Source organism: Bidens hawaiensis, unplaced genomic scaffold (assembly GCF_021521415.1).
Source record: "Bidens hawaiensis isolate Kalapana, Puna unplaced genomic scaffold, B.hawaiensis_p1.1 tig00030767_1, whole genome shotgun sequence".
Classification (NCBI taxonomy): Eukaryota; Viridiplantae; Streptophyta; class Magnoliopsida; order Asterales; family Asteraceae; genus Bidens; species Bidens hawaiensis.
In genome coordinates, this window is record NW_027495135.1 from 174,578 (window position 1) to 246,666 (window position 72,089).

A 72,089-nucleotide genomic window follows, 5' to 3' on the forward strand; every position below is an offset into this window, starting at 1 on the left:
TGTTTAATAATTTTTGGTGATTGTTAGACACATGATTAGGTTGTCTACTTTGTGTTTTCAACTTGTTTGCGGTTTATGGTCGAAAAAACCGTAGGAGTAATTATTAAAAGTCTATAAGATTTTATTGTTCTTTCACTAGAGAGACCGGGAGGTGATTTAGTGTTGTGTCATCTTTGTCTTTTGCGGGTTTGGGTAATAATTGCACGGGAGTGAGTTATCCTAGGTCCCTAAGATTATTGTGATACAAGTTGTGTTCAAGTTAATTAAAAATACCCTCTTTATATTAATATATATTGTATTCGAAGAGACCGGGAGGTGATTCGGGTTTTGGGGTACCATAATATTATTAGGTAAGGTGAGACCGGGAGGTGATCCAAACCTTTAACAATTGAGCTTCACATGTCATTAGAGTTCTAGGGTATCGTTGGTGAGGCCGGGAGGCGATCTAGCGTACTTTGGTGGTCTTTAGTGTCATATTTTTTTAAGATATTGTTTTTCAACCAAGTCAAGTTCGTTAACTATTAATTTTAACTAGTGGGATTCCATTACCTAGGTAGTCGTTTCTCATATTTGTTTTAAACCCGATTTTTTATAAAGTTTGTTTTTAGTTTAATTTTTAATTAGTTAAGTATTATAAGTATAATTAATATAAAAAAGAATTCTAAAAAAATCAAAAGAAAGTTTAGGTTAGTAATCATTAAGTTTAATATTAAGAGTTTACCCATAGTGTCCAAGGTTCGATATCCGTTCTTACTTGCTAACTACATTGCGTCCGGTACACTTGCCGATTGTGTGTGGTTTTTTTAGGTGAATTCGGTAAAACTTGGTTTTTAATATTATATATGTTTTTCACACACCAAACAATAACAATCAACAGGCATCAGGTTTCCAATTAATCCTCATATCACGATGAATCAACACAAATCTGGTATCATTGATCTCGGAATCACAAGGCCTATAAACCCTAACCATCTATTCATTCAAACATCGGGTTTTAAAGGTGCGATTGATCGATATAGGCATATGGTTCATTAGTTGATTAATTAACCTAACATATGTTAATGAATTTCAGTAAGATTTGTTGCGTTAGATTCGTTTTTACCATAATCAAACAGATCTATGATTTCTAAACGAAGCCGAAACTAAATGAACAAGTTCTCGTTATAAACGTACCTTAAACGAGTCGGTTAAGAACACGGTCTAGTCTTGATGTTGTTTTGGTTCGTCACAACGTTCTAGCACCAATGGGTTCGGGTTTCCACCTTCGGATCTTGGCTCGGGATATAGGATGGTGTTTGTGTGTTTTTTTCAAGGTGTAGGCTATGGTGTAAAGATGGATAAAAATAGAAAAGGTTTAGGGTTTAAGGGGTATTTATACTCCCTTAAGCCCATGGACCTAAAGCCCATTCCATTCCTTATTCCATCTTTTAAATGTCCAAGCTCACCTTCTAATAGTTTGTTTATCTAAACCGACACATGACACAAGACTGAATAAACGAAATTTCTTTTATTATTATCACCAAAACTTCATGAACTTTTGTTGGTGTTATCTTAATAACACGGCTACCGATGTTCAATTCATTAAAACGTTGTTAATAGTTCATCAACCAATGCCCCAACATTGATGGAGTTTGGTTTACTGGTAGTCTTAACATTGACCCAAATCCCATTTTTTCCAAACAAGCTTTTTGGTCAGAGTTCATTGCACTCACTGCATAAACAATGTTAAATGGTGCACATCTGACTCGCAACTTGTTGTTTATAAATTCAACAAAAGATTTCCTTTGTATCCTCTCAGCTGGCTTCTTTTCTTTAACAACTTTTGTCACACCCCCATCTTAGGCCTAGGTGGGTGACCAATAGTTGGTACCATAATTGTTAATAAATCAGAGTTGCATTAATTTGCGGAAGACTTATAAAACTTTAAGGATCAAAAGTGTAACATTTATATGTACTTTCAAAAGACGGGATTATAAAATACCCGTTTAAGTTTGTTACAAAAGTATTACTTGTTTATGTTTACAAACCACCATTTTAAACTTATATAAAATAAATCCGAGCCATCAGATATTAGTACCACTTCGTCATTCCAAGCGCTATCATTGTTCACCTGCAAAATGTAAGAAAATACGTCAGCAACGAATGCTGGTGAACACCCTGACGCAAAATAACTTCTTTTACTTTATTACTCCTCGAGACTACGCCTGCCTCAGCCCAACGTGGCTTAGGAATAACAAAGTCAAATAACACATTATAAACTAGAGCCTCTACTCTAGATCACCTCAGCAAACGCCGCAGCGTTCGACTTAGTTAAGTACCCGTAAATATTCACATAAGGTCGTACCCCCTGCAGGAGAGCGTCCTACGACCAAGGGTGGTGCGATGTGCCCATTCACCGCATAGTTGATGTACATAGAAATATACATCTTTTCACCATCAAATAATCTCTAAAAACTGCAATTTCTATCTAATAACATCGCATAAAAGGCTACTTATCATAATAAAACGTAATTTCAGGTGAAACCAAACCTCAAACGAAGAAACAAGCAAAAAGACGAAGAAAAACAGAAGAAAACACAAGAAAACAAAGAAACACGCCCCCATGTCTCAAGAAACACGCCCCCAGGCTTATGGAACAAGAAAAGACAAAATATGAGAACAAAAGCACGGAGCCGTGCTCAGCATGCACGGGGCCGTGGACGGGAATGCAGAAAAGACAAAGAAGAATTGAGCACATGTCACTAAAAAGCACAGGACCGTTTCTGCTAACCACGGGGCCGTTGCCAGCTCACACAAAAGACAAAACAAATCTGGCACATGTCATTAAAATACACGGGGCCGTGCTCATCAAGCACGGAGCCGTGCCTCACCATCCAGATTGCCTATAAATAGTGGCTCATGTTGCATTCATCAAGTGTGCCTTGAAAAGATTTCTATGCGATTCTCTCTTATAAAAACACACACTAACAATCACCTTGAAGATCTAGTGAAGAGTTTGAAGGTTTGGAGGTCATCACCACTAATCATCATCATCAACCATCATCCCCATCATTAAGAAGAAGGATTCATCTACATTTGGTTAGATTGTTCCAAGTTTAATCACGTATTTGTTATTATCAATCATCTTAATGTTCATCATAATGCTCATTATGAGCTAAACTCCTTTTACCATCTAAAATCTATGAAGAAGCTTTGTTTTACTTGATAATTAATCAAGACATGTGATGTAGTCTAGTTAAGTACATGGTTATATTACAATTATCTTTTGATGAGAAACGTTTCACCATCTTAAATCACTAATTCAAAGTTGGTGGTTGTCAATCTCTTTGGCAATCGTTCATGATCGATTCATGTTCTTGAAAGATAGAAATACTTTGATACATTATCGAAACATGGATCCTTATATTGTACTTAGAAATGATGAGATATAAGTTTTGGTGTATTTTTCTAAACCTTGGTAATCCGAAAATGGCTTTGCTTAGGATATCAAATTAGCTAAAGATACCATATGTTAATGGAATGTGTAATCATAACCTACTTAAATCAACCAAGGGGAAGTTGTGTGATGAACTACAATCACCCGAAGTTGTTAGAATTGGTATTCGAGAAATTGAAGTCAATCCTAATCTTTCTACTTAACGAAACTACTTGCCAACTTAAATTGACATCATTGAGATGGTATGACATTAGGAAAGGGTGGACTTTAAAAAGCGCATATCATCTCCTTAGTGCCAAAGATGCTCACTTTGGGTTAAGAAGTTATCTATCATATATTGCTACGGTAAGTTTATCACACGTCTACATATTAATTATCAATGCTAAAATGGAGTGGATTCTTGATCTTAGATGGTAACCTTCGTATAATTGAACAACTCGTTTAGAATTTCTTATCTTGCTCACCTATATATTATATATATAATTATTTATATTTTATAAAAAGTTCAAAAATTAACCTCAAAATGATTAAAACCTCCGATTGAAGTAAAACAACGATTTATTATTAGAAACCTTTGTGTCCACGGATCGATACTTGGTTCTTACCAATACTATTTTACATATACGATATGTACACTTGCCTATTTTGTGTGTGTTTAGTCTTTGTAGAAATCACTTTTATAAATTTAAAACACGATCTTGTGCAAAAGCTAAATATCCAATCTATCATATTTTATACAAGCTACACAGCACGCATCAATAGTACCACCTATGTAAGGATCCAGACATACGTATACTACAGCCTGAGGGCTAGGTTTATACCCATAGTTATAACGGTTTTAGGAACACATAGTTCATTGTAAACAATTTCATATAACAAGTTTGACTCATTTGAAAAACAAGTTTAAAAGTTTGGGGGCGTATTCACCTTATCTCTTTAGGATCGGCTTCACTCACCGTCCAAGGGTCTTTCCCTTCTTTATCTCGCACCTATAGTACGAGTATAAATATTTGTTAGTCGGATACATGATCTGGCTTAAGACCTTTAGTCTTATCTCAATCCTCGATGAACCTTTAGTTCATTTTCTTTTACTTGAAAACCTTTACTTTAAAAGTAAATTATAAACCTTTAGTTTATATTAGAAACCCGACGTTTCTTTTTCTCCAAGAAACGTAATCATTTTCTTTTATTATTTAAGAATACTCTTTATTCATTAAATAATATTTTCATAACAAAGAATATATACTTACACACATATATATATAATCACAATATTCAATATTCATTCTTTTATTCATTTATTTGTTATGTTTTCTTTTCTTTTATCGAGGTATCGAGTATAACCTCGACTTAAGGCTTAAGCCTTGAATATAATATTATATTATATTGAATTCATTATTACGCCTAACCTTAGTGGCGTATAGAAACCCTAGGGACTCGAGCAACACTCCAACACCGCTTCTTTTCTCGAACGCCAATCTTCAATACACGATGGCACGCTTATCGAGACTCATAGCCATTACGACAAACACCTTCTTGATTATGTGGGTGGAGGGTGGCACGAACTTCGAGGAAACGTTATACACAAACGAGGGATCGGGACACATTTTACGAGACGGATCGTTTATATGTTTTGTCAGAATTTTAGAGAGAGACTAGAGAGAAGTGAAAGCTGAGTTTGGGATGTGCAAATGAGCTGCCCTTCGCTGCTATTTATAGACGAAAAATTGGTTCCCATCGCGGTACGCGATGGGTCCCTAAGCAGACCTATCGCGTACCGCGATATAGGTCTGCTGACTCACAGCGTAGACCTACCACGTGTTGACACGTGGCAGCAGTGTTGCCACGTGGTGACACGTGGCAGCACATAGTGCCACCGTGTGTCACGTAGCACACATGTCACACTTTGTCAGACACCCATCGCGGTACGCGATGGGAGTCTCTTTTGATCCATCACGTAGCGCGATGGGTCAAGAAAACAGAATTTTTTTTTGTTTTTAACCCTCGAGTTTGGATTTTGGCAATTTTAGTCCCTAAACTTTGGAAAGTTGATACTTTGAACTCGAAATTTTCATGATGTTACAACTTTCTTCTTTGGTTTTTGAAAGTCCGAGTCAGAGGTACTGCCTTCTACATCTTTCCGTTTCTTTTTTAACAACTTGTTAATTGGAGCTTCAAAGTCTGAATCCGAGTTTGCTTCAACATGTTTTGTTTTAAGTTTTTTCACTCCTGCATCAACTTGTTTAGTATTCTTATCAACACTCTTTCGTTTAAGATCATTGTTTTTATCCCCTGCCTTATTAGCTTTAACTGAATCACACATAGAAAGTTTAATAAACACCATAGACTACATTAAGATTAAGTGCATACATCAATTTGCTATAATCATCCTAAACGCTTACAGACATTTGTCGAATTTAATCCATACATCAAGATGTTATAATCATCCCAAACGCTTATCAAACGCTTACAGACATATCTAGAATTAACTCCATACATCAAGTAATTATAATCATCCCAAACACTTATAAAACACTTACAGACATATCCAGAATTAACTCCATACAAGCAGATGATGCAATTAAAATAAAACGCTTTGTATACGCTTAAAAATATATACATATTAACACAATCATAAAACGCTTGCACTACGCTTAAGCCCGAAATTAAAGCATAATTTCATTTGAAAAAATATAGAATGATACAAAGCGATACAAACGATTGTCAAACGCTTACAAAATCAATTGTACACTGATGAAACCCTAAAACGATTACAGTAATCATAAAAACCACCTGATTTGATAGTAATCTGAGGTCTATCTTCTTTTTGTTTTGATCTTCATTCTTTTCTCATTGCAGATGATTTAGGGTTCTTCGATTTCTCCATCTTCGTTGTTCAGTTGATTTTTAGGGTAGTTGTTTCGTATGCTTAATCGGTGCCGGATTCAATGCGGTTATTTTTTGGAGTGATTTTAGGGATGCTTAGGGATATTATTTTGACGATCCTACCCTTTTACAAGAAATCAGGCACGTGTTTTGAAAAGTTTGATCGGACGCTTGAAGTTCTCGCGTACATATCGTACGATAAGAGATTAGTGTACAGTAACCGCACTCATAATATATATTAAAAGGACAGTTTTGAATTATATGTGTGTGAAAGTGTTGGTATGCACACCCACACACACTTATTATAAAAAAAAGGGTCGGGAGGTTAAGGTCACGCCCAGTCGCCCACTAACATGGTAACCCAAGTTTGAAACCTGTGGGAGAGAGAGATTTTAGCTTTTGTTTGTTTGTTTGTTATTTTTAAATTTGTTTAGTTGGTAATTTCATACCCCATAAGTTTACCGATTTGGTTAAATTTAATAAAAAAAATAGCATGTAGTTTTGATAAAAGGGGTCGTTTTGATAATATTTATTATTCATATTTCGATAAAATTTCTACTTAAGTCGTCTCCGTTTCTTCACGCGCGACGCTTTCCGTAGCGAGCGAACCAAAATTTAGTAATTTTATCATCTAATTGTATTATTTGAAATTCAAAATTTAGATTGTAGTATTCTTGAAATGCTACACTATACACATTATTTATACACATCGTTTACTATAGAGAGTGACAATACCATAACAAACGGAAACAATAATAATTATAGTTTATATTATATTATATACACACTCACACATAGTAGATAATAAAATTTACAATTAAAGAAAAGACAATAGAAAAACAACGTTCTCCTATTGTTGAACCCGCAACCCACAGGTCCTATGGAGATGTTTACCATTAGACCGAAGCCACCATTTGTTAAAACAACCCATTTAAAACCCACATATGATCGTCTTTTTACTCCCTGCTTGCGGTGCGCGCATGTAATGTATATATGTGTGAATCCTCGGGTGGGCAAAAGTGAAATTGCACTAATTTTGACGTTATTTTACTAATCTCCGGAAGTTATTTTACTAATCTCCGGAAAATAACGTTAAAAGTGGCATAAGGTTAATCAGGCATCATGTGGTGGCGTTGATAGCCGAAAGACAAGGGTACTTGCACCAATCAGCCGGTGTCCTGATGAATTGAGTGCTATGTGCCTTATGTCCAAGGCTTGATACAAAACTACTATCGAGCCGGGGTCTCACCGGAAGCAGCCTCTCTCCATCCCCATGGGGTAGAGGTAATGCTGTCTACACCTTTCCCTTCTCAGATCCTACTATAACTTTGCTATTGGTGGAATATACTGAGTACGATGATAATGATGATATGATAGCCTTTTTAAGCACATGAAAAATATATGGAAAATATGGGTTCAAACCCAAAATCTTTTGTATATTGTTAGCACGTCTTAGCGATTTGACTATGTCCTAAGCATGAGGTAGCTACTAAGGGTGTTCAAAGTCGGATATTCGGACTTTCGGATATCTGGCTGGATAGAAAACCGAATATCCAAAATTTTGGAAAAAAAATTTAATATAGAAAAATTTAAATAACTGCTTTTAAAATAATTCATATATCTGAAATATCCACAAAATTATCCGAACTTCCGAAGTATTCGAAAAACTATCCGAAAAAAAATCCAAAATATCTTAAATTTGTAAATAATATTTATTATTTATAATTAAAAAAAATGTTTAGATAGTTCGGATATCGAACTATCCAAAATTTTCAAAATCACTATCTTAATCCAAATCCGAAAATTTGGATATTCGTACTCGGATTTTCATATTTTTCATATACGGATTTTGGATTCGGATTTTTCTGAACACGCCTATCCGAATTTCGGATAATTCGTACTCTGATTTTCTAATATTTCAGATACGGATTCAGATTCAAAGTTTTTTTAACACCCCTAGTAACTACTAAACATCATTAGACGTGCACAAATCAGTTTCTTGATCCAAGACGGTTCAAGTTGAAAGAGAAACCGGCCCAATTTCTCAATCAAACACGGTGAACATTCGTTTTTCCCCAAAACCGTTGTAACTACTTGTAACACCACCAACCTGTTTATAAGTAAAAAGGATCGGTTCGACTGAAAACTCGTTTTCTCAAACCGGTTTAAGTTGAGTTTATGCAACCCACACCGAGAGAGTTCACAACACAACACAACAGAACAGAACAGAACAGGTGCTTCTAGAAACTGTATTCGTTCTTCTTCTCCAAGCTTCCAGTTTCCAAACTCCTCACCAATCAATAATAATATTAGCATCTTCATAAACCAATCAATCATTAATAATCCAATCCAATTGAGAACCACAATCTTACATGGCTGCAGTCGTGATTCGAAGGACTGTTAGGCGCACTCTTCTTTCGGCCGTTGACACGTCTCTCTCTCGCTCTCAATTACGACACCGTTTCACTAAAGTTGTTATGTTATAAACAGAATAATTATAATTTGATGTTTTGTTGTATTGAAAACAGTTATTGATGCCTGCCAGGGATTGCATTTATTGTAACATAGTGGAAGGGTTATAAATGGTTTTTGAATCAGAATAGTTATTATAGTTTTTTATGTTCTTTTGTTGTTAAAAACTGTTATTGGTGCCATATTCTGTTAGAACTCGGTTGGGATTGCATTTATCATAACAAACTGTTATTGTTATAAACGGTTTGTTAATCAGAATAGTTGTAATTTGATGTTTTTATTGTTAAAAACATTAGTATACCCCTCAAAGTTACACGGAGATGGCATGGGAGGGGCTACAGAAGCAGCGCAGCGTAACAAACAACAAATTATAGAATCTGAGCATTTGATGAAAGCTCTTTTGGAGCAAAAAGACGGGCTGTTAACAAAAGCTGGATTAGACAACACGTCAGTTTTACAAGCTACGGATGACTTTATAGCTCAACAACCAAAGGTATTGTTATAGGTTGTAACTCAGTGTGAGTTACTGAGTTGTTGAGTTCTGTTTATGATAATTTATGACTTGTTTTGCAGGTCAGTGACCTTAGTAATCCACGATGAGGGGTCGAGTCTCCGTTCTTTATTGGAAAATGCAAAAAAGTTTAAGAAACAAATGGGAGATGACTTTATTTCTGTAGAACATCTTGTACTAGCGTTCCCTTCAGATACAAGATTTGGAAAAAAATTGTTTACAGATTTGAACCTAAGTGAGAAATCATTGAAGGATGCCGTTGAAGCAGTTCGTGGAAGTCAGAAAGTAACTGATCAAAGTATATAAATCACTTTTTCTGCTTCAAAGATGTAATAAATTAATTTAATACTTATTTTTCCTTTACCAAACTTATTTTATTATTGAACAGACCCTGAAGGGAAATATGAGGCACTTGATAAATATGGTAGTGACTTGACTGAGCTTGCTAGAAGGGGGAAACTTGACCCGGTTATAGGTCGAGATGATGAAATCCGGCGATGTATTCAGATATTATCCAGAAGAACAAAAAATAATCCTGTTATTATTGGTGAGCCTGGTGTTGGGAAAACTGCAATTGCTGAAGGGTATGTTATTGTTATTGTTCTTGAATGTTCTTGAATGTTCTTGAATTTTGTATGTATTCATGTATTGGTGTACAGTAATTTATAAATTGTGGAAATTTATTTATTATGCAGATTAGCTCAAAGAATTGTGCGTGGAGATGTCCCCGAACCTCTCAAGAACCGTAAGGTTTGAACAAGTTTACAAGTTTTAATCTTAAATATGGTTACTAAATTAGCGTTTATTAGGGATGTGCATAGGCCAGTTTTGGGCTCAAACCGAACCAAATACTGAGGTTGTAGTTTTTGAGTTTCGAAAACCGTTTGGTTTTTGTATTTGGTTCGTATTAGTTTCGGTTTTGAAATTTTGGCTTGTAATTTTCCGCCGTAAAAAAGAATGGTAATATTTTACTAAGTTCTTAGATGTTACCTAAATTTCAGAAAAAAAAAAAGATGAAAGCGCATGAACTCTATTCGGTTTAGTTTTTTCGGTTTTTCCATTTGGGCTTGAAATTCTGGGCCAAAAAAAAGTCAGCTCAACAAAATGAATTTGGCCCGAATTCTTTTTGTTGACTAATAATATATTGATTATTATACATTTTTGGCTAAATTTTTTGGGTACACTATTAAATTTTTAAAAAATGCCTAAAATTCAAAATAATAAATTAAAATTTATTAATTCTGTTTGGTTTTAATTACATGCAAAATTAAAAACCGATATGGTTTTTACGAAAAGATAAAACTAAATATTTAGTTTTTGTCCGGCTTCAATTATTTCGGTTTTAATCACGTGCAAAACCAAAACGAACTGAAATTTCTGTTTGTACAATGACATTAAACCAAACCGATGTTTTCGTTTGGTTTTGGTTATCTTTGTTCGTTTTTCGGTTTCATGCACACCGTTTAATGTCAGGTCACAAATTTTTTTTTTTGAAAATTTGAGCAGTTGATCTCTCTGGATATGGGTTCGTTGCTTGCTGGTGCTAAATTCAGAGGAGATTTTGAGGAACGCCTTAAGGCCGTTTTGAAAGAAGTCACAGCATCTAATGGGCAAATTGTTTTATTCATTGATGAATCCACACAGTAGTCGGTGCAGGTAAACAGTTTTACTTTCTATTGTTGTAGTTACAATAATAATAGTAATATAATAGTAATAATAATTATTATTTTTAAGTTAAGATTTAAGATAATATAATGGTTACTTGTGTTACAGGAGCTACTGGTGGAGCAATGGATGCTGGAAATCTACTAAAGCCTATGTTGGGTCGAGGCGAGCTTCGGTGCATCGGAGCAACGACATTAAACGAGTACCGAAAATACATTGAAAAAGACCCGGCTCTCGAACGTAGATTTCAACAAGTGTTTTGTGATCAACCGTCTGTTGAGGACACAATTTCCATTCTTCGTGGGTTGCGTGAACGGTATGAACTGCATCATGGGGTTAAAATATCTGACGGTGCTCTCGTTTCCGCTGCTGTTCTTGCCGACCGTTACATAACTGAACGATTTTTACCTGACAAAGGTCAAACATAAAACAATATTAAATGCTCCACTTTATTGATTTAGAGCTTTATTTTTGTTTATTAATGTTAGTTTGTGGTTCTGCAGCTATTGATTTGGTAGATGAATCGGCTGCAAAATTAAAAATGGAGATTACTTCTAAGCCCACTGAGTTAGATGAGATCGACCGAGCTATTTTGAAGCTCGAGATGGAGCGATTATCTCTCAAAAACGACACCGATAAAGCATCGAAAGAACGGTTGACCAAACTTGAAGCCGATCTAGACTCTTTGAAAGAGAAACAAAAGGCGTTTAATGAGCAGTGGGAACGTGAAAAATCTTTGATAACCCGGATTTGGTCAATCAAGGAGGAGGTAACTAACAGTATAAACTGAAAACTAACTAATTAATAATTAACAATTAATAAATGTTATTGTGCCATTGTGGTAATATTTTTTATTTCAAAAGATTGATAGGGTAAACCAAGAAATGGAAGCTGCTGAACGGGATTATGATCTTAACCGAGCTGCAGAACTCAAATACGGAACGTTAATGACACTTCAACGCCAGCTGGACGAAGCCGAGAAGAATCTTTATGATTACCAACATTCAGGAAAATCTTTGCTTCGTGAAGAAGTTACCGATATCGATATTGCTGAAATCGTGAGCAAATGGACGGGAATACCCTTATCAAATCTCCAACAATCTGAACGAGATAAACTTGTTTCACTCGAACAAGTTCTCCACAAACGAGTCATTGGTCAAGATATGGCAGTCAAATCAGTGGCAGATGCAATAAGACGGTCACGAGCCGGTCTTTCCGATCCAAACAAACCAATTGCAAGCTTCATGTTCATGGGTCCCACTGGTGTCGGTAAAACCGAGCTTGCAAAAGCGTTAGCGAGTTACCTTTTCAACACGGAAAATGCTCTCGTAAGAATTGATATGAGTGAATACATGGAGAAACACGCGGTCTCACGGTTAGTTGGTGCGCCACCTGGCTATGTCGGGTATGAAGAAGGCGGTCAACTGACCGAAGCGGTTCGGCGAAGACCGTACTCTGTTGTCCTTTTTGATGAAATTGAGAAAGCACACCATGATGTGTTCAACATTCTGTTACAACTGTTAGATGATGGAAGAATAACCGATTCTCAAGAACGAACCGTTAGCTTTACAAATTCAGTTGTTATAATGACATCTAATATTGGGTCCCATTATATACTCGACACGCTACAAAGCACACATGGTAGCAAGGATGCGGTTTACGATTTGATGAAGAAGCAAGTGGTTGATTTAGCTAGACAAACTTTTAGACCTGAGTTCATGAACCGGATCGATGAATATATCGTTTTCCAACCGCTTGATTCAACACAGATCAGAAATATTGTTGAAATTCAGGTACATTTATACAAAATACAAAAAATGTGATTATTTAACATTAAACATTAATAGTCTGACACCTTGAAACTAGGGGGGCGTAAATGAGTCGGGCAAGCTGAGCTCGATTCGTGTAACTTACTAGTTAAGCGAGGGCTCGAGCGAGCCTGAGCTCGCGTAATCTTGAGCTCGACTTGTCTAACTTGCTCGTTAAACAAGAGCTCAAGCTCTATTTCTGGAGGCTAGAATCGTTGGCTTGTTTCAAGCTCTATTTTTAAAGTGCGAGCTCAAGCGATCCTGAGCTTCTTTTATCTCAAGTTTGGCTCGTTTCAAGCCCTATTTTTAAAGTGCGAGCCTGAGCTTCTTTTATCTCGAGTTTGGCTCGTTTCAAGCCCTATTTTTAAAGTGCGAGCTCGAGCGAGCCTGAGTTCATTTAAGCTAGAGCCTAGAGCTCAGCTTGTTTAGCTTATGAGTTAAGTGGGAGCTTGATCTTGGCCGTTTCTAGCTCTATTGCTATGGCACGAGCTCAATTCATGAGTGGTTTTTCAAGCGCGAGCTTGGCTCGGGCTTGGTTTGTTGACTATTTATTAATTTTTTAAATTAATTTTTTAAATTTTAAATATAATTTTTGTATGTAACATAATATCTAATAGCATTTAGATGTTTTTATCATAATTTTACAGATACTTATTATTATTGTGTGTGTGTGTATATATATATAATAGTTATATAAGTAATGGGCTTGTTTAGGCTCGTGAGCCGACTTGAGCTTGATAAGTGAAGCTGGGCTTCAGGCCCGTTAATTAACGAGGTTATATGTTTATGCTCGAGCTTTTTTAAGTTCACTAGTAAGCTAGAATAGGCTCAATTCAAGTAAATTGATCTCGAGTAAGCTCACGAGCAGGTCGACTAGAAGAAAATGTGATTACTTAGCATGCTTATTGTTGTACTGCAGTTGAATCGGGTAAAAGATAGACTTAAACAGAAGAAGATCGATCTTCGTTACACTGAAGAAGCTGCTGATTTTCTTGGGAAGCTGGGGTTTGACCCGAACTTTGGGGCACGGCCCGTGAAGAGGGTGATACAGCAGTTGGTTGAGAATGAGATATCAATGGGGATACTGAGAGGGGACTTTAATGAAGATGATACTGTAATTGTTGACGTGTCAGCAAACAGCTAAGGATGGTGTTCATATCAGGAAATTAGAGAGGCAGTCGGGTGCGGAGGAGATGGTTGCAAGTAATTGAATAAAGGGCATGTGATTGTGAGTTGTTTGTTCATACATGGTTTTGGTGTAGTAGTAGTTATATAGTTGAGAGGTGGTTTTTGTTATGAAACTTTATGCTGCTGTCTTAACATCTTCTTCACTTGCAAAGTGGGTAAGATGTTTTTTTTCCGGTTGCTAAATACATAACTGCTAGTCTGCTACTAACTGATGCTTTGCTCTGTTTTAAGTTATAACAACAAAATAAGATATAGGTGGCACGGTTATAATTCATTTGCTGTCTTATTTGTGCATTAAGCTTTTCAATAATATTGTTTAATAAGACATAATGTTATAACTAGGTGTTATCCCGGAGTGTTGCGCCGGTGTATCTTGTAGTTGTTTATCAGTTTAGCTAGGCGGTTGCGCTGGTGTATATTCGTTGTAGTTGTTTCTCTGTTTAGCTAGGCAATGGGTGCGATTTGTTAATTGTTATAAAAGTTCCTTTCATTTATGGTGCTACGTTTAGGTAGGCAATTTGGTGTACACTTAACACCGACGCTTATCGTCTATCTCACACCTTGCAACAATCCCGTCGGTCACACGATTCAAACACGCATAAAACATAGTACATTATGATAACTTTATCACCACACCACCTTACTACTTTCCGTTACTTGATTTAGTAAGAAATCTATAAATACAAATATATATATTTCCATTTAAAAAAAACAGTAGAAAATTCCAATTTGCCTCCCTGGGTATCGTCGGGAGATGGAATAGCCACTGATAACGAATTTGCGCATGTTGCACGTCTGTGAAATTTTGGCGGGTCAGTTTGTGCCCTACTCGTCAGTTGACCGTTAGTTGACTAACCAAAAAAGGTTGAAATGGCCATTTTACCCATAAGTCTATAATTAATTCTAAAACTTATATTTCAAAATCGTGTAGAGGCTGGGGTTCAAACCCCCGACCTTTAGTATAACAACACACAAAACCTACCATGTGAGCTAATCTGATGTTTGATACTCCCTCCGTCCCATTATAAATGTCATATTTTGATTTTTCAAGTCTTTCTTGTTTAACTTTGACCGGTAATATTTTTGTTTGTGTTATATAATACTTGATGTAAAATATATGAATGGATTGGGTTTTAAATGTATTTTACATTGATATAATTTTCATCAAGTATTATATGGCACGAACAAAAATATTTACAGTCAAAGTTGCATAAGAAAGACTTGAAAAATCAAAACATGACACTTATAATGGGACGGAGGGAGTATAATTGTATAATATGAAATATATATTAAATCCCAATCTTCCTTACCCTCTCTATCAATCACTCCACCAACAGTCGCATCTTCTTCCCCTCTTCAGTAAAACCCTAAATCTCAAATACATATATCTTAAATACCAATTCATCTTCTTTCCCATTATTAATCAATAACAAAACGTGTATGTTAATTACAGTTTTTGATTGGTAGGTGCCAATTGAATCAATTGTTATCTGTGATTCTTTCTTACAGAGAAGCAAGGAAACCAACCTAGCAGTCAAATTTGAATCACTTAATGCACACATGCCTAACACCCCCACTGGACCAAAACCCTCTACCGTCTTCTTCCTCTTCACCGCCATCAACTTACCCGCTCAGCCGTGATCCTAATTTCATCCGATGGGTTTCGGTTCGGGTACTAGTTCAAAGCCCTAGCCCCCAATATTAATAAATTGATTAACAATGGAAATCTAGGGTTTGGTTTAACATGAAGAAGAAGAAGAAGAAGAAGATGATGATGATGATGATGATGATGATGATGATGATGAGATTCAGAAAAGAGCAACTACATGATGAATTGATGTTCTAGGGTTTGAGGTTGATGATGATGATCATTAGATTATTATTATTGTTATTGTTATGGTAATTATTGATTATAATTATTATTATTATTATTATTATATTATTATTTATTAGTATTGTTATTGTTAAGAGAGGATTACCAAAATGCCCCTGTCATCCGTCAGTCAACGACGGTCAACTGACGCAAAGGGTCATACTGAGTCCGTCGAGAAAATGTGTGGGTTCAGCATGCACAAATTCGTTTTCAATGGCTATTCCATCTCTCGACGATATAACCCAGGGAGACAAATTGGAATTTTCTAAAAAAAACAAAAAACAAAAGTTTGAACCAAAAATCCCAAAAAAGGGCTATGAGCATGATTGAACTCGTGACCTGCAATTCGCTACAATACTACACTACAACCACAACTAGAGATGAGCAAATTTGGTACCGAACCGACTGAGACAGTACCAACTTGGTACCAAAGTTTTGAATTTCGGGATCAGTGCCGGTACGGTATCGGTATTTTCTGAATTTTTACCTTCAATACAGGTACCGTCCCCGTACCGGCACCAAGAATTTGTGATTTTTAGAATCAGGATTTTTGATACGGTACCGAACTCATCCCTAACCACCACAACTTCCATTGTCGTTATTGTTGTTTTCAAATATTAAATACTAAAATATATTTTAAAATCACTAATTAGACATCTTCAAAATCACTATAGCAACTTAGAATTCCTTTAATAATACTTTTTTTTATCATAAAATAAACGGGAAGATTTCACTATTAGTTTTTGTGTCATGTTCACATTATCGTTTTGGTACCTAAATTTTAGAACTTACACCTCTAGCCGTCATAATCATTGTTCATTTTATTAGAGGGAAAATAGGCATTTATGGGTATCACTCATGAGTATCACTCATGCATTGGCCAATCATACACCGTCATTTCATTTCTACTCGCAAGTAACCACAAACCACAAAATAACTGACGACGCTTACCCATAAGTACCCTAAAATTTTGTTTTAATTTAAAAATAAATAAAACTATTAAATGTAATTGAAATTAGAATCATTAAAATTAAAAATATTACATAATACAACGATCAAAACCAAAAAAAAAATAAAACACGAACATACAAACTAGATGATCCTTCGGCCAATTATATTTTACCGTAAAACCTTTTTCATCATCTCGCCATATCCCTCTTATAACCATGGATATTGTGTTGTCGCATCACCTACAATTTTAAGAACAACCGTTTCGACATACGAAATCGGTAACGAAAAACATCGTCATTGTGTTTTGGTTCCTTCACGTTCATAAGAACTTCGTTACCTTTTTCGCGATCACGTCGAACGATTTATTTTAGAAATGCGCGATGAAGTTGTTGTGTCTTCCTTTCGGCTTGCTCGATGAGATCTTTGAAAAAACGTATGCTACTATCATTTGAAAAAATATCGTTATCAAAATCGTTTGGCGGTATGAATGGTGAAAGTTTGAGTGAATAGAAATGATGAAAGTTTGAGTGAATAAAAATGATGAAATGTTTGAGTGGATGAAAATGATGAAGAGTTAATGGTATTTATATGTAATAAATTGATTATTAATAGGGGTATTCATTTCTTCAAATGTATCCAATGGTCATATATTCACAATATACATTTGCCACACAAATTGGAATTTGGCAATCTATCCACGTAGGTTGGGGAAGCAACCCATAAACTTTACCATACTAATATCCGACTCCTCTAATTATTAATTTTACTTACGAAAGCTTTAAAGTTTCAAAGTGAAATACATCCATTAAGAGAGCTTCTCTTATTTCACTTTTCGTATTTATAGTCATAACTATCTAGTATTTGTTTATTAAACTCAGTAAAGGGAGTTGCGGCGCAGCTTGTTGCACGTTTGTCTGCCACTTTATTCTAAACGTTTTAAGATAATTTAATACAAGGATGATATATTTTGTAAAAAAAACTCGTTAATATATAAGAGTTTAACCCACTTGTATTAAATAACAATGTTTTTTTTTCACTTTATTCCTAAAAGTAATACTTTGTTAACTTTCTTCTTTTAAAGTTTATGGGACATAGACCTTTTCTGAGGTACCTAGGTGATGAGAAAGAGAAGAGAGAGATCCGTAAGCGTAGGTGACAAGGACCACTATTGGTTAACTAATTTACCTTGATTAGACTATATGTTGTGTAAGGGCTTTATCACCCCTCCATATCATTGCCACCTAGGACGCGGGGATTTAAAGCCCCTCTTCATAAAGCCCCGTTGTGAGTTAAAGCCTTTTACCGCCCCATTATATGTGTGCCTATGAGAGAGATAGCTAGTGAAAAGCATCGTATGGCCCCATCTCACCCTCCCCCCCCCCCCCCTTTACAATCCATCATCCCGTACCCCCTCCCCTCTTTTTATAGCCCAAGACCAGCGTTCTAGGGCTATATCGCCCCTTTTACCCCCCCCCCCCCCCCCAACCCCCACCCCCAAAAAAATATATATTGCCCACACGATGTGGTCTCATAATCCTATCGCATGGAGGCCCAAGCGACAAAGTACCCTATCTTGTTCCTCCACGGGCTATACCGCCTCTATAACCCCCCTCCCCCCCCCTCCCCACACACACACACACCATGGAGCCCCAAGCGACAAAGTACCCTATCCCGTTCCTCCACCAAGACAGAATTCTATATTGACGGCTCCAGAACGACATTAGGCACAATGACTTGCTTCATTATGGTCCAAGCTGGATTACAATTGTGCATTAACTACTATCCCGGTCATTTATTGTGACAATACTTGGAAAATCTCGTATTCCACTCTCACATGAAGCACTTTGTATTGGACTTTCATTTTGTTTGTGAGAAAAAGTACCTTACGGTTCCATAAGCCATGTATTGCAAGAAACGACCAATTAGTCGAATGTTCTCACGAAACCTCTGTTGGGTTTCGTAGGCCTTTTCGGTGTAGGCCCGGTTTATTATTTGAAGTCCAAAGGGCAGGCCCGTCCCGGTTTGGATTTCTTGTTTAATAAGATACAAACCCTAAGTGTATCTCTATATATTTGATGTCGTGTACTTGTAATCGTTGTCACTCAATAAAGAAATACCTAGTTGCCACCCGTGGACGTAGGTCAGTTTAGACCGAACCACGTTAAATCCTCGTGTCGTTTATTGCTTTCGTGTCGTGTTCAGTTTCGTGTGTGCGCTTAATCCTAACAACCTCTTCTTCACCCATGCCATCAACTTCTCCTATCCAAGATCCGACTTCTCACCTAGTTGTCCACCTTGTGGGGGCATATTAACGTTATACCAAGTCAACAACCCAAATCTCTTTCACAATCATCCCCACAATCCTTCTCCATAATTGTTGTATCATTTTAGTTAAGATTATGTATTAGTTGTAATTCCTTACTGGTGGAGTTGTTTTCTTCTTATACATTCTTAATCTTGTATTTATACCATTGTATTGTTATTGAAGCAAATCATCAAGGTTACAACGCTTATAGTTTTGTCACTTGGCGAGAGATTGAGAGGGGAAAGAAAGAGCGAGAGAAAAAGGGCAGCCGAGCGATTGTGACTAATGATGTGGGTCTTATGATTGTGTTAACTGATGAAGGCCTTAAAATCAGCTGGATTTCTTTGAAAATGATTGCTGAATGTAGGTGTGACTAATGATGTGGGTCCTATGATTGTGTTAACTGAATGCGGAATGGTACGAAATGGTGGTGGCAAGTTTGGTTGGAATGTCTTGAAATAGTACATATTATTTATATGTGTATAAATAGTTAATGCCACGAGTTAAAAAGTTGTACCGTTTTGAGTAAAAAGTTTTACTTTTGTTAAAGAAAGTCATTGAAAAGGTTTATATATTAAAAACCTGCTTTTCTTTTGTTTTTCCCTTCAAAGATATTGAAGGGTTCGGGAATGATGTCAATGACATGGCTATGAATTAAACTGGCTATGAATTAAACTGGCACCAAACTCTTAGGGCCTGTTCGTTTCAATGATTTGTAAGGAATTCTAAGTAATGAGATTTTAAATCCCACGAATTGATATGTTCGTTTCATTAAATGAAAGAATGGGAATGGAAACTAAATCACATCAAATCCCACATTTCATGGGATTTTAAAATCCCACCTATTTGAAAGGATTGTTAAGGATTTTCTTATTAACAATAAAAACCCCTCCAAAATAAATTCAAAAAAATTAATAAAAAAATCATAACTCAAAATATAAATCAAAAACGAAAAATGTAAAAAAACTAAAACGTTTCCGCCTTTGCCCTCGTTCATAAAAAAAAAAAAAAAAAAAAAAAAAAAAAAAAAAAAAACCCAAGAATGAAGAAGATTCTAATTCCAATACATATTAACCAACCAAACACATGATAGGGATTCTCAAACATTCCATTTCATTCCAATTTCAATTCCTATTCCAATTCCAAATCCTTTAAAAAAAGTCTGTGACTTGAACACGCCCTTAGGTTTTTTTATTTAAGGATTTAGTAAAGAAAAAATACGAAACTTTTTTCTTTTTTTTATTCTTGAGTTATTTTTTTAAAAGAAAAGAAAAAGAATGAAAAGAAACAAAAAGTTGAGCCTTTTTTCTCCAAAACTTTCCAGCCAAATATTAATATGACATGATTATGAAGGAAAAGTTTATACCAATTACAATATTACTGTTTTACTCTATCTCAATTCTCTTTTCCATGTTTTTATAAGGACATAATTGTAATGTTACAATTTTTCCCTATCTTTTCCTTCTGATCTAACTCAAGAATGTAATTATAGCTTTCTTTTCTTTTATTTTAACTCGAGAATTTCTTTTAAGTATATAATTTATTTTCCTTTCTTCCACAATCCAATCTTATCATTTCTTTTCCTTGTATTTTAAACTCGAGAATGCAGTGTTAGTATTTCAAACAAGGGTTTTAAAAAGGCTTTTACCGTGTAACTAAACTACACACAAATGAACAAATACAACTAGTATGTAGTACAGTAATAGTTAGAACAAGATATCAATCCGTAGACACATACGCAGCTCTTGATGCTAAATCTCCTGTCAATATTTGGCCTAACAGTCGAATCCTTTCGGCCTAAAAATGACTATCATGGCTGACTTTAACTATGACCGCTTTTCCTAAAAGACTACGCACTTGCTAAGAATACGCTAGCCAGGTAAATACCTAAGACTCCATATCCTGATGCCTAGCTACCCATGATCCACTACAATGAAGAATCAACAACTACTAGTTGGATGGCTGTAACCAAGATTGAAAAAGTCACTAGGCGGACCATAGGTGGTCGAGTGGGAAGTTGGTGTACTCCGAGTGTACTCAAACATGCTAAATATAAAGAAAATTAATTTTTGGATATTATATATATGTCAAATATCATAAGTATACTGAATAACAAAATAGGTAAATATCAACATAAATAAGAGAAATAAATTTTTAAATAATAAATTAATTGTTAATCATTAATTTTAAAAATGATATTTATTCTTTAATATTATATAAATACGAATTATGTTTTATTCTTTTAAGTCAATATCGACCCAAGTTCACCGATTAGATTCGATCTTAACTGAGGTTGACCACCTTTGATTGAATCTTAGTAACTAGGCGGAGTTAAAAAAACACGCATCGACGACATACCTTGTAGCAAGTACTCGACCTTGTAAATCTACTGTTGTGACTAGGACACAATAGATAGATCCTCGTTAAAGGCATGCAATCCTATGACAAAAGAAAAACAAGATGCTACACACGGTAAGTGTCTCAACCACAAAGAAACTCCAATCAAAGCTATCAGTGACTTAGAACGGCCAAAAGGCCCAAAACACAACTAGACTAAAGCACCTTACGATAGTAAGTCAACTGATTGCCTAACCATGAATAAGAAAGATCTTAACAAAGTCCCAGGCCCTTTTATACAGATCTAATTAATCCTAAGGTAGCTCACCTGAAATACCAATCAAATCACAATTCTATCGATCACTAGTTCTAGTCTCACAATATTAAGGGATGACCAAATAAAGCCGATCCTTACGTAAATACCTAATACATAAAACCCGCAAACATACGGGGCATGTATTTGGGTATTGGACCGAGTATTAACAAGTAAATTAACTAATGGGTTATCTAATACCAGCGTTTTTTTTATTTAATAATCATAAGGATTAAAAAGTTAGTTTTGCACCCGTTTAACATAACATTTTAACACGCATACATCCGTCCCAAATAATTAAAAGAGTGACAGTGACAGATATAGTAAACCGTAAGGACGATATATATACGTAATTGGTTTTATACTTAAGGATGAAAAATGAAATTTTACCAAAGCATAGGGATGATCGTTGTACTTTACTAAAAATAATAAGTGTTAGGCTTAACTTGTTAACTTTGTTGGGATTAGATTAGGCATACAAACCAACATTTATTAGAATATCGAATATATAATATAATTATAAGAAAAAAGAATCAAAAATTTATTTCTCTCTTCTTATTGCGATGCCTTTTAGAAGAAATAATATGTTTTTTTTCCTAATTTTATATTTGGATGTTTATAATTCATGTAGTCTTCCTGCTTGTGCTCTCTTTTTAAGTTGTACCAGCATACGTCCTAACAGAAAAATAAGAAAAGTAAATAATGTTAAAGAAGGTTAAAGAGAAAAAGTTTCGAACGTGGTGGTCCAAATTTTCACAAGAAAAATAATCTATCTAGACTTTCGCATTTTCAAACAATACATGCTATTCGTGAATATTAAAAAGATCTTCAACGCTAGACATTTCAAATGTCACAAATGCGCCATGTTAGGTATATTAGATAAATTTCAAACATTCATTTCTCCTCCAACACTACAACATTTTTCGATTAAACACCCACAACATAATATATACTACATGTGTGTGTGTGTAGAGAGGGAGATAGAGAGAGAGAGAGAGGAGGAGGGGGGCGACATTTTTGACATTTGAGGCGTTTGGATTTTCAGATGTGAGGCTAATGAGTTCCACAACGGGCCGCATGTTTTGTTTGAAAATGCGGAAGTCTAGATAGATTATCTTCTCTTGTGAAAATTTGGACCACCACGTTCGAAACTTTCTATCTCCTTTAACCTTTATTAACATTATTTACTTTTTTTTATCATCTTTTGATGGGACATATGTTGGTACAAACTTAAAAAGAGAACACAAGTAGGAAGACATTTCATATGTCACAAACGTGTCACGTTAGATACATTAGATAAATTCTAAACACCCATTTCTTCTCTAACATTGCATCATTTTTTGATCAAACACCCACAACATAATATTATGTGGGTTGAGAGAGAGAGAGAGAGAGAGAGAGAGAGCCAACATTTTTGGCATTTGAGATGTCTGGAATTTTCAAATGTCAGGCAGACGAGTTCCACAACAGACCGCCTTTTCTTGGGTCATGTAGGTCGTCGAACTTGATTTTGGATATGGAGCACGTTAAGGTGCATGGACTAGGAGCTAAAACACCCATAAACACAACCAATCAATAGCACATTATATTTTCAATAAATCTTTGAAGCATTTTTTTCCTCTAATTTCATATAAAATATTTTTACAAATTCTTACATTTTCCCATGTGGCAAAGGCGCCACTCCACAACGGGTGGTCTAAATACACGTACTCATATATAATTCACGTATTATGATTTATGAATAGATGATAATATGTTTTAGCTTGAATCATATTGATCTATCACTTAGAGCATCTCCAATGCGACACACGTGTTTTGTTTCAAACCATCCACTCAACATGTCACATCAGATTTTAAACTAACATATAAAAATATTTATTTCTCTTTTAGTAGTTATAATGCGTTCTTATTTTAAACCGCCACCTCATCATCTAATGTTCCCTTTATCTAATCTATATCAATTTATATATTTTATTACTAATTATTTTAAATTTCTTATATATCAAATAAATTAAATAATAAAAAACACATAAAAACATTTGCTAGAAAGAAAAACATTAAGATTAAAGTTAAAGCATTCAACACTTTTTAAAAAAAGCACATCTAAAAAACATACTTAACCTAAATAATAACCAAACTAGGCTATGACATTTTCTTATTTTCTCACATATCTTCTGTGCGTGCAAGTGTTTTCAAGTCCATAGTAAAGAATTTGATAGTCTTGATTTTGAAAAAAACTAAGACATTTAACCAGTGAACTTATCCATGATTTCTTCTCATTTTTTTGTATGATGTATGGTTGCGTGAAACACAAGGGCGGATCTCTTGAAGGGCGGGGAGGGGTTGTGGCCCCCCTATTTTCTGACCTAAAAGATACCTTGTTTGGACATTGGATCAATCTGCAACTACCTTAGGCTGAGGGGTGTGGAGCGCGAGAAAGGGCGCGTGAGGCCATCCGCTCGCGCCCCGGGGCGCGAGCACCACACCACCGAGGCGCGAGAGGGGTGCGAGAGCGGATTTCCAGGCGGGCGCAAGAGGGGGTAGCGGCTGGGATAACGCGTGAAGTGGCCTGGGAATGCGTAAATAGAGCCGTTGGGCTCTTTGTTTATTAAAAAAAAAACCGCTCGCGCCCCCTCTCGCGCCCCTCCACACCAGGGCCCGGGGCGCGAGCACCACAACCAACACCCATCTTATCAAGTTTCTCTCTCTGCCACACGTCACAATATTATTGGCTGGAGCCCCCACTCGCGCCCCCTCTCGCGCCCCCCACACCCCTCAGCCTTAAGGAAGAAGAACAAATATAGTCAAATTCTTCTGGGTTTTGCCGTTTTGGGAATATGAAATTATAAATGGGTTTGTTTATTTAAGGTCCATTTGGTCTATATTGTTGGGCTAGTTTCAAATTTCAATAATACATCATAATTTCTTGTTGGCTTTTTAACGATGGTTTTACGTTTTTAACATTTCGATGAATATGTTGTCAAATGATGAATATATTTTATTTTTTTATTAATGTTATTTTTTATCTTAGTCTTTGTTAAAAGTAGAACTTTTACTTGTATTTTAAATTACATTACATGTATAAATTTGAAAAAAATATATGGATGAGGTGAATTTAAAAAGCGTTAAGCCGTTTCCTTGGATGAGATGGAGTAAAAGACGTTAAATTGTCTTGCTTATTATTCTCGCTGACCTGAGCTCTCGAGCCAAGCACATGAACAAGATTATCATTAATCGTTTTTGTAAGAATTATTTATTCTTAATTTCAGATTTATGATGTTAATTTGGTGAAAATATTTGTTTTTCGTGTGTGTAAAAACTTAGGATTTTTTTGCAATATTTTGGCCCCTCCTGCGTAATTGTTCAAGTTCCGCCACTGGTGAAACATGTATACATACACATATATAGTATTTATGTTAATAAAAAATAAAAATTAGTAAGTGTTCTTCAGGAAGCCATTCGATTACTTAATAAGTGAATCAAGAAGTCGTTCGATTACTTTTTTTTAGAACGGTAAGTCGTTCGATTACTTAGGCTTTGTTTCTTTATTTTTTTTAGTGAAAAAAATTAATAACTATTTAATGTTTACTTTATTTAATAAAATTTAATTAATGCGCCCATCGTTTGTCGTTGTTTGTGTTTACAAAATTTTGTGAGAATTTGATGCCACTCCGAATTGAATTACGGAAGTGGCTTATAAGAAGAATCTGTAAATTCAAACATGTATTACATCACACTAACCAAACACCTTATAATTACACTAAAAATCACTATATTTTTTTGGCAGCTCATCTATCACTGTCGTTATAATTACACTAAAAATCACTATATTTTTTTTCTCGTATGCAATAAAATAATACATTTTTTACATATTTATTATTAACTTTTCTCTCTCATCCACTCACAACCACTTTTAAATATATTAAAAAATAAATAGATGGTAAACAATGAATCTTCAAATTTATTTAATTATCTTTTAAAAAATTTCTCTCTCACCCACTCATAACTTCCTACAACACTCTGAAAATTTAGAGATTTCTTTCATAATATTTTAAATGAGCTGTTGTGAATGCTCTTAGTTGGATTTCATGACTTACTGAAGTGACAAAACATTTTTAATTTTGAAAAGAGAAAATAGTTTGAAATGATCAAAAGGACACTTTTCTAAAGAAAGTCTATATTATTAGCCTTGTGTTGTTACTTGTTAGCCATCAAAGTGTAGGGGTTCACCAAATACATGGATAACATTGTGTTTGTTTTCTTCTTCCCATTTTGTTTCTTGTTTAGTGGGCAGATGGAGGAAAGTAAACTTTTTCTCTGAAAATATTATATAATGATATAAAATAACAATATTTAGAAACTTTATATACCATGCTAATATTTTATAAGAGTTATTCATGAATGAATTGGTTCATTTAAAGGAGAAAAATATATGTGGTCGTTTATTTTAACATTCAATAAAGAGTTCCAAAAATAAATATTAAACTTACTCTTGAAAAAATAAACAAAGTTTAAATAGTTATTAACAAGAAATTATCAAATGAATGAAATCACAGAAACTCAAGCGATTAAACACCGGATGAAGAGGGAGACAAATTGATCAGTGCTTGGAAGGAAACAGAAGAGGTGTAAAAGACATTGACACTCGTAGTTACAAAGCTTAATAAGAAACCATAAAGCAAAGTACAACAACCAAAAGTAATGATGCAACACTTAAGGCAGTCAAAACAAAATACAATGACACATATACAAAGTACACGTCCTAATGCTGCAACTCTCCCGTAATTGTAATTATATAAATTCGATATCCAAAAATATCTATCAGGAGATGAAGCTTTGTTTTTTAAGTGGTTATGTTCTTGGTATGGAACAATCTTCCGAGTAGTGGTAGCTTTTAGGGGGGGGGAATATATTGATAAAACCAATATAATTTTCCATACTCTCTAACTAATCAAGTTTTATTTATATTTTCTATTATATATGTTTTTATATTTTCCACCTATAAAATTTTCCAATCAGTAAACTAATGATTAATCCCCCACTTGTAATACAGTGGTACGAGGTTTGAGTTCTCCAGTGGAGACTCAAATTTGAATCTCACTTGCGTCACTTTTGAGTGGATATTGGCAATGAATGATTTGAGCTAGACTTTGTGCAAAAGTTTTCAGTTGGAACCCTAAGCCCACTCGGGTTTCGTCCCACAGTGTGTTACGACATAGAGTTCTGCTCTTGTGTTGGCACAACGATTGTTGAGTGACAGTCGTCGGTATGGTTTCCCGGGGGGAACGCCCAAGCCAAACTCTGAAGCCAACGTGGGCCCGTTAAGACGGCATAGGGTTGATCAGAGTGAGGCATCAGGGCTCTCCAAATATAGAGAGTGTGGTAGCCTAGATACAACAAAGTCGTTATTCTAATAAAAGCAATGTTGTAAAAGTAGGTCTACAAGGCCGAGTACTCGCTACAAGGTATGGTGCCGAGGGGAGTTTCTGTATCTCTGCCTAGTTACTAAAAATTGTTCAAAGGTGGTCAACATTAGTCAGAATCACATCTAATCGGTTAACTTGGGTCTATTTTCACTTAAAAAATACAACATAATTTGTATTTCTATAATATTAAAGAACGGATATAATTTTTTTAATTAATGATTAACATTTTTTAGAATAATTTAGTGTTTAAAAATGTATTTCTCTTATTTATATTGATATTTACTTATTTTGTTATAAAAATTAGTAAACTTATGATATTTGAAATATATATATTATCCAAAAATTAATTTTCTTTATATTTATCATGTCCGAGTACCCCGAGTACTCCCTTCAAGGGGGTCGGCCGCCTAGGAACCGCCTAGCGACTTTTGCAACATTGAAAATGTAAACTAATGATTAATGAGCTTTAGTTTTATTGACATGAGAGGAGAAGTAAAGATTTAAGCTAAAAATCATAAGACTTCAAGTTAGAATCTAAAATGAATCGTGTTTTATCGTAATGGGCATTCGGGTTGCAGACTTGTTCTCATTGTGGGGTTGGTTTAGAAAATTTAAATGCAAAATTTGCATTCAACGAACTTCTTGGTGGGACCTCCCTCTCACTGTCTCACATCACGTATATAAAAGGGGGGATCAAGAGATAACTCCTCTTTAAAGAAAGAGAGAACTAATAAAGAATTATTTTCAATTTAATTAAAAAATATTTTTAAATTTTTTTTCTTTCATCATTCTTATATGTTGTTATTCTTCATTAAAAAAATATAAAAATAAAAAATAATTTAAAAAAGCTCATAGTGTACATACGCAATACATCGACCTTCTTTTTATATTGCATATGTGCAGTAGTTTGTATTGCGTATGTGCAATAGTGTTGAATAGCATATATGCAATTGTTTGTATTGTATATATGCAATAGTGTTATATTATATGCAGAAATTTAAAAAAATCGATATAGTGCATATGTTCATTAGTGTTGTATTATGTATATGCATTAGTGTGCATTGCATAAAATAAATAGTGTTGTATTTGCATATATTCAATAACATGAATTGTATAATGCAATTATGTTGTATTATATATAATAAAACACTATTTTACATATGAAGCACACATTATTATTATTATTGCATATATGCTATCGACAATTAGTTTATATTTTTTATTTTTTTTAAACAATATCAACTTGTTAGAGGGAGGAAACAGAAAGAAATCAAAAAATATTTTTTAGAAAAAAAGTTAAAAGTAATTCTTTACTAAATCCCATATATATATATATATATATATATATATATATATATATATATATAAAGCTTTTATCGAGATTTGTGGAGTTTTAGGGTTAAAGAACGTGAAATTTATTTAAAGAATTTAGAATTGATATGACACCAAATATTTGGAATTTGAAATGACACCAAATAACATTTGAAGTTGTAGGGTGTGGATTTTATTTAGTAGTGTGCCTATGTTATAGTCTTACCCTTTATTAATACTTGGCTTCTATGTTTGAGCATCATTCTGCAACCTGTCTTGTTCAAGAAACTTCACCTTTTACACTTTACTTGTACACTTACACTCACACTACTCCTGAATTCCACGTACCACTGCCATGTGAGTATCTGACCTGACATCACATTCACATCAAAGTATTCACAGATGCTCATAACTAAAATGTACCACTGATTTCAATCAATCAATCAAAAAAACAAAAATATGAAAAACAATCACCGACATACCACCACCACCACCTCCGGCAACTTCAACCTCTGGTCATCCTGCCGCCGCAAAATCATCAACACAATGCGCTGCGGCTGCGGCGCGTCTCGCAACCGCAAAACTATCAAGTCCCCGGAATGCAGATCAGACACGGTTAAATGCAATGGTAGCCGGAAAACTGTCAAGTCGCCGGAATATTCGCCGGAGGAAAAGATCACGGCGGTGGAAGAGGCGGTGAAGAGGTTACGTGGCGGCAGGGTGTTACTAGGAGCGAAGGAAGTGAGGGAGCTAGCGAAGGCGGATTCGGAAGCGAGGACGAAACTCGCATTGCTCGGAGCGATTCCGCCGCTTGTTGCAATGCTTGAAACTGAAGACCTTGAGTCCCAAATTCCTGCTCTCTATGCTCTTCTTAATATTGGAATTGGAAATGATGAGTAAGATGTTGTTTAGATTAAGTATCACATTGATTAATCGAAATAAATAATGAATTAGGGTTTAGATTACTCGAATTAGTGTTTATCTGTTTGTTGTCCATTTGCCTTCTGTATCGACGTAAACGGTATATAAATATAATGTTTATAATTTAATTTCAGGAATAAATCCGCAATTGTTGAAGCAGGAGTAGTGCACAAGATGCTCAAGTTAATTGAGTCTCCAAGTTCACCCAATCCGGATTTAACAGCGGTAATTATCGCTAATTTTCTCGGATTAAGCGCACTTGCTTCGAATAAATCCATCATTGGGTCATCCGGAGCCATCTCATTCTTGATCAAGACCCTGAAGAGCTTGATTGAGGCGAACGCGGGTGGCACTAGTTCACAAGTGATTCAAGATTGTTTGAGGGCACTCTACAATCTATCTATTTTGGCCACGAATGTTTTGCTCATGGTCGAGGTCAATGGTTTTGTACCGTTTTTGTTGACCACGGTCGGGGGAAATACTGAGATCAGTGATAGAATACTTTCGATTCTGACAAATGTTGTGTCAACGCCTGTGGGTCGACACGCGATTAGTAGTGTTGATGATGTGTTTACGATCTTGGTTGATGTTTTAAGTTGGATGGATTCGCCTTCTTGTCAAGAAAAGGCGTCATATGTTCTAATGGTGATGGCCTACAAGTCGAGTGAAGATCAACAAGCCATGATCGAGGTGGGGATCATGTCGTCATTACTCGAGTTAACTCTTTTAGGTAGCGCTTTAGCACAAAAACGATCGTCTAGGACTCTGGAGATCTTGAGGGACAAGAAAGGGAAACAAGTTTCTAAAAATAGTGGAGGAGGTGGAGGTGCGACTCTATCAGCGCCCCTCTATGGGTCTGGTGACGATACTGAATCACTGGACTCACCAAGTGTTTTTTCAAGTAAGAACGCGGTAAAACTTTTGGTGGAACAAAGCTTGCACAACAATATGAGGAAGATTGTAAAAAGGGCAAATTTACGGCAAGAGTTTTTATCAACAGAGCGTTACAAGTCATCGGTAGCTTCATTTTCGTCCTCGAAAAGTTTACCATTTTAAGAAGAGTTTGATGGTTAAATTAGATCTCTCTTTTTTTTCTTTTTTTTTTAAATTTTTAATAATTGTATGGTATGTTAGGGTATGATGCTAAATTTTGTATTGCTTTTTAAGGAATAGCAAGGATGACCAATGTTTTGGAAAAAGTACATGTGCATGGTTGAAAGAAATGTTTTATAACACTTTGACATCTTATTTCAACTTGTACTCATTAAAAACCAGTTTGGACCGACAAACTAGAGAAAAAAAACTTGAATAAAATGGTTTTATATTACTTGGATCAATCGACCAAAAACCAAATCCAACTACTAACCAAATTATATGAATATATTGTTTCTGTTGCTGGTCGAGGGCTCTTTCTCCTTCCCCCTCTTCAAACTCCGATTCGTCTATTTCATAGAGAAATCTCTGATCAAGGATACATAAACCCGTTTTATATAACCGTCTTATTCTCTCTCCCAATAAATATGGCATACGCTACACACAAGTTCTTGTACGGTTTTATACTTTAAATTGGTTTTGTAACATTAATAGGCATATATGTATATACTACAATACTACAGGAAGATAATATTAGCAGCCTTTGGATTTTGCCGAAGCTGACAAAGAATGAATTAGGAGTTAGGACAACAACTGCATCTGAGAAGTGTTTAAAAAAAATAAGATGCAAAAATAGTTAAATTAACGAGTAATACTACGATTAGAATCGATACAAATCTTTCTTTTAATATGAGTTTTATTTTGTTTATATTTTCTGTCTTGGAATTTTCAACTAAGAATGTGGATCTTGATTCTGCTAGAGACACCCACGCTTTATATACGAATTTAAAAAATATATTATTCCATTTTGACCTTGTATCGGTTTTATAATGATCAACATCAAATTTCAGAAAAGTAATAAAAATATAGATATGATGGTCATATTAACTATTAACTATTAGGATTAAACAATTTGTATTTATTAATAATACCTTTATCAAAATAAAAATTATCAAAATAAAAAAGTTTGTAAGCAATATAAGTTTGGATTAAAATGAGCAGTTTTAAAATAAATAATGCATCAGTTTGGTTTGGGTTATGACCAAATTAATGAGCTATTATAAGTCATTTTAGAAAATAATCATTAAAATTGAAATAATATACTTTTTATGCGGCGTTGCGATAGAAGAGGGACAAAACTAAAAATACAAATTTAAGACAGATAAATTTGGAATCTCTTTCTGTTTTTTTTTTTTTGAACGACCAACTAAGTAACGCCGGGTACTTCGTATAAGTGACTATTTTGAGAATTTTTCTTATTATGTGTCTAAATACTTTGTAAATAATAACCAAATTAAAGATGCAGAAATCTAATTAACTTAAACATTTAAGTTTGCTTAGTTAAAGTTATTAGTATTTAAATTTCACAAAATGTAAACTTATTTATTTACAATGGTTAGTGTTTCTTCACATAAAAATAATTTAGTTGAAATTATTTACGATATCTTGAGATATATTTATAAAAAAACAAAAGAGTAAATTAATATTTGATTAGTGAGAGGGAGTACTCACAATCTCTATCTGTAAAACTTAAAAAAAAAAACACATTGTTTTTTTTCTAAATTTTGTATATTTTAAAAATTACTTTCGCATCACATTCGTTATCTTATCTTTATCACACTCATAAATTTATTTTATTAGCTTTCATCTTTTTTATACACTGTATAAAAAATATTATAGAGGATGAATAGTAGCTTCTAAATATACATAATTAAAGAACAATCTCTATAACTTATCTATAAAATAGATAACAGGATGGAGATACAAATTTGAGAATTTTTTAAAAATTTTCTCTAAATATAAAAAAATAGTATTTATAAATCATAGAATATGAATGCTTTAATAGCTTAAACGAAGTTCGCTTGTTACAAGTGGTTAAACAATTGGCGCCATAGCCCAATTCAATTGTATGGAGACAAAGCATTAATTGCCCTCTAATAATAATCAACTTTCTTATAGTTATTTGTTTACCATAAGATACACAAGGTATTATATGGGATTATAAAAACAAACCGAAACTCGCAATAGGATCAATAACAAGCATCTTTTACAAAATAATGGGACGCGTGTATAAATATCATCTATACAAGTATATCAAAGCCTGATATAAATATCATGTATGCCTCTTATGTTGTATCTTCTCTAGCCTGAAACAAGAAACAAACAAGATAACAACAACCTGATTATAGAAAACTTGAGGTGATGCGTAGTACTCGCTTTCTTTAAAAACGGGCCTTAAATCTTCTTTGCACATAAAATCGGTAGGGAAACAAACAAGATGCCCTCTCACACCCTCTAATCTAGCAATTGGATCAGTAGTTTTCATAGTCCCAGTTTGATGTAATTCCAACTTCTTTGGAGCTATTCCTAGGTCAATTGTTGTATGTCCTGATTTTCCTTTTAATTCACCCATTCCTTGCCTCAAAGATGCCCTGAATTATTTTTTTTCAAAGTATATGAAGACCAGAATAAAACCAAAAAAATGAAAAATGAAAAGGGGTAAAATGAAATATTGTACCTTGAATGGATAAAATCATTAGGGAGGCAAGAGAAAACATCTTGGTAGATCATGCTATTATTCTGTCAATAGCAAAGTATTGAAAAGTGTAAGCATAAAATAATACTAAAAAACGGTGAGTCGGGTAACAGGTCAAAACAAGTCATTTATTGGTACCTTATATTCTTAATATTTTTTTTATTGTCTTATGTGACTATTCAAATTTTATATTTCAATGATCGCTAACTATTCGATTATTACCTTTGCGGTTGCCATCCATATGTCTTTGTAGGTAGAATCAATCACAGGGTCAGCTATTTTATTGATCTAGGAAGACAAACCAAAATCATAATAAGATACTCTTACTTGATGAATATTAATTAGTACCATACAAACTAAGAACAACCTCACTACTATGAAGACCAAGGTGTTCAGACCATAGTGAAAGCCGAAGACTTAATGCGAATTTTCCAGCCCTATATGGGTTGCCTCCCATATAAGATTCAACAACTTCTTTATCTTCAATAAGCACTCCAATCTGTACAAATTATATTACAACCAGCTTAAAAATTAATTTGATTCAAACGGAATGCGAGTGTAAAAATAGAAAAAATGTAGTAATTACCTCAGAATCGAGTAATCCAAGTAAACTTCTGTCATTAATATTAGCTGATCCAACAATGGCTGTTTTATCATCTATAATCATAATCTTGCTATGCACATATACCTGCATTAGCATACCACCTATAAATATATCTAAACATTTACTAAATATTAAAAGAAATGCAACAAGAAATATGGGCTTATAAAGATACCAGGCTGGTGGCGAGAAGCCCGTCATCAGAAATTTTACTATAAGACCGAAGCCCATAAAAAGATATGTAGTCGTGAACTTTGGGACCGATACGATCAGAAAGAGTATGCAATATAGAATTGGGCCCTCGTGATATTGTTCTATATTGCCAGTGCATAATAGCTCTTACAGATGCTGCACCAGCATCATCTAGTCCACCCTGGAATCCAGGTAATAATGGAATGACAACAATAACCCGAAAACACTGTTTTTCATTATACGCTTGTAATATACGTTTGTACAAAGATTCCAACACACGGTTTCGTATGATATCGTCTCCAGAAAGACCCGAGATGAAAAATTGGTTCTGGATACCAAAGATAAATGTCAATAACGCGTCTACAAAAGTCAGACTGTTGAAATATGTAATAAGTTTATAATGTATGACCTCAATGTAAACCAAGTGTTCGGCTTTCTCGATAAGCGCACAATAAGCATTGTGAATGCTTTCTTCAACTTGACTTGTTCCGGCTGACCATAGACTGACACTTCTTATAATCTATATAGAATATATGATACATAAGAAAACATTGTTAGTATGAAAATATTAATATACAAAAGTTGGGGATTTAATTAAAGTTGACCTGGCAGCGACATGTGACTAGAGGACCAACTTGTCCGGTTTCATCTGATGAACCAGCTAGGTTCAAATTGGACCGCCCTTGCTCATCAACAAAGCCTCTCATTGGCATGTAAGAAACCAAAGGTTCAAATTTTGATTTTCTAAAACAAAATGGAGCCCGAGGCGGCCTGCTGGGCTGGCCATGAGGATTGTGGGCTTTACTCGGCCCGTTCTGTTTTGGATGTGCACTAGAAGTCTCTAGTCCATCAGCTTCTTGAGGGATTAGTAATGGGATGTCTTGAAAAGCCGAAAAAGAAGGCAACGAATCTTGTCGGTTTATTGCTTTCGGTATATCGATGTTTTCAGTTCTTCCATCTTGTTCTCTGTTGTTACCCATGTAATGTGGAATAACCATGTGTTGATGTGGCATAAGCAGCGGAATTGTTTGCTCATAGGGAGCTTTACTTCTCTAAAATAATTACAATCATAACCAAGATTAGATCATAAAAACAATAACAAACCTTAATTTTAAATGTTACTTTAAGAAAACCTTAGCGTAATTCCAACGCTGAACAAAGTGTCGAGCAATATCGCGACATGGTGGGCCCCACAATGCACAGTGAACATCATGCCATGGCATACGAGGATACCTTTCACGATTCAGCTCGTCTTTTAGAGTATCTTCCCATGAATTAGGTTCTGATTCCCTGTAAAGTTAGGATATTAATTATTAAACATTTATATCATAATTTCTTAAACGGCTCATATTCAAATAACAAAAACTACCTAGGGTTATAATAATCTTTTCCCGGCCATATCATAGGCGGGTGATCACCCACTTTGTGCTCATACGAGTCATAACGACCAAAGCAAAGATCTAGTCCACCAATGAAGCAAACCTCATGATCAACAATCACCAATTTCTCATGATGGGACCTATATTATTTTACCATAAGTAGAATATTAGTTTTAAAGATCAGCATGAACAATAATGTGAAATGTAGAATGTTACCATAAATAGACACCACTAGAAAAATGGTCCGGATGGCGTAGAACTCTGATGTTCTCATGAAGTGCAGCTAGCTTTTTCTTACTATAAAAGCTATTAATTTTAAGAGCAAGAGCTAGCTCTTTATACATCAGAATATAAATCTGCATTTAAGATACATATTTTTATAAATCTGCAATAAACATAATATAAAACTGTTGATGTGGCATTGGTATATATCCTACCTGGACCCCTTGCTTGGCTTTCGTCTCCAGTAAATTATCTAGGCGAGAAGAGGCATTGGAATGAAAAGGACGTCGTAAATAAAGATCCGGGCACAACCACCACCCGCACATAAATATCTGCTTGAAACCAATAATCGGTTACAACTCTTTTGAACTGATTATGGTAACTAGTAATTTGAAATTAAGTAACTTTGAGTGAAAACCTCTGATTTGGCATCTTCAATTGTTAAAGCAATTGCATCAAAAGCTGCACGACCATCAACGAACCACTGAGCCTGACTATCATCGTCAGTCAGGCCCCGGGGTGGTGCAAATGACACAAACCGATGAGGGTGGCACCATCCCTCGGGTGGCCGAAGCCCAACATCATTAATTGTGGAAACCCATGATCTTGCTTTAGCTTTAGATCTACTTCTTAGTATAATCCTCCGGTTTCCACTTGCAACCTAATGTCATTCATTTTGGCTAATAAAGATAAGTATCACCATCCTAATTCGTTAAGTTAATAATTGTATTATACTTGCCTCAAACGAATGACGTAAAGGGTTACGATCGTTTACTTCTTTTGCTAATGACACCTGGCCTTCACCCGTCCCATGTGGAGACGGTAGAACATCAAATACAATAATATCTAATGGGTCCTTGTCGAATGGATCTTTTAGCAAGGCCAAAAATCCAGGTTTCAACACAGCCCAAACCTACAGGTATTATGCATTATTAATAAACTATACACACGGATAAAATAAAGATATTTACGAAACCAATCAAATCATATCTTTTAATTATAATTACAATAAACCATAACTAATATATTTTGTCAGCCGCAATACCTGTTGCCAGTTGTCATTGCAACAATTGAACCAATGACAAACGGAACATAGTCTACTGTCATCATTTCCTGGTATTTTCGGTAAATGTTTCACAAACACATATTCTTCTTTATGTTTAGACCCGTATTCGGGACAAAAAGATAACTTAGAAGCCTCCATAAACCTGCAAACCTGCAATGAACATTTTACACGCGCATTAATAACAATATTATAATTATAAGCCGATGTTATCACACGCCTTCCAAATAAACTTTAATAATTACCTCTCTAGAATTTGCAATGTCCAGATTGCCAAGAAAGTGATTCATGTACCCCTGCATTGCTGTCATGGCGCGGTCTGACATGGAATGTTGCCTGCCAAGTGGCGGCCGGATCATTGGCAATGCTGCTCTTGAAGGAACATCTCTGAACAAAAAACCACCTGTAAGAACTATGATCATTACAGCAAGAAAGGATGAATCATCAGTACCAATCTTGAAAACTCTAGATGTTCAGGAGTCACCTGTTTCTGACACTGTCATCGTTGTTCACGGGTGTGACGTCGTCGTCAGGATCATCGTCATCATCATGATCATGCACAATCTGTGTATGATCCATTAATCCTATGTTATGAAGCCATTCTTTGACCTTCACAAGGAAGAACACAAATAAAGTAAATATAGTTGTTTCCCTCAGCTTTAAAATGCAATAGGAATTGTTCATTACAAAACACTAAATTATTTCGAGAACAAAAAGAACAAACTTAAATCGTTTAACTTTTCTTATCAGTGGTTCATTTTTTTAAAACTTTTACTTCATATATAAAAATGTCCATAGTATATACATTAAACATCATAATCTAATTTGTTAATATGATTTTAAACTTTTAAATGTTTACCCATGTGTAGGAAATATAACTTATACATGAATTGCACATGTACTTAAGGTTTTATGACTAAATAAATTTTGTTTATATTCTTGTAGAATACTAGAATAGAATAGATGAATAAACATATTGCATGTCAACCATTTTATGTAAAAAAAATTGTGATAAATTAACTTAGACTCACCTGTTCTTGTTTTTCATGGATTTCTTCAATAATGGCACGTTTTTTCAAAGCAAAATGCAGATAAATCACATGTGAAGCCTTCTTCACCAGATGCCACTTGAACTGACATATATACATAATTGGGCATTTAATTCCAAAATCCAATCTAGGTTAAGAAATTAAATATTCATAACAACCACATTCATAATTAAAATCCTATGAATCTCAAACCAACAAGATCTCATCAGGAACAAGTTGCATGAAAGGAAACTGATCAATGCCATGCATACATTATTAAGGATTTTAAAGACGTGTTTGCAATTATTATTATTATTATTATTATTATTATTATTATTATTATTATTATTATTATTATTATTATTATTATTATTATTATTATTATTATTATTATTATTCATAATATAATATGAAACAAGACCTGTTTATATTGAAAGTCAATAGTGTAGGTAAGAAGCACGGGGCTAATAATATCACTCGCATCATGACGAGACACTTGAACGATTGTGGCCTTGGGTAGCTAGGTGAAAAGTGAAAAAAAGTATGGAAAGTGTTCCGGAGCACTTTGTACGTTGGTGTCATGGTATGGAGTGGATTTTGGATGACTTCCGATCTTTACGTACGTGTGGTATAATTGGGTCGGGTAATGGACTTTTGCGATTACTTTGTCACATCCAAGGCTTATTTGCACCAGGGCCCACTCTACCAAATAGTATATTTTTTTCCTCATCTTGGTTTAAGGATTTAGTTATATAGTGTTTTATGTGGTTTAATTATATTTATATTGTATATTTTTGCATAATTGGTTCTCGAGAATGAAAAAATGTGAATTTAGTTCAATCATTTGTGAGTGGGTTTCACATTCAGCCTCGAGTGTTGATGTCCTTTATTATTTATCAATCCATCTTCTTCTGCATCTTATTTCTTTGGAAAACCTTAATCCACTCTCATGCACCCAATCCCTGAAGCTTCATAAAGTTGACCACCATCATGCATAGTTGTAGATCGAGGGTGTAAATGTAGGTGAAAACGTGGATGCGAGCTACCAAGATCACTACTAGAAAACATGTTAATTTGCGACAACACCTTTTGTAGCAAAAATTGTGGCAAACAGCCCATTAGCCACAATTTTTCGATAAAACAGGTTTGAGAGAAAAAAAGCCGTGGCAAATATAGTTTCTGGCAATTTTGCTACAAATTTTTGCTGCTGATTTACGACAAATATTAGTTGTCACTAATGGTGCCACAATTTTGCCACAATAGTGTTTCCTACAAGCTAACGACAAATTTGTCATTGTTTTGTTTAAATTATTAGTAATAATAATGACATTATCAAAATTAACTATTCAGTAATGACAAATACTAAAATTTAATTTCAGACAAAATTGCCACAAAATGTTAATAAAACCTGCTACAAAACTTGCTACAGAACCTTTAAAAAATTACTACAAACTGGCCACAAATATTAATAATGCTTGCTACAAACTTGCCAAAAAAATAGCCATTTGCTAGAAAACCTTAATAAAGTTTTAAGTTGTGTAAAATTTTAAGACTTTTTTTACTTTTGATTATTGGTGAAAAGTTGTGAAAAATTTGTAGGAAAAGTTGAGTTGTGGGAAAATTGTAGAAAATAATTGTAGCAAAAATACCCATTTTCTAGTAGTGGATTGAAGCGGTTAAAGAATAAGTTCCTGATGCAGCGGTATAAACAAAACGAAGATCGAATCACGTTGATTCAGTGAATACCCGTGATGAACTTCAAAACTCCCAAATCCCACCCAAAGGTCTAGGGAAAATGAAGAGAAAAACGAAATTTATTAATATTCAAGTCTGATTGTTCATCTTACATCACCAACATATAAATAAGAGTTCTAATACGAAATGAGCCTAAAACGGGCCACGGGCCAAACACAAACCCAAAAATAAAAACATAAAAAGTGCTGAAAAAACAATAAAAGGCCCATAACTTTATTTAGGAGTCGTTTTTGGGCTTCAGAAAGGGGCCAAATCGCCGTGGGCCGTTTGCCACAATGTGCTCCTTGTCTCAAGCTTCGATTCGACTGGTAATGGGCCTGAAACGGAGCTTCGTGGGCCAAGTTATGGCCGTCTTCGTCTTCGTGGGCCACCCTTTGTTGCGCGATCTTGGGCCTCCAAAAACATAATAGTCCGGTCTTCAATACTTGGGCCCACATCAGTTCCACTGAAGCAGAAGAACATTAGGAAGATCACTCCCCCACAGCCTTCTATTTTTCCTTAAGCCCACCCATTCTATCATAGAGGACCAACGTGAAGGAGGCTGCAGGATTTCCAGGATGTTCAACGTTAAAGATCGATTGCCGAAACATTAATAGTAATCAATGTTGCAAAAGTCGCTAGACGGTCCCTAGGCAGCCGACCCCCTTGGAGGGAGTACTCGGAGTACTCGGGGTGTCCTCGGGAGTACTCAGACATGATATACATAACGAAAATTAATTATTGGGTATTATATATATGTCAAAACAAGCATAATTCACGTTAAAAAAATAATTCTTGTGAAAAATAAACATAATTCAAAAATGATACATGATTAAAATAACAATTTGAAACAATTCATCACGTTTGTTATAGAACATGGGTTTTTAGCTTGTTTTTAATAAAAAAAATGTCAAAATTGATGTTGGCCGAGTAGGCCCGAGTAAGGCCGAGTAGGCCGAGTCTTGACCAAGTTTGACCGTTGCCGAGTTGGAAAAAGTCGCCAAGGTGGAGGTCCGAGGACCGAGTAATCGCCGATTTCAATATCTTGGAATTCGACTTTTACAACACTGATAGTAATTAAGGTTGGCTGGCACTGATGGTGGCTGAAAAGAGATAAATTATAAAGAATATCTAAAATGACAAATGTGCCCTCAAACATAATGCAAGTGTGGTTCCTTAACAAGAAAAACTGACAACAATATCGTTGAAGGCTAAACGCGGAACCCACTCATAAATGTTTGGACTAAATTTGCATTTATTCATTCACGGGGGTGAATACATGTAATATGATCCAACCAAATGGGCCATTAGTTAATTAACTATAATGTTTGGACTAAATTTACAAGGTTTCATCCCTAAGGGCCAAACATGATAAATGATCAAACATTAGGGGTCATTTGTGCATTCAACTCATTCCCGTCTAATATATATCAATTTAACACATGGTGTACATGTGGTTCAAAAATAAACCTCTACTTTATGTTTTTTTTAACATCTTTATGGTGGAGTAGGAATACTAGAAAATAGACCCCAACATTTTAGAAGCAATCCTTTTACAAGGGTTGCATATTGTAAAATAGCTTTATTTAATATTAAGGTTGCATTAGGTGATCAAATACAGCCTTTACCTTAAAAAGTTGAAAATTTCACTAAAAATTGCAACTTTTGCTAGAAAGGCGTCGCATATTTAAGCTTAAGGCAACTTTTATTTTAAACGGTTGCATAACATAAATATGAACCTTTTAATATATAAATACTTGGCCATTTACGTATTATTAACCTTTTTAAATTTATTATCATATATAATTAGTTAAATGACATTAGAACTCATTATTAATTCTATATATGCACATGCATCGACAACTTTTTTTTTAATTTATTATCTTAAAAGTTAACTACAATAATCAAATATAATACTGATACTTAGTGTTAAACCGGTATTATTATTATTATTATTATTATTATTATAATAGATAATCAAATTTTATCTAAATAAATACCCATTTTCTTTATTGATATTCTAAAATAAAATTATATTATCTGTATATTAGTTTAAATTATTTTTTAGATAATTAATATTTTAGTTTACAAGGTAAACATAAAAAATTTCCCCAACCGTTACCGCTTCAAATTCGCTATTCGCTCCCTTAAATTTATATTTTTAACCTTCCAACTAAATTAAATCTCCTGTTGCTTATTGCTTCCCATCCTCCCAGGCATCCGGGTTGTGTTTCCTATCGATTCTAGCGGAGTCTATTTGTTAAATCATGAGTTCATGGGTAAACAAGTGGTATGATTTGTATGATTTTTTGTATTTCTCATCTTTCTTTACAACCCTAAATGTCCCAATTATGTCGATTTGCATGAATTTTAGTAATCCAATTGTTTCTTTACAACTCTAATTAGGTAGACCAATACTAATTAATGATTTGTTTTCGCCTTGCAATGATTTTGAAATCATCTAGAGGTTTCTTTTTAGTATCATAATGTTTTTATATATCAACTATTATAAATTTTGCTTCATGGAAGAATTAAAATTTAAATTGTTGTTTGAGGTAGACTAATGAATGACCCAGTTCAGTTTGTTTGTGTCGATGAATTATTGATTTTAAAATCATTTACAGGCTACCGGTTGTAGCTCATGAACTACATATTGTTTTGCTTTAGACTGCAGATTTGAGCTCGCACATGTATGATTTGTATTCAGTTCTTTTTGGTGTTTTTCGCCATAACACATTGGTTAAATTTAGTCTGCATATAGTTAGGGTTCTGCTTGCAGGATATATTGTTAGGTAGTTTATGTTTTTGGCTTCGTTTGAGGATTTATTGTATGTAATTAGTAAATTAGGGAACACTTATGTTACCTGATTTATATATCCGATACGCAAGCAAAAGAAACTTCTCTATTTAATTTGAGGCTGTTCACTTAGTGATACATCCTTTTGTTTTCATACTTCAAGAATATTGATTTTCTTTGTTGTTAATTATTGTTTTGTGCTCTTTATCATGATTAACTGTTTGATCTACTCATATTAATGTTTGTGAAATTTGTGTTCTAGCAGATGCATACTAACAATTTTTACTTTTGGTTGACGTGTTTCAGACTTAAATTCAGGTAAGTCATCTTCTAATTTCATAATATTTTGTTGTTTATTCACAAGTTTTCATACTATCTTTTTGCTATGGGTTACCAAATTAACAACACAAGACGCCACAAGCTACAAATTAATGGATGGAACTATGCAACTTGCAAAAGAGTACTTTCTAATCTTCTTGTGTAATCCTCTTGTGTAAAATACTAAGCAATATGCATGTTCAATTTGATTTTTGTCAGCATCATTTCTTAACATAATGATTTTTTTTTGCAGATTAGAAAATATAAGAAAAATTACCCATCAAGAAGCCACGGGTTCAACTTATGGAATCATTAAAGCGATCCACGAAGTTTAAAAAATACGGTTGCTTAGAAATGCAAAAAGATTTTGGCTACTAACAAGCAAACTTTGAGGCTAAGATGTGGAATTCTACGAAAAACCTACATACTAGCGGTCTTAAGGATCTTAGAGATGGGTAGGAGGTTTTCGTTCTTTTTATAATTGTAGACGACTTTATGTTGATTAGATTGTTATTTTGATATTGGGCATATGTTAATTTACTATATCATTATCTATTATATTTATATTACTATTTGTTGGTGTAATCGTGCTAGTATTATGCAATAGTAATTAAATTAATAGAAATTTTAGTACTTCAAATAATTAGCTAAAAGTTGTATTTGCCTTTAAAAGACAGTTTGTCGTTGATATAAAAAAGGTTGCATATTAGTATGGTAAAGGTTGCATTTGTTGTTAAAAAAGTTGCATTAACATGTAAAAAAGGTTGCATCCTAAAAGGGTTGCATTTGAATTGTAAGTGTAACCCTTTCAGAAATGGTTGCATTATCTAACAAAAAGGTTGCATTATGTCTAATGCAACTTCACTTAATGCAGCCCTTGATAAAAAGTTGTCTTAGGCCTAATGCAACCTTTTCAAGGCCTAACGCAACATTTTATATGGGTTGCAATAGCTTCATTTTCTTGTAGTGAGGAAAGGAGTTGGGTTTGTTACAAGGTAACCTCTGCTAAAACGAGTTGTGTCACATCCCAACTTAAAGCCAACAGCTGATACCGCTTTTGTAAACATATAAGAGTTAAGTGTTTATTAGCGAAAATCTTTGATTAAATATTTATATAAAATATCTATTTATTTATATAAATATCATGATTTAAACTTCCATTTAACATTACAAAAGCTTTGTCTAGTTTTACAAAAATACAAGGATTTGTGTATATTAAAATCTGAATCGTTTGAATAAAGTTATCTTGTATTACAAATCGTCATGACTCGTGTCGTTGCAATCACCTTTTAATCTTGATTACCTAAAAACACTTTTGAAAACATGTCAATTATTTGTTGGTGAAATGTTGACCGACTCAACTATTTTAGAAATTCATTAAAATACATACTTAGTTTTCTGATAGCTTAGCAGGATGTTTTCGCAATCTCTATGTGTATCCACTGGCATACACACACAAGTAATTATTTCCAGGACCCTTTCATCATAAGAAATATATTGAGAATGACGTATAGCATGCCTGCTATTTTGATATATATTCATGAATCCAGACACATGTGCATTTAGTCTAAATGTTTTATTTAATATTATGTGTTATAACGATTCAGGAATTTTATTATCATATGTAAACGTTTTCTATCTCTTTTAAGACAGATAATATATCGATCTGTCTTGTATGAGTAAATCTTGATAAAAAAAAAGTTTTAAGGTTTAAGGAATCACCCTTTTGTTTTGTTGGTAAGCTTGGCCTCGTAACCTTCAATTTTTTTATGCTTGACCTATAGCAATAGGTTCGCATAAATGTCAAGATTTTCGTAGAATCTAGTTGTATGCCTTACTGATATGGTTATACTGTTTCAAACCTTATTAGCGATTAAAGTTTGACTATATGTTTAAAAGCTAATTATTGTTAGAAAAATAAAAATTTTCTTTAAACGAACAGTTACATGTTTAGACGGCCTACCGAACACCTTGTTTGACTTTATGACCAAAATAGCTTTAGACGGGCCGTATGTCTTAGACGACTGTAGATTTGATTAGACGGTCCATCTAACCATTTGTGCAAAACCTCATCCAAAGAAATCATTAGACGGGTCGTTATAATAGCTAGACGATTCGTTTAACTGTCTAAGGTACTGTTATTTGAAGTAACCTTTAGATGGGCCGTCAGAATAGTTAGGCTGTCTGTCTAACCATCAGTATAAATATATTTTGGTTAAAAGAACGCTCTTAGCACCAAGGAAACCTTATTTTGTTCATTTTGAACTTACAAAAACATTGACAAACCATCATGAAGGCATTTTAACTTATTCTAATGAGGTTTGAATCTCTTAACCAGCGCGACATCCGTTAACTTTGGTTTATTATTTGTACTTGTTTATCGAACCCGAACTTGTATTCGGATCTATATAATTAATAAAACAAGTGCTTATTAGTATTCTATCTTTTTTGATTCATTTTATATTGTTATAACACCTAAACATGTTAAAGAACCCTTAAAATAACTTATTTTAGGCTAAACATGAAGCCTAATTCCGATTTCTATATAAGCAAAGGTTTCTCAATACATCAGTTTCACATTCTCTTATGAATTCAAGCTTACTTAAGGTGTTCTTCAAGGTTTGACATCGAAAAATCAAACGGGTATTCTAATTTTACATCATCTAGCTCCTCATTCAATTCTCAAGTAAGTTTTGGTTTTTATTCTTAGTTATCAACCTTTGAATGAAAACCCTCGTCTAATTTCAATAGCTTTGGGGGGATTCCATGTTCAATTAGATCAAATTCAAATTTGGGTTTATGTTATGAACTAACTTGGGGTTTTTGAGTTAGACCATGAATCTGCCCGAATTAGCTTATGTTCCTTCAATGTTTCATGTTTTTATTTGTGTTTAGGCCATGTTGGACCCGAAATTGACCTCAAATAAGTATTCAGGTCGGACACGAACCAAACACTCGCTTGAAAAAGAACTTTGTGTTTTTCGATTGAAAAAATCTCATATTTGATTAATTATTCTATTCAGTTATCATTATTCTTCTTTATTTATTAATGGTTTTGACCTCATGTTAGAGATTTTTAGTTGAGTTTGCCTGTCAGCTCGCTAAACTTATAATTCAAGGTATTTACTATATATCTTTCCACTCTAGTTTCAAGGAGAGTAATTCACACCATTTCTCATCTCTTTAGTTTTGGGGTAACATGCCTATCATACACATCAAATTTTATTATATACATATATATCTCATCCACCACAATTCAATAATATGTGTTTATAGATTTATTGGCCATCAATGGCATGCTATATGTGTTTATTTTTATTGTTTGGCGGTTGGGCCACCTCATCCTTATCTAGTATGCATACATTACCTTGGTAACATGGTCGTCTCTGAGAATAAAAAGGCCCGTAGGCCTTAACGAGTAACGAAATATATTATATATAAGCTAAAATTGTTACACGAAATAAACGCTATAACAATAAAAATAACAAAAATATAGTAATAAAACAAAATACAATATTATCTAACGGTTCATGTATAAACTCATACATAGCACTAGCTTGAGACTTTTTCATTGCATCATATCGTTTTCTCTTTTTAACGTTTTGAGCACCGAATAGTTGTTTAGGATGCATAATTGATTAATCGATTGCTAGAAGCCTAAAAATCAAATACAACATGTCAATATGTCCATATAAATCGACTAATAGTATTTTCACAATTGACATAAACCCTAATACTAATAAAGAATATATATCAGTATATCACTTAAGAAAAATAGACACTGTAATTATTAACTCAATTAATAATTAAATATCCGATAGTTAAACTTAAATATACAATACCTTTGTGTGGGCGGTGGTTGATTTTTGCTTGAGTGATTGGTGGATTGAAGAAGCCAAGAAGGATTCGTACTTGCCTGCAGGTTGGAATTTGAGAAGGGGGGGTGGGGGGGTGGGGCTAGACTAAGCGTAGAAGGCACTGGACTTCTAATTAATTGGGTTTTTGAAGTGTTTATTATTTTTTTTACTTATTGATTTTGGTTCAATGGGTTGGTCCCAATAATCTAAAATCTACCAAATGGACTATGAATCAAAAAATTTTTGGGACCCGATAGTTTTAAATGATCAAAATCAATTGTATTACATAAGATTTATTTTTTAAAAGATAGAAATATAAAAAATTTGTGCCCCGAAAAAAGAGGTGCCCTGGCCGAGGGTGCGGCTCGCACACCTCTTTGGCCTCTACTTGGTAAGCTAGCTGTGTGCTAGACCCAAATAGTCAACATCAATTTTATTTGATAATTGTTATATATCATTAATTTTGTAATTGTTTATAATCATATGTGAACTGTTTTTGTTTTAAAATACAACTATATACCTAAACTTGTGTATTGCTTGCTCAACGTTACGCTGACTAAACTATGTTTTACACATGTTATAGGTTGGTTAGTTGAAGAATTGGATGATGAGAAGATATTTAGTTTGACGTTAGGTTATCAAATGAAAAGCTAGTTTGTATGATGGATTGTTTTGTTTGTATTGTGATGTACTTCGATTAATGGAATAAATTAATTAGTTATTGTTATTATTATTAATAGTGTTTTATGAGCTACTGTGCAATCAGTCGTGCCCCGACATATTCTGTCGTAGGTTGGGGTGTGACAATCAAGAACTAAGCTTAGTTCTTTAATAAATTAAATAATATTAATATTAAAAACCTAACCTCAAAGGTAAGCTTAATACTAGCTTATAATCTTTATTAATGACATCTAACACCTTAGATGAGTGCGAACAGAACCTCCACTTGCTTGTTCATCAAATTGGAAGAAAGAACACCTTCAAAGTCTTACTTAATGGTCAAGAAACACCAAGAACAAGGCACAATATTTGATTTTGGGTATGAAATAGTGTAAGGATGTGTAGTTTGAGAATGATAATAACACTTCTAACAAATTGGAAAACATCTAGCAACGCCACCTTGTGGTGCAACATCATTTGGATGTGAAGAATTAAGTTTCAATATCTTCTTCTTCTTGCATGAACATGGTTTTATACATCAACATATCAATTTCTTGGGTATTTGAGTGTAATATGGATTGGGGCAGATTATGAGATGATTTTGCGATAATGAACGAGTTTACATCTCTTTTATAGGAAAAATGAAGTGATAAGCTCAAATTCCACGTCTGGTAAGTTAACAACGAGCTGTCAAGAATAAATAGTACTGACTTAGTGTTCAGACAACCGCATGAACGTTAAACGAGATGTCTAATACATATAAACTATTTGAAATATTAGATTGTTCGTCTAATGAAATTTAGGGCCACTTCAATTTTTAACCCTGGATTTGATGAGTGGGTAAAAGAATCGGTTTTTAAGGGTTAATATCATATATTTTAGCTGTTTGTATATATTGAATAAAGTTACTTTAATTACTTTATAGAGTGCAGGTGTTTGAAGGTTAAATGAGCTAATTTTGAGCATTTAAGATGGTGACGAATCAAGTTATTGATGAAAGGAAGCAACCTGGGGGTCGAAATGACTCACGAGCATCAAGAAAATGAAAAACCTAAGATTTGAGTGCATGCCCTACTATATCTTACGTTGTCATGCCATAGCTTATGGTCTTGACTAGTGTAAAGGAACACCGTAAGGCAGAACTCACTCTGACCCCCGTAAGCAACGGTACGGCACGATGAACGCGAGAAACCTGATTTTTACGATTTTATTCTCTATTTAAGGTTGATTTTTACCCTAGGTCGCGACTTCTTCATACCCTAGATGCCATGTACAAATTTGGAGTTATTCTTCACCATCTTAACACCTCCCGATCATCAATTCCTCCATGTTTTCAAGATTCTACCCAATAATCAAGTTAATCATGATGTAGAGGCAAGGAAACCTTTTGTGATCCTCGGTTGTCATCAATTGATTGGTTTGTGTTCATCAACATTTAAGATTAAGTTCTTATAGTTGTTGAACCGTTTACCTTTGATCATTGATTTATGTTGACTTTTATATTAATGCACTGGCAATTAGGTAGACTGAGTTCAGTTGTGTCAATTCGTCATATTAGGTTATGTGAATCATCACGATCAAACTATTGTTTATAGTAATTACCTGTTAGCCTAAATAGACGAGTCATGTCTATGTGATTATCCACCTGATAGAAGTTATAATCCTTTAGTTCAGTGCATTACCTGAACCTGAAATGTTGTCGCTGTTTTCTCAAATAGTTTACAACTAAATCAAATCATAAATTGCTTGACATTATTTGTCCACTTAGTATAATTAATTAACAAACAATGAACTTGATTAACAAATCAAATCATAAATTACTTACCCATACTAGTTATAGGTGACTAAGATATTAATTACTTAGTTTTTTATTAGAGCGCGTCATCTACTTCAGAAGTTTAACTTTGGGTGATTATCAATCAGTTCGCTGACTTATAAAATGCCAAAACCGATGCCCTAGTGTTATGATAATGTAATTTTGTGCCTTCTTTTTGTTCACGATATTGTAGCTTCCTTTGGCATGAAATATTTGAGGTTGTTATAGGTTATAAGTATCATGTACTATATATGAGAATCTATAAGGGTGATTTTAGTGTCTTCAAATTATTTTTTGGTAACCTAGAGTTACCTATAAACCAAATGAGAAACCGTAATAAACAAAATACAAAGTGAAAAGTATACACTCATTCAATATTATTATAACTTCGATTCTAAGTAACATCTAAAGTAGCTAGCGGGTTACAAGGGGCACCACCCTAGGCGAGTTTCGGCAGTGCCCCGTCAAAGTTAAGGAGCTAACCTCTTGTGGGGTACAATATGCAACGCTCCTGGTTGGCATGGAAGACGAAAAATTTTCCCAGAAAAATTTTCCCTGCGTCCTGCGGATGTTCTTGTGTTTAGCTGGGCAGGGGGTAAGTGTAACACCCCGACCAAAGGCGGATTATACATCGGGGCGCCACATATTGTTTCATTACTCGTGACACTATTGGGTGTCAATATTTAATAAATACATTCATTCGCGCACGCGCAAAGTATAGCCTCAAAAAGCTTGGATTTACGGAGTCGGTTACTGTCAAAAGTTAAAGTAAAATAAATGACCCTAAATGCAGACTTAATAAAGGTAACAAATTCGAATCAAGAATCGACAATTCATGTATCACCATGACTTTCCGAATTCCCAATTTAAAATATACGAGCAAACGAGTATTGGAGATTGACGATTCATGTATCACCATGACTTTTCAATCTTCAATACAAAATATACAAGAAAATGAGTATTGGAGGTTGACAATTCATGTATCACCATGACTTTTCAAGTCTCCAACCTCAGAACATAATCGTAAATGGAAATTGAAAATCAACTATTCATGTATCACCATGACTTTTCGGATTTTCAAATCCAACAAACGAGTATGTAAGTAAAATCAATAAAAATCGAAATTCAACAAAAATCGAAATATCGCGGAATAGAACATAAAATCATATACTGCGCAAGCGCGAGCATATTCATAAATAACGAGTAATTAACAATAAGCGCGCAAACATGAGATTTCTCTCATGCGCGAGAAGGGACTCTTAGGTATTCTAGGCCGTTACGTCTAACCACCTATCCTAAAGTCAACGAGCTCTGATACCAATCTGTAACACCCCGACCAAAGGCGGATTATACATCGGGGCGCCACATATTGTTTCATTACTCGTGACACTATTGGGTGTCAATATTTAATAAATACATTCATTCGCGCACGCGCAAAGTAAACACAAGATAACATAAATCAACATAAATCATTATATTATAAGACAAAATATTCGAACAATAATAACTTGTCTTGATACATTTTAGTCTAGGTCCAAAAGTAAAAACGTCCTACGTGTCCACAAGCTCCAAAGGTAGCTACAGCAAACCTGAACATGTGTTAAAATAAAACGTCAAACACTTGCGTGTTGGTGAGAAATCAAGTTTAATACAATACATAGGTAACAATAAATCTGCGCGCAACACGTGTATGTCTGGTGTTTAACAAGGGTGTAATCAGATTGTGATCAAGCCTAAATATATCATAGCTCATAGTTCATAGTTCAATCCGTGCTCCCAATTGAGCACAAAAACGAGAAAACATCTGTGCAAGTGTAAACAAAGAAAACCGTAAACGATAGGTCTCCCGTGTTCATCTAGTGGATCCATGAAAACTTCGGAATAGGCCGAACAAAGCGGTTAATGATACACACATACAAATAAACAGCCAAGTAAACGTCCTCAACACATGGGATACTGCGCGACTAAAGTTCATAAACAAGTTTAAGACTCTAAGTTTGTATGAACACATGAACATCCCAAAACATTAAAAATAAAAAGGGATTAGGTACGAGATTACTCACATGATAAACGATGCGGTGAAAGATAAAGCAAGAACCAACTTTAAACAAGCACAAGTTAACCTATAATTAAAGATTATTGTTTTAAGTCTTGATTATAAGTTAGCATAATTAATAAGTAAATTATTATATATAATATGTATTACCGGAAAAACAGGGCAGAACAGGGAGGAAGACGGAGGCAGAGAGGAGGCGGCAGAGAGAGCAAGGAGGAGGTTAAATTAAGTGTTGGTGTGATGTGTTAGGAAAAATAATACTATTATTTATAGGGAAACCCTAGGAGACATGAATCCAGAAAAAAGGGGAAAAGATTCCAATACAAACAGAACAAGACAAAACAAAAGATAACAAAAGATATCAAAAGCAAGTTCAGAAAGTAAAAGATATCAAAAGATATGGCAGCAGGGAAAAAGAGAAAAAGGCTGACAGGGAACAGTAAAAAGGCATGGGAGGGTCAGATAAAGGTACTGGTCAAGCATGGAAAAGCAGATCTCAAAAGATTATGTCAGTCACTTTTTCTGCCAACCAATGGGGTTGGTGCGCATGCTGCGCCAAAAGTGGCTTTTCAGACATAAGATAGGTCAGGTCAACAGCACAGAAGATAAGACAACACAAAAGCAAACGGCTAGATTCAACAGAAGAAAACTCAAGGGTTTAGCGCGAGAAGGCTAAGGCGCGCCGCGGGAAGAATCACATTTCTTAGCGCGCCGCGGGAGGAACTATAATTCCTAGCGCGCCGCGGGAAGAACTATAATTCTTCGCGCGTCGAGGGATGAACTACGATTCTTAGCGCGCTGCGAGAAGAACTACAAATCCTTAGCGCGTCGCGGGAAGAACTACCGTTCTTCGCGCGCTGCGAGAAGAATTACAATTCTTAGCGCGCTGCGAGAAGAGTTCGTCTCGCGTATCGCTGGAACAGGTGGTCTTCACGCAGGCTTCCTTGAAAGGAGTCTGGCGCGTGGAGCTGCGCAGACAACCTTAGGCGGGAAGAAACAAAGGACAAGCAAAGAGTTAGAAGAAAAAGAGGGAAACAAGGCTTAAGGGCGGGACGGCGACAAGAGGGAACAGAAGGCGGAAAGAGAGAAGAAGAGGGACGGGACGGCGGAAAGAAAGAAAGAGAGAGGCGGGAAGGAAAATATATTATTATTAAAAATAAATATTAAATCATAAAAGAAAGAGATCGGATCAGAGAAACGGGTACCTGGGTCGGGTCGGATCGGGGCAGATGTTACAGTAAGCATGCGTGTGTTGACCTCACTGTGGTGTCCACGTTGGTGGGGCTGAGAGACAGTGGCTTGGTACCGGGACAGACGGTTTTGAGAGCGGAGTCTAGGAAGGTTGCTAAGCATGAGACATCGTGTTTGGAGAATCAGCACGTGTTCATTCCATTTGCCTTCGACACTTTTGGATCCCTAGCTCCCGAGGCGGTTCGCTTCTTGGAGCGGGTGCAGAAGGTGGTCCACAGTGACTCGCAGAGCCCGAGGAACCAAGGATTTATATTTAGTAGAATAGGCTTTGCGATTCAAAAGGGGATAGCGGCGCAGCTTGTTGCTCGCTTACCCATTATCCAGATGTAGTTCGGTTTGTGTTATATATAAAAGGATATTTGAAAAAAAAAGGTTAGTAGAATAATTAACAAGTTTCTATTTCTTGGTATCAACGTGCTTAATGAAGGTCGGCATCTACTTTGTGCAACGATAACAACTTTGAAGTTCGATAATGACCTAAGTAACAACTAAGATGCATCTTTGACATGCAATAGCATCTTAATATAGCAACATCAATTAACCTAAGTAACAACTAAGATGCAGTAGCAACTTGCAATTCAATAGGAATCTTCAAACTTTAGTAGCTGCTGATTTAGCTGCCATCCAGAACCTGATATTGATGTAACTACGGTGGTTACACCACAACTGCCATTAGTGTTTGTGGTACTTCGATATTTCACCCCACTAATGTGTTGATTCAACAACTACCACGATTTAGATGAGCAACCCACTAAAAATATAAGGTATGTTTGGTATGGACTTTTTAGGAGATTTAGCTTCAAGCTTTAAAAAAAACTCATACTCAATAAAACAAACCTTGTTTGATTAAAGAAACTTGAAGCTTTTAGATTAGAAGAAAATATTTTATATGGGAAAACTCCTGCCAGTAGTGGTAAAAAAATCTACAAAATTTTAGTATTTAAAATTACTTAAATAACCTTTCAATATATATACATTTAGTATTATGTTGAATTAGTTATGCCCAATTTGATTATTTTAAATGTTTTGGTAAAGGTTTAAGCTATATTACCAAACACCTAAATATATCTAAAAAACTATAGCTATCAACTAGTTTTACCAAACATATTACATACCCATAGACTTTGTTAAACTAGTCTTCTTGCTAAACAAAGTCATGAAACTTTTTTGCTTCCTATTGAAAGCCGAATTGTTTGAAAATGTCCCATCGGATCATCATATATATTCCATCACTTCCCTATGTCTGTGCCTCTTTCGGTCCATACAAAATTAGTCAGTCCAAGGGTCTGATTATAGGATCTTTTGGGTTGGAACATTAAAAATGATCATAATACTTTCAACAAATGAGGTAATCAGTTAATAATATTTTAGCACAAGTTGTTAATATACAGGATAAATAACTGAATATATATTCCTAGTACAACCTAGGAATTTGAGAAGGTGCATGAAGGATAAGTGCAGTGGGCCATCTTATATTAATCTATAGTCAAAATGGTGGGGTAGGTCAATATTATATACTAAGCTTGTACGATAAGTTGATAACATTCTAATATTTAATTTGGTCATATATAGATTGAATGCATATAATCATCTTTTATTCTACTGCAATTTGCAATTACACATAAAATTATGGCCAGTCTTAATCAGAATTTCTTGCTTATGTGGTAACCCCAACAATATTTTTATATTGAAAAATTATGTGATATGATGTTACTTATTAATTAATTAATGAAACTCATCTAGAATCTGATACCGAGTGTTGTTAAATACGTACACCTAGATGTTTTCTCTAAAAGAATTTTGGTAAAGGTGTGTGCTTGGAAAGTATTGATCAATAGACTTAATTCCAACTCGCACAAACTTGTATTGTATTTGCATGTGTTGATATTTTAAGTACTTTGTTCTATTAATTGTAAGGATAACCCAGTGTCAAATTGTCATCTCTTCGAAAGTTATAGGATGGTCGATAGTTTATGGTCCTTAATTGTGACTTAGATAGGGTCTCCCATGCCGTTGGAAAGCGATATATATGCTCTTTGATTAACTAAGTGGAAGATTCGAAGATTAAGTTCGAGGAAAAACAACAAGTGGGAGCGATAATCTTTGTAACGTGGTGGATCATCTGGAGACATGGAAAATAAGTGGTTTTCTTAAGAAAGAGAAATATTTACTCTTTTTTATGATGTCATGCATTTATCTTTGCTTTAGTGTAGTGGTAGAAATAAAAAATATAAGATTAAGTGGATCGAGTGGCTTAAAAACCCATTATTGTATATGTAATGTTATGGTTGTAGTCCACCTAAGTTCTTGTCATGTGAAGTTTAATTCATGACAAGTCATTAAAAAAAGTGTACGCAAGCTATTCGTCAACTTGCGTACGACCATGGCGTGTGTGTTTTGGCTCCAGACGCTATGTAGATTACGCATATAGCGTGTGTGTTCGGTCAAATATGTATAATGATTGCAAGGGGTTATGGGGGTTATACCACCACACCATTTTTTGTCATAATCCCGCTTACTGATATGGCCGGACACGTGTTGCATAACGTCCCACAAGAGGGTTATGATCACTACACATGGTTTGGGATGAATGAAGAAGTACATGGCTTTCGGCTTTCCAAGAATATTTGGAAGTATTGATCACACACATTAAAAATGTTTAAAAGACTTACTTTAAACCTACGTAAAAGTTTATCCATACATGCTTAGCATCAGGTAAGCCCGGTGTGTAATTTAGAAGCATAGTACCACACTGGTTATCTCGATCTATTACAAACTAGTTTTTATCACCCGTATTACGGGGACTGTTTTACATTATTCGTTCTTAATATTTATATATAGGTATTTGCCACGGATTTTTGCTAGGGAAAAAATTGGTGGCAATTTTTGCTACGAATTTGCTATGGATTATCTAGGGGCATGTTTTGCTATGATTTTGCTATGAATACTCCATAGCAAAAAAAAATCCATAGCAAAATCCGTAGCGAACTTGAGAAAATATATATTAAAAAAATGACCTCATAAAAATGGTAGCAAAATACGTAGCAAACTTGAGAAAATAAGCATTATAAAAATGATTTCATATAATCAGTAGCAAAATTCATAGCAAATTTGAAAAATTATGAATAAAAAAATAATTTCAAGAAATTGGTAGCAAAATCCGTAGCGAATTTAATAAAAGAAATATTAAAAACCATATAAAATAAAGTTTAGTAAATTCCGTAGCAGAGTTAGTAGCAAATTTCAGGTATAAAAGAATAAAATAATGTACATAAATTACATTGCAAAATGAGTAGTGAAAAAAAATTAGAAATTTAAAACTAGATTTTAATAATTCATAGCAAAGTTACAATACCTTTGCAACTACGATTTTTGTAAACTGGTTTTGCTTTTGACTTATCTTTAAATTAGATCTTCAAAAATTCGTAGGGTAAGGATCCTAAGAGAAATATTTAAAAATTGAGAACTTTGAAAACCATTTTGTACAACACTAAAAAACCTTTAAAAAATATTGGCAATTGGTGTGTATGACGTACCATAACGTCTATATACATTACAAGACAACTACAACATGATCTATTAAGGGTCATGATATTTGTACACCATCTCTAAAAACTCACACACCCTAAATACGATCATATAGGAGTTATACGATCGTATGTAACCCAAGGTGATAAAAGTACAATAGAAATACACTAAGCGTGCAGGTGTACGGAGTTTGACTCATATGACTCCCACACGATCGTATGGGAGTATGAAAAAAACAAAAGCCAGAATTGATTGAGTTGAGCCGTGTGTGTTAAAAATGTGATAGTTTACGGATATGGTTTTACGCAACGACACGATACAATATTCCGGACGTGATATAATATTCAATGTATTATTGACACGACACAATATTCTGGACGTGATATAATATTTTACCGGTTTTAATATAAACTCGAACGAGACTAGTGTTTTTCTCATTCAAAGTTATATCGTTTTTCAAAACTCACACCCTAAAAAAAGATCGTATAGTTGCTGGTTGTTTAAAAAACTCAACAACCCAAAGTTCAAACAGTCTTCAAAGTAGCTGGTTGTAAAAAAAAATCTCATATGATCGTATAGTTTCCATACTATCGTATGAAATGTTCCTGGACAGCAGACAAACGCTGTGAAAAACTGACAAATTCTGTAGTGTTATACGATCGTATAAGAGCTATACGATCATATGGAGTCTAAGGGTGTATGGATAAGTCAAAGGGCGTGTAGATAACCATAGCCTCTATTAAACTCAATATGACATGAATGACACACTGTATGTTAGCCGATCATAATTAATTCAAATGTTATTACAATTAAATATTAATATTATATATATATATATATATATATATATATATATATATATATATTTACAATAAACTATTATAATATATTTAAGATTATTAATAACTTTTTTTTAAGCGACCAACAAACATAGAATGCCTAGGTACTTCGTACGGGGTGATCAAATGGCAAAAGACCACCGCTAGCTAGCCCAACCTGGCCATACGGAGCCTTAAACGCCTCCAAGTTATCTCCAGCTCTGGGAAAAACCCACCTGCCCGAAGGCCCACTTGTGTTAAAATCCGGACTCCCTCAAGATCAAACTGGAGATCATAAAGATCCCGGTTTTCCTTTATTAAGCCACCCATGTCCTCCCTAAAATGCTGTAAGTAGGATTTGAACTTGGGTCTCCATTAAGAAACTTATGCTTTTTATCACTACATTGCATTGAAAAGGAAAAAAAAACTTCTTTTACTTTTGATTAATTTATATGAGTTCATATTATACCATATCATAATATTTATTATTTTGAATATACTTTTAAATTTATAACACCAAAACTATATTTAAATTTTTTTTCTTATTTCCTTAGGGTAGTTTCCCTCCTATCCGCTCAAATCCAAATTTCAATTTCCCTCCTTAGCTCACTCCTAAACTCTAATCTACCGCTTACACCCATCTACTCCATTTTTCACTCGCTTTTTGCCCTATTCTCGCTTCATCACTAAAGACCCACCTTGAACCACCATCATACCACCAGACCACGCACCACCACGAAAGGGTTTAAACGGTTGTTTATGAGACGAAATCGAACTCTTTTTTTGGTAAACTTGTTATGGATTACATTGGTGCTTTGTTTTCCCTTAACTTTCTTAATGATATGTTTTAACAGACTCATTTTTTTGCGAGTTTGAACAGGTTAGAAGATGCACACCAACTGTTCGATGAAATGCTTCAGGGATCTGTCGTGTTATAATTACTTAGGAATTTCTGAACAAAGGTAATGTTGTTAAGCATATTTCCTTAGGATTTAAAGTTTTTTAAGTTCACGTCTATAAAACTGCTTGGTATTATGTCTATCGCATTATGCTCATACTGACTGTTATGATAAAGTTGTGAATATGGATGATCGGTTCAATAATATATAGAATAAATTACTTTAGTCATGAGAAATAAACATGTATTTGGTTTCAGTTATCACATGTATGTGGCTTATTTAGTTTAGATTTTTGTTTTGCTGCATGGAAATTTTTGCATATTCCTTTTAACTATAATGCCTGTTTTTATTGTTTAGTTATATAATGTTAATGTACTTATTGTTTATGTTCCCATCATAGGAATTATATAGGAAACTGGTTGTAAAGAAGTATGGAGATGACGCTAGATTACACCAAGAATTCGTTATGCAATTATGGTCAATCATTGTTGTGGGGGGGGGCATCAGTTGTATGTGACTAGTAGCATCACCGGACCGTATGTTGTGTGCACCATCAAAGCAAAGTATGGGTAGTTCCTTTCCATCGGAAGAAGTAATAAGGTTTGTATTCTCTATTAGAAAAATTCACATAGAGTTCGGTCTTCTATTCGTCCCAATCAGGCGTGTCCATTGGGTACAACATGGAACCAGACCAATTATACATGGGTTAGTCAGGGTTTCGAAATGTGCTTTATGGGACGAGTTCATGGGTTTCACTGGTTTGTTAAAAACTAAAAACCGTGACGAACAGTTTGGTATCCAGATTATACCAAAACTGGTCGTATGTAACCAGATCAGAACGCCAAATATTATATAATTTATATAAGGTTTAATATTGAACAAAATAGATAACTTACAAACTAGTTACACACATTTACAAACTACTAAATTTAATATGTACAAGAAGCTTTTTTTTTTTGTATATAACATTGAACATTGATATGTTTTTAAGAATGATGTACGGATTTAATACAATTGCAGGTGCAATAGTTGGTGAAAAAAAAAACTGAGTTAAAGTAGCGGAGTTGGAACGAGAAAAGGTAGAAAAACATGCTATGTTGAAAAGAATTGAAGAAAATGCGAGAATGATTGCTCAAATGAGAGAGAAACTTCGATTGAAATCAGCTACAAAACTTTCCACCAACTTAGGATATATCGAAATTTCAGTTTTTGTTTTAATACTTTTTGAAAGATTTGGATATTTTTTGTATAACATTTTGATATTTATACTATCTGGTTTGAATATGTATCTTTGGCTTTATAAAATTTGTATATAAAAAATGCATAGCTAAATCTAAAGCTAAAACCTTATATAATACGTAGCAAAATCAAGCAAATTTCTGTAGCTACATTCAAAGCAAAAAGCATCTAAAGTTTGTAGCTAAATTTCATAGCAAAAACCATAGCAAATTTCCGTAGCTAGACCGTAGCAAAATCTTTATATGAATATTGTAGCCAAAATTGTAGCTGAAACTCGGTAGCAAACTCCGTAGCTAAGGTATCCGTAGCAAAATTACGTAGTTACAAAATCGTAGCAAAATTCTGTAGCTAAAAATCCGTTGCTAAAAAAAAGTAGCAAATTCCGTACCTAACAATTGGTAGCTGAAAATCCGTAGCAAACAATTATGTAGCAAAATCCGTATCTAATGCAGCTAAAATAGTGACGCCTCTTTGGGTAGCTAAAACCGTAGCAAAATTCTGATTCCGTAGCAAAAATCTGTAGCAAATAAGTTAGCTACGAGACTTGTAACTACGAACGAAATCTGTAGCTAATCCGTAGCAAACAGGGTGTTTGCTACGAATTAGCTACGGATTTGACCGTAACAAATACCTGTTTTTGTAGTAGTGATATTTTTTTGGAGCTTAATTTTATTTATTGTAAAGAAATTTATAATATACTTAGAGTTTGATGATAAATGAGTTTTACAAATAACTAAGATATTATAATTTATAACCCGGTTTAAAAGTTATCTGGGTTAGGTGATATCCAAGACCCGCTTATTTTCTTTCCTAAAAAAATTGTTTCTTCTTTTATAAAAAATCATATAATAATTTTTAGTATATCCTATTTTATAGGATTTTCACATCAATAATTTGGTGAGAATAAGTTTTAATTTAATAAGATGTTATAACATGTTTAAGGAATATCTGGAAATGCATGAGAAGCCTCCATTTAAAAATTAAGCAAATCTGGTGAGCGATCACACGCGACATGTTGGATTTTTATGTTTTCGTTTACATATATTATAGATTATTTATAATATTTTTATATGTTTGTGAACCATATGAAGCATTTGTAAATATAATTTACTACTGTATTTATATCACATGACCAAATATTGTAAAAGGGCACTCATACAAAAATTCGTACCATAATTCGTACCATTCACATGATGATTTTGGTGCTTACTTGCTTTTAAAAGTAATTTTAGTGATTTGATGTTTATTGATTATTCAGTAACACTTGTGTTTATCTCATAAGAACATTCACATCATGTTCACAATATTTAGTAAGTGATGTTATTATAATATAAGGAGTGATTTAGGATTTTATGAGTGAATAAGAGATAAATGCAGTTATTTTTTGTAAATTTAGAAAGAAATTGTTTACCGACTGTAACTTTTTAATATTTGTTAAAAATAGTTGTGAGTGAATAAGAGATAAAAGTAATAATAAAAGTATGAGAAAATATTAATTAACTGAAAAAGAAAGAGAAAATATAGTATTTTTAGTGCAATTTTAGATTTAAAAATTAAGGGATGAGAATGATAAGATCCTAAAATAAAATTTTGAAATTGAAAACTGTAAAAATCATTTTGGATCACAAAAAAATTCATTTAAAATGTAAAACAAAAAATAAACGCAAATTTTTAAAAAGTAAAAAAACCAAAACGTTTCATCCCGGTTTCATAAAAAAAAATAATCCGGTTTTGCCTAACTATACATATATTTATATTATTACTAGTAGTATACCCGCGCGATGCTGCGGTAACGACAATATGTTTAAACAGATTTTTGGTAGTTGCAACCTTTTAAACATATGGTACGATACGGTTTTAACAAAAAATAAATGTTGCTTTTTTTATGCTACAATTACTATACGAATCATAAAAACCAAGTTTTATACTCGTGGCATGGTAGTTTAATAAAAATGATCAAAGCTCATTTTGCTGAGCATTTTGACCTAAACCAAATCTATTATGGCAATCACGGTTATTTTGGAAGTCTTTTGAAATTTTGCTGAACATAAATTCGTTTTTGTATATAATTGTTATGACGCAAACCAAAACATATTTTTTTTAAAGATGACTCGAACTCACTATTCTTATAAAATGCTCTAACCAGAATCAAAGTTTGACAGTTTTTTTTATTGTCCCGAACTCATTTTATTTATTACCCATCTTAATATGAACACAATAACTTTTTTTTTATAATAACCTAAACTCATTTGGTTTACATCCCGTTATAACTCGAATACATTTTAACATATCAAAGTCCTCGATTGTTAACCCAAAAAAATAAAAATATTAAAAAAAATGATTGAAACTCATTTTGCTGGGCATTTTGACCTGAACCAAATCTACCATGTTAGTCATGGTTATTTTAGAGTCTTTTGAAACCTTCATAAACGACCAAAGATTTAATGTTCACCCTGAGCCAAAATTAATATTTTTTAACATCACCTAAACTCATTTTGAATATAATCGTTTTTACGCAAACCAAAACCATTTTTTTAAGATGACTCGAACTCATTATGCTTATAACATGTTTTAATTAGAACCAAAGTTAACAACTTTTTTTTAAATGACTCAAACTCATTTTATTATTGCATGTTTTGACCTAAACAAAATTTTAATCTTTTTTTTTATAATGTCTTAAATTTATTTGGGTTACATCCAGTTATAACTCAAATGCGTTTTGACCTGTCAAAGTCCTCAATCGTTGACCCGAAACAATAAAAATATTTAAAAAAATGATCAAAACTCATTTTGATGTCATTTTAACTTGAACAAAAATTGATATTTTTTTTCTAAATGACACGAAATCATTTTGGTTATAACATACGCATCAATATTCTTACATTGGAACGCCGACAAAAATAAACACGTCGTAATTGTGTGTTTGAATTTTATTAATATATATTATATTCAAAGATATAAATGAAAAACAAAGAAAGAATTAGATGACTATATGGGTAAACTAAAGGGGATGGAAGAGTAATTATTAATTAAATTTACAAAAGTTGAGTATAGTTGAAGTATTAAATTTGTAATTATATTTTAGGTTCATAATTGCATATTTGAGTTGTACTCTTGGGCTTAATTGACTTGTACGTTATAATAAACACATCAAAATAAAAAAAAAATTTATATTGAAACGTCAACAAAAATAAGCATGTTGCAATGGTAAGTTTGTTTTTGTTTAAAACCCAATATTTTAAAAGATATTGAAGAAATAAAAAATTTAAATGAATTTGTCAATTAAATGGGTAAAGATAAAGGGTTTATGTATAACTAATTTATAAACTAACAAAGTTGTATTAAAGTTGAAGGATTACTTTTATAACTATTTTCTGAAGTAACCATTTATAACCGTACAAGATGTCACAAATACAATATTGCCCTTATATTTTCAAAATTGAATGCATTAGTGATTGTATTTTATGCAATAGTGATTGTACCTCTTAAAATTTAAGAGGTCATTCACTCATACTTTATATATAATATAGATTTAATCTTCAGTTACATAATATACACATATGTACATTATCATGCATGTTAGTTATACATATTTATATAAAAATAACATGTATATATACATATATGTATATACATGTTTATAAGTAAGATTAATTTTATATATATACTTTTACAAACATTATAAATATCATGTATATCCAAACAAAACTTAAAATATCATGCTAATTTGAAGAATTCGTTGACCTCTAAAAAATAATACTAATAGTATTTTGTTTTTGAATGATTAATAATAGTAGTAATAATAAAAGTAAAGTAAACTGTAGTAAGGTTTGAAGAGGCTTTGGTAGCTATAAATGAACAACTTGAATTAAGCCTACTGCATTTCCTGATTTCTCTCTCTAGCATCAACGAATATGTGCGGTGGAGCAGTCATCTCCGATGTTGAACCTGTCTTTAAGCTTGGCAGGAAGCTGACGGCCAACGATCTTTGCTCTGAGTTTGATACATTCAATCGCTTCGGCTGGGATTTCAAACCACAAATCCAACGTTCCGCTACTGATCAAGTTGCTAACTCAAACTCCAAAAGATTCACCAACAAAGGTACGTAACTGCCCTATCAATATATATATATATATATATATATATATATATATATATATATATATATATATTTCGATATTTTCTGCAGTTATTGCATGGTTTTGGTTTTGATTTTGATTTTCATTCAAGTACCCTCTTCAAGAAAAAGAGTAAAGCTAGGCACAGTTTAAGCATATTAAAACCTTTTTGTGGACCACTGTTCTTTTTCTAGTTTATGTTAAGTCTATTTTTAAGCGTCTTGGGATGCTCGAGCCGTGTCATTCTAAAATATGTCGTGTTAGCTAGGGTCAATCAATTTGATAGTACTTATAGTAACAACTAATATCATCTACTGATCACTAGATGAACCAAAACTTTTTTTCTTTTGGTGTAGTTGGTGTTTCTTAATTTAATCATTTTTAAATCTTTATTTCTCATTCCTAGTTAACAAACTAGATTATAGATTATATATATTTATCTCCAAAATTATAAGAAGCAAACGGAAAAGCTTGGAGAATGAGTAGTTAGTTGTAATGAATAAAGTTTTTGTAAATTTATAGGTAATTAATATAAAAAACTAATTTCACTTCTAAAAATTATTCTTTATAAAAAACACTAAAAAAATAGAAAAATCTAACTTCAATTTTTGAACACTTTTTAAATAAGAAATAAGAAATTTCAAAAAAAAAAAATGTAATTTGATGATACTATAATAATATGTGTCATTTAACTAAAATTTTGAAAATAGATAACAATCTAACAAATTGAATTATGAAATCGCAGAGCCACATGAATTAGAAGCTCCAAAACTGAGTGAGAAAAAAGCTAAAACCAGAAAGAACAAGTTTAGAGGGATCAGGCAACGACCATGGGGCAAATGGGCAGCCGAGATCCGGGACCTGCATAAGGGTGCTTGAGTCTGGCTTGGCATATTCAATACAGCTGAAGAAGCGGCTCAAGCCTATGATGAAGCCGCCAAACGTATCCGAGGCGACAAGGCTAAGCTCAACTTTCATCCACCATCGGCCAAGAAACCGCGTGTGGAGACCCCCATTGAGTCAACTCAGTCAACTGTAAATGTTACACTGTCACCACCAGCATTGCTGCGTTATGATCAGTTGCAATACCAATCGAATTATGAGTTTAAGGAACATATATCGAATTTGGAGACCTTCTTAGGACTCGATGACGAGTCAACTCAGTTTGGCGAATCAGGTGTTGACTCGAGTCACCTTTGGATGATGGATGACCTCCCGGTTATCATTTGAGTTGTAAAACTGAGTGAACCAGTGCGTAATGATACGAGTTTGAAAATAAGTTGTGTTGCCGGTGGCACAGAAACTATGTGTGTGCTTTCGACACTGTTTGTGTGTGGGCGTGTGTTTATGTTATGTTTTGTAATATGAGTTTATAGGCATATGGTATTGGAATTGTATAATTACTTGTATGTCATTAGCATCATTATAACATACAATTAAAAGCTAGATATTGATAAGACTAAATGGGCCATAAAAGTCATGTTCATAAAACGTATTGATCAAATAAATATATATAACTTTTATACTTTTGCTACAAAGATCCATCGAGATAACTTTTATTAGCGGTCCTACTCCTCCATAATATATATATATATATATATATATATATATATATATATATATATATATATATATATATATATATATATATATATTTAGCCTCTTTAGGGCCGTCGAAACCGTTCCTCGCTCGAACTTGCTCGCCGCTCGCTCGGAAATTGCTCGAAAAATGCTCGCTCGTTTTTACGCTCGATTGAAAACGAGCCGCTCTGCTCGGTTCAGTTTGTAAACGAGCCAAACAACGAGCAAAGGTCTGCTCGGTTTGGTTCGGCTCGAATATTTTTAATATATTTTATATATAATTATATATGGACAAATATATAAATATATAGACAAAACACATAAATATAAGCTTACAATTATTTTTTCCCTTAAAATTTTTCATATTCTATCAATTTTATAGTTTTATTTGTTCGATTCAAGTTTTTAGAATACTAGAAGTATGTTTAAATTATCATTATATCTCACTGCAAACTTATTTTTTAATAAAATTTAACAATATATTACATGTTTGTTTAGAAACTACTAATTTATTTATAAAATAAATTATTACAACCTTCAAATTTGTTTTTTATTGCAAAATTTAAAGTGAAAAAGAAATAAATAATGCTCGAAATCGCTCGAAGTTCGCTCAAAAAATGCTCGATTCGATTTTGACTCGTTTCGGTTTTCACTCGGTTCGGATTTCAGCCGTTCGGTTCGGTTCGGTTGTAAACGAGCCAAGCAACGAGCAAGCCTTCGCTCGGTTCGACTCGGCTCGTAAACAGCCCTAAGCCCCTTACATATATAAAAGATAGGATGGGCTAAGGCCATATATATGTGTTTGGATGGGCTACCGTCTTATATATGTTGATCCGTCTGTGTTGGCTCCAACCCGTCATATATTTTTCAACGAAACTTGGTATATTAAAACAGTTAAAGCCGTCTTTCAGTTTGCATTTTCTTAAAATTATATGATTCATTAATATGTAAATGCATATATTTTTTTAGGCAAACATCTCACTTTATTAAATAGAATTTAAAACGAAATAGATAATTGCTAGTTTGAATAACAACTGTATTAGAGAGTAGTGTCATAAATCACCAAATCGAGGATTCCATAATAGATCTTTTTATTTTTATTATTTGACATATTCTGTGTAATACACGAGTTCAAAAACTAGTTAGTTTATATATAAACATATTGTGGAGCAGTGATATATGGGATTTGTGAGGATTGGTTCTACCCTTAGAGAACTAATTAACAAGATGTTTATGTTAATTGATAAGATTCATGGAATCAATCTTATAAAAATCACTCAAACTCTCAATAATAACAACCCAATGGAATCACTTTAGGCGCCAATGTATATATATTACTCCCAAAATTGCAAAAGATTAAAAAAAATTATATACAATCAAACACGTACAAGACACTCACATCCCCACTTTACATTTTCTATGAGAGACTATAATGTACTATTTGAACTCTAATGCCATCAACAACCGAATGAACATACCTAGGGTCAACACTAATCGTTGATCCTAAATTTTAAAATCAACTCAAACCGATTCGAAGAATATGTTAGTATTAAATTAAATCCGATGGTTAGGCAACCCACGATCTTAACCTGCATTATGGGTCGGTGTATGGTGGGTCGAACCTGGACCCAAAGAGGTAGGACATGTGACTATATGTATGTTTATGTACAATAACATTTGGTGTCATCTTTCTTTAATAACAGTACATTTAAACTTTTAATTCAAAACATACAAGTCACCAATTCATTAATTAAATAAACATCATTTCTTTATATTATTGAAGTGTTTGTTAAAATATTAGAGCATTTTCATTAAAAACAAAAACTAAAATTATAGTTGCATCAAATGCACATAATAGTTGCATTATATGCACAAATTTATAACCCACCACCCCCCCACCCCCCCCCCCCCCCCGTTTAATTTATTCGTCTACTTAAATTTAATATATAGTCACACACTTAAATGAAAACATATAAATTATAAATTTTACGTATATGTTTCTTTATAAGTTCCGATTAAATACTCTCATGTACTATTACGATTTTTACCAAAATTTTTTATTATTTTGATTTACGTGAATGTGTGATATGAAGTAATGGAAATGGAAACCTCAATTCACGCAACACACATTTTCTGTTTCTAATATGTTCACGCGAAGTTCATGGAGCCTTAATTTACCTTAATTTATGTTGATAGATGTTGTAGATTGTAGTCTTGTGTTAGTATTTGTTGCCTGAAGAATTTTGACATGAAGAACTTTCGTGTAATTACTCTTCTTGTTCTTCTACTAGTCTGCATGGCTGAAGGTATATTATGTAACAACCTTTTTGTTATATGATATATATATGTCTAGTTGGTGATTACAAAGTCTACATGATGTCATGATATATGTCTAGATATAAGTTTTGTATGAACACAATCAACCATTATTTAAACAATCTACTAAGTATGAGTTTATGTGCATATCATCCAGCACAAACATGGTTGCAAATATGCATGTCGATGTTGGGTTAATTACTTTTAGAGTCTTAGGTTTCCGTTTTTGGCCCAAGTAGCATGCATTTCTTGAAAACATAATGTTATAGTAACTGATACTAATTATTTGTTTATAGGAAGCAGAAGTGGTATCAACGAGCCACAACTAACAATTCATGCAAAGTCGTATTGTTGCTATGAAGACGCGGGTGTCAGCTGTTACGATTCAGCGAAAGACTGCAAAAAAAACTGCAAAACTCCTTGTCAAACTTGAAAGCATGGGCTAGCTAGGTTGACGAGATTCCCACAAAAATAAAAGGAATAAAGCAATGCACATAATTGTTGTTCGTCTCTTATGTTCTATTATCTATTGAAATTCCATATCTTTGTTTAAGTCTAATGTCTTAATTGTGTCGTATATTTATTTGTCACATAAATCAAACATAATTTAGACACATTTGAAACCATGTAACATGAACATATTCGATGTGACTAACTATTTTTGTCAAATATTACCGAACCAATTAAGTGATTAAATTTAGAATGTGAGGTAGTGTGTTCTTTACAAATTGGCAAATGATTGCGGTAAAGGGTTGGCACAAGATATAGCGAGGAAAAACCTTAGATCCTGGTGAGGATCCTCAAAAAAAAAAAAAAAAACCTCGGGAAGGGTAAGTTATCCCCTGCCTCAAGTTTATTAAGTAAAACATGAAGTACAGCTCGAGAACTAATTACAATGGCGTTTAGTTACAGATAAATGTGAGTAGTATGTGAGCAGATGTTGTGTCTGTAACCATGCATTAGTCCCATTATATAATATAAGCAATAATAACAAATATCCCGAAAACTAGCTTATTTACGAGGTTTTCACTTGAGCCGCTCCCATATGACCATTGCAGACTCATATTCTCCTAGCTTTTACGTGTTAATAGACTAGTCCTCCGCCTTTTAAGCATGACTAAGTCCACTAACCGTTTGTTTAAATAACCTACAAGCATAATGATTAGTATAAACAATATAAGGTTCAAGATACCGAACATGTTAGGATCCCGGGCAGCAGAATATCATTCAGGATATTACTCAGGATCCTAAGTGAGAAATCGACCCACAACACTAACATATATCAGAATTCCAAATTATCTATACTAATTAATAAATAAATGTTTTTTTATACCACATGTCATCACTATATTGATTCTTACAAAATTTTCCCTCATCTCTTTCATATTAAATGCATTTCTCTTTTTAATATTTCATTTTCAATTTTTAATAATTTCATCCTAATTTAATAGAATTAATACCATCATAAATATGTTAATTTGTTTAATACAAAATATATTGTATTAGTTATTATTATTAGATTTTTATAAGTAACCAATACGAAACGGGTGAGTTCTTTAACCGGTTAAAGTATCAAACATTGTTCATGTGAAAACAGTTTAAGATTATAATGATTTTTGGTTCATAAGTTGGTTTAAAAAAAGTAGTCATTTACAACTAAACTTTGATATAGAAAATAACAAAGAAAATTTATGATTTATGAATTTTCTAAAACTTTTTATTTCCAAATTGCGTAATGTATAATTTTTTTACCATATAATATATATGTGATACAATTATATTTTTTTTTGTATTTCACATTATGTTATTATTTAAAAAAATTTACTTATTCTAGCCCGTGTACTACACGGGTAACTAACCTAGTATTAAATATAAACTCGTGAATGAAAATTTATATAATATTAAGTACTAATTCTAATAAGTCTTTTCAAAATCCAACATCAAGGCGGATGATAAACTTAGAAAGATGGAATGCATTGGTGAGTGAGACATGAGCCCATATGATACGAGACCAATGGGAACATTGGCCCGCACGTCTCAATACCATGCCAAAGCCTCCTAGAGCTGGGATTCTAACCCCAAAGACCAAGGAGCGTGTATTTGACGCTTTTACATATTTTTTTATTAATAATAATATTCACTTTTACATATACCATCTTTATATTTTTCAAACAATTATTAAAAATTCTCTCTCAAATGCCTATCTACACTCGGGCAATATCTTCATCGACTAGTTAATGTGCTCATCATATACTTCAAATGTAGAGCGTATTAGCTAGTGATGATTCATCATCAAATTTAGACAATGTGCACGTCTATATTCGGCAATGCATACTACAACCACATACAATAGCTTGTAACCAGATCGTGTGGATCATATTGTAAACACCCACATGTACACCTAGACGACAAATTGTAGTATTTTCTGTTTATGTTTTTTTATTTGGTCCTGTAAATTTTTCTAACTAATAAATGTTATTTCATTTAAAACTCTATTATATTGATTTTCAAATAATTATAGGTTTTTATTAGTTTATTTCTTTTAATTGATTTATTAAAAAGTAGTTTAGAGATGAGAAAGATAAGAAAGATTCATTGTAGGAGTTTAGAGGTACTTAGCGATGGCATGAAAAGCTAATGTGGAGAAGAGAGAGCTTAGGTTAGAGCTGAAAATGAAATAGTACCTTCCCTTTAGATTGAACAAAATGGGTGAAGAAAGAAGCAAGGCAGAGGCGGCTTCATGCGGGACTAGGAACAATAGCCCGCTAACCTCTATGCCACAAAAAATCCTCCCCGAATGGTGGTGCCATCCCAAAGGCTAACCAAAGTTCATCTTTCAATCGTGTTATGAGTTTTGCTTAATTACATGTTCCATCCTCGACAAGGGATCTGAGTTATGAGAAAGATGCATTTAAGGGGTTTATGGAGGTTAGTAAAGAGATGGAAAAGGCTTACGGGTTCAGGGAGGTTAGTGAGGGATGCAAAAGATGTTTTTTTTAACTAAATATGAAACCCAATACCTTGCTGTTTCGGTATACATCTATTGAACCTCTTTGGATCGAACCAAGTGGTTGTCAAAATGGAAAACTATGTTGTGATTGAACCAAATACTTAATGGAGTAATAGATCCTAATACAACAACAAAGATCTTGAATTAAGGGAGCAATGAGTCTCAACAACAGACTTGTGTGCAATCAAATATGAAGTGGAGCGATATAAACAAGTGGTGGCTCAAGTTTGATATCGAGCAACAATATCTAGGACATAAACAGGCGTTTGCGACATTAAGATACATGGGATGTTGCAAGTGGAGGAGATATGAGGTAGACGCGAGAATGCCAAGTGTCAAAGATGAAAAGTTGTTGTGATAGTGGTAGTGACGATCCATCCCTTGTTATTGATGTTTTCGGTAAAACACTGGTGTCACAACCCCCGACCCCTTACACAGGGCGAGGGCCGCGAAAGAGAACAGTGGTATCGGTAGGGCTGTAAACGAACTTAACACTCAATGAACAGTTCGTGAACCGTTCGACGAAAAGTTCGTTTACATTTGTTCATTTAATGAACGAACGAACACAAACACAAAGTTTTGCTCGTTTAGTTAAATGAACAAACATGAACAGGGCTACGCTCGGTAATGTGTTCATTTATGTTCGATTACGTTCATTTGCTTATGTTCGGTAGTTAAAGGTTTTTGTTTTATATTTTTGTAATATGTTATTTGTAATAAACAACCTAACATTTAAATTTTATAATTTTATTGTTTATGTTCAGTTCATTTTGTTAATTGTTTGTTTTATAAAGTCTTGCTATAACTAACAACAAATATAATGTGTGCTTCGTTAAGATCATTAGAATAAAACCGTGATTGGGGAATGATCATGTTTATTACTTTTATTATCTCTAAGTGCTATACTTTATATCTAATTAAGGTGAATATGTATAGTGTTTTGGATTAACAATGTTGTATTTTTTTCTCAATAGTACATGTTCGTTTGCGTTCATAAACCGTTGGTGAAGAAATTCAATTCCTTAACAAACGAACACGAACAATATTTTATGTTCGGTTAGCGTGCGTGAACCGTTCGTGAACAAGTTTAATGCTAAACAAACGAACACGAACAATTCTCTGTTTGGTTCATTTACAGCACGAGGTATCCGTGCTTATTAAAATAATTGGCGGCGAAAAATTTCATCAGAACCGTAGTTAGAAAAAATCGTTAGAGTTTCAAACAATATGATTAATTAGGGATAAAACCCATATTTATACAAACCATACTTTAACAGGGATAAACCCCAATTTTAAAAAAAGAACATATGTATTTCTTTATTTTAGTGACAATCCACTTATTTAAACTGGAATACCCTATAGAACTTGTCACACCACAACCTAACGACAAAACATGACGAGGCGCGATAATATTTGTATCATAGCTCAAAATAAAATAAATAATTATAGTGAAAATGACTGATTAATTTATTAATATCAAAGTACACAAGCGTTCACAAAATCAAAATAATCAAGAATTACATCAAACTTAAAAGAAATCGTTCATTGTGTTATTAAATCCCAAGGTATAACTAGTGTCTTCAAAGTTTACTTCAATCATCTCATGCAGCAACTTGCGATATGCACAAAAATAGATATATTTTTTAACAAAATGTTGTACAAATAATCACAATTTTGAAATATATACATAATACTAAAATCAATAATTCCTTGCGATAATTGCATTACTTCAACTAGCATAACAATTAAATAAAAGTTATCTTTTCACTCGAATCACATAGATAATTTGTTATTTTGACGTCGTATGATCATACTATGAGGATGAGATACTAACCAACCATAAAACTATAATCACATAGTCAAATAGCATATAACAACTAATCGAGCAAAATCATAATATGCAAATAAATAGTTTATAATGTTCTTGAGTAAATAAATAAACTTGAGTTTTGTGTACGCATCAAGCCCCCCTCCCCCACCCAAAAAAAACAACAACAAAATACGGAAGGGGGGGGGGGGTGATTGCTCACCTTACAGAGATAGGAGAGTTAAATAAGACGAGGATGTGAAATAAGCAACTTGAGTCAAGTTAAGAATATAAACCTATAATTCTCACAAAAAATAACATAATTAAAAACAAGAATTTAGTAACTGGAATTGCGTGAAAACTCCATACGCTTCTCAAGTTATGATAAAACAAGATTTAAGCGAGCTGAGACTGTCAGAATCCAAACAGTGAGTTTGGGTTCGAGTTCTAGTCCTTCACATGTAAAATGTGAAAACAAAGCTAAAACTTTTCTGGAGCGAAAGATAATTTTAATCAGAAAGTGGTGTAATCAAAAATCCCCAATTTTAATTACTTTATTAACCCGAACGGGCCAAAACAAAATGGAGTTATTAAATAGCTTTAATGAAATTGATTGAGGGCTTTTGTTCAAAATACCAAAATGAACATCTTTAATGTTCAATACTTACCTAAAAAGTGGTCGGAAAGGCAGAACTAGAGAAGTCAAAGTCTTAGACTTTAGAAAAGTCAAACCGTTAATAACACAATCAATGAGCACTAGTAATGAGA

At 33.7% G+C, this 72,089-nt stretch overlaps 2 protein-coding genes and 2 pseudogenes across 4 annotated transcripts; 3 read left to right on the forward strand and 1 right to left on the reverse strand.

Annotated features, from left to right (window-relative positions):
• Window positions 1-8,694: 8,694 nt before the first annotated feature.
• On the forward strand, window positions 8,695-14,241 carry LOC143580933 (chaperone protein ClpB4, mitochondrial-like; annotated as a pseudogene). Its single transcript, XR_013143743.1, has 10 exons — window positions 8,695-8,793; window positions 9,091-9,287; window positions 9,368-9,603; window positions 9,694-9,889; window positions 10,001-10,055; window positions 10,812-10,961; window positions 11,079-11,387; window positions 11,474-11,739; window positions 11,834-12,763; window positions 13,698-14,241. The product of XR_013143743.1 is annotated as a chaperone protein ClpB4, mitochondrial-like (transcript).
• Window positions 14,242-28,735: 14,494 nt separating this feature from the next.
• On the forward strand, window positions 28,736-30,484 carry LOC143580936 (U-box domain-containing protein 45-like). Its single transcript, XM_077063840.1, has 2 exons — window positions 28,736-29,378; window positions 29,538-30,484. The coding sequence occupies exons 1-2, from the start codon at window positions 28,942-28,944 to the stop codon at window positions 30,457-30,459; spliced, it is 1,359 nt and encodes a 452-aa protein (XP_076919955.1). The 5' UTR covers window positions 28,736-28,941; the 3' UTR covers window positions 30,460-30,484.
• A 2,124-nt stretch (window positions 30,485-32,608) lies between these two features.
• Window positions 32,609-38,246, reverse strand: LOC143580934 (phospholipase D zeta 1-like). The gene is made up of 21 exons (XM_077063839.1): window positions 38,181-38,246; window positions 37,938-38,036; window positions 37,751-37,768; window positions 37,520-37,621; window positions 36,973-37,097; window positions 36,734-36,875; window positions 36,471-36,641; window positions 36,165-36,338; window positions 35,844-36,086; window positions 35,641-35,757; window positions 35,420-35,559; window positions 35,194-35,343; window positions 34,958-35,114; window positions 34,430-34,876; window positions 34,234-34,344; window positions 33,808-34,152; window positions 33,618-33,719; window positions 33,399-33,530; window positions 33,254-33,319; window positions 33,014-33,075; window positions 32,609-32,927 (listed from the first exon to the last, which is right to left on the reverse strand). The coding sequence occupies exons 1-21, from the start codon at window positions 38,244-38,246 to the stop codon at window positions 32,609-32,611; spliced, it is 3,288 nt and encodes a 1,095-aa protein (XP_076919954.1).
• A 24,156-nt stretch (window positions 38,247-62,402) lies between these two features.
• Window positions 62,403-63,884, forward strand: LOC143580937 (ethylene-responsive transcription factor RAP2-3-like; annotated as a pseudogene). Its single transcript, XR_013143745.1, has 2 exons — window positions 62,403-62,590; window positions 63,353-63,884. The product of XR_013143745.1 is annotated as an ethylene-responsive transcription factor RAP2-3-like (transcript).
• Window positions 63,885-72,089: the final 8,205 nt, after the last annotated feature.

Coding starts and splice junctions, on each gene's coding strand:
- LOC143580936 (XM_077063840.1), top strand. CDS start 28,942: ATGAAAAACAATCACCGACATACCACCACCACCACCTCCGGCAACTTC. Junction 29,379..29,537: donor ATTGGAATTGGAAATGATGA/GTAAGATGTTGT, acceptor ATTTAATTTCAG/GAATAAATCCGCAATTGTTG.
- LOC143580934 (XM_077063839.1), bottom strand. CDS start 38,246: ATGAGGAAAAAAATATACTATTTGGTAGAGTGGGCCCTGGTGCAAATA. Junction 35,560..35,640: donor AAGCCAAGCAAGGGGTCCAG/GTAGGATATATA, acceptor TCTTAAATGCAG/ATTTATATTCTGATGTATAA. Junction 33,531..33,617: donor TTGGATTACTCGATTCTGAG/GTAATTACTACA, acceptor TAATTTGTACAG/ATTGGAGTGCTTATTGAAGA.